This window comes from Haemaphysalis longicornis, unplaced genomic scaffold, assembly GCF_048455015.1.
Source record: "Haemaphysalis longicornis isolate Haplotype H1 unplaced genomic scaffold, Haemaphysalis longicornis Haplotype H1 scaffold_9, whole genome shotgun sequence".
NCBI classification, from domain to species: Eukaryota; Metazoa; Arthropoda; class Arachnida; order Ixodida; family Ixodidae; genus Haemaphysalis; species Haemaphysalis longicornis.
Genome location: NW_027526460.1, coordinates 123,154,272 through 123,226,360, shown reverse-complemented (window position 1 = coordinate 123,226,360; position 72,089 = coordinate 123,154,272). Strand labels below are relative to the sequence as shown.

The window sequence follows — 72,089 nt, the reverse complement described above, 5'->3', positions numbered from 1 at the left end:
AGAGTAAATATAAATACCCCAGAAAGTAAAGGAGAACACAGTCGCCCAGATAGCCGAATTGGTAAGGCATTCGAGATCTAATCGAAAGGCGTGGGTTCGGTCCCCACTCTGGGCGCGTGTTTTTCTTTCTTTCTTTCTTTCTTTATTTCTACGTAAATGAAAAATATATATATAATTTCAATAATGACCAAAAAATATTCTAACCATTTCCCTTTGCCTCCTTTGGCGTTGTAGACTGCCGGCATTTATTTCTCTATTTCCTAACGAGCCCGTCATTTCCAAATTATATATATATATATATATATATATATATATATATATATATATATATATATATATATATATATATATATATATATATATTATGTTAGTGTGTGTGCGTGTGTGTGTGTATCGTAGCGGCGAGGGTAATGAACAAATAAAAAAAGCCACTAAGCCATCGGGGTATGCGTCATACCAGCATCAATCATGTTGACGAGGGAGGGGGCACTATGCCCAATCCAGATGCATTTCCCACGTGTCAGGGAGGCAGATGAACCCCAGAAGGTTCATTAGCGAGAAACGAGATAGGAGCCGTTTAACGCTCGGACATTCGTTCATATCGCCCTTACCCCTACGAATAAACAGCCTCAACCGGCTACTGCCGTATCCACTGTCTGCTTTGCAAGCCCAACCCAGGAAGGTGCCTTGAGAACAAGATCGCAGGACGATGAACTCAAGATGTATGAGATGTTGAAGCGAGCGTTGACGGGGAGAGGACCAATGGCGGCTAGAGAACAGCGGCTAATTGCAAGACTCAGTGAACAAATTATGTTGAGCTTGCCGTGGAACATACGACGGCAATAGGGGTGCTTGGTATACAGTTGCAGGCGGCAGGACACGATGACCACCGTAGAGGTTGACATGCCTGGGTATTTTACACACAAAACAGACGGGACAATTGCCGTCTGCTTGCCATCCATCAGTAACGTGAGGAATGATCGTAGGGTTAGCAGTGGTCGTGATGGCACCTGAACGGGAGCAAAGTATGCCGTAGGCTGCAGCGACGCGGTAGGTTGAGGTTCTACGGGCTGGATGAATGGAGCAGGCCGCACGGATGGCATGGCTGTCGCTGCATCTTGGAGGAGTGGGGTAGATAGTAGTGCAGTGTGCTCGGCTTGTGGTAAAGCGTCAGCAACCTGTTCCCGCGTCATTTTGCGGAGTGTAGGCGCCACAGGAGAAAGGGGCTCCGAGTTGTCGGAGAGCAGGGACACTTGGAGGGCCACCTCTTCTTGGATAAAATCGTTCATACGGGCGAACAGAGTAGAATCGTACTCATACGTTGCTCCCATGCTCGCCTTGGGCTCCCTGTGAACACGGGCTAGTCGAGTTAGAGCGCGCTTCTTTGGCATCGCTTCGAAAATCTGTCACAGCCTGAGAATATACGCAACAGTTTTGGCGTCTCTCACCACGAACATCTGGAAAGCGTCGTCGTGAATGGCTTTTAAGACGTTGCAGACATTGTCAGGAGGAGTCAACGTGTTTGCACAGAACGACGACCTCTTCGATATCGCTGGTATGGATCTGTCTAGCCTGCTGTCCTTCTGCAGGTAAGGGCTTTTCCGCGCGAAGTATTTGTACAGCAGGAAGGCCGAAAACTCCAAGACAGTGTAATCATGCGTAGTCACGCGAACGGAACTAATATTCGCAGTTCAATATCTCGGAGAACAGATGCGCTAGAATTCTGCCAAATGAAACTGCGCCACAACACAATTTTGTTTGTATTTTCAATACAAACATGCCTGCTTACTTACTGCAGCCATTTAAAAGTTAGTTATCAAATTTTATTTTATTAACCAACCGACAGCACTCAATACTACTCATTCTGTGTACACTTCGGCGAAGAACCTCAATGTAGAGGCTGTCTTAACGTAAATCTAATAATTGATTAATAATATCAGCATATCTTTCTTTTTCTACGACTGTTAAGATCTCTACACGGTTGATTTTAGAGGCTACAGTTAATATTTTAGAGAAAAATGAAGTTACACCGATGGGCGGCGCTGGGCCGGCCCTGCATACTTGTGGTATGTACCCGGCTTGTGCATTCCACCCTTACTGTAATTTATGTTCGGTCAGGGACACTGACTGACGCTGGTATCGGGGAGGCTCAATAAAGCCGCTCTTTGTCCTAGAAGGGCGTCTTCGTCTTGTCGAGCGTGGTGGAGAAATCTGTGGGGAGTCGAACCAGCGGCAACCTCCACAGAACGGTAAGGCGAACGAGCGCTTCGTGGCCACTGTAACCGCAAGAGCTACATTTTCCAAAATCTTCAGCTAGAATTATCGTGAATCCGTTTAAAAGCAAGCCAAAGTCGCAACGCCCTGACAAACGAAGCTTATTTCAGAAATCGAGGCAGCCTTGAATCGAGATGGGGTGAGTCGGAAGGACTACGTTACCTTTCGTGACCGTGGTAGTGCGCTATCGACGTGAAGCAAACCTACCACGATATAACGTCTCATCTTACGGTATTGGACATACAGCGAGACTTCTTAAAACTACAGAGTACAACTGCAGAACCGTTACGTTCATGCTAAGATAGACCAACGCATCAATGATTTCAGAGAAGCGGTTGGTGTTTCTCGTGCGGCCTCGACACGAACAATTTTGCAGGCGGGGCCAGCCATAGCATCAAGCTTTCGCGCATACACGTACCGAAATTTTATGGCCGTATGAGCTACTGGAACCTATTCTGGGCACAATAGTCCGCAGTCCTCGACAATTCGATGCTTGCCTACAGTGACAAGTTTGCGTACCAGAGGTCATCGCCTATAGGACCTGCATAGGATGCTATCGAAGGCTTTACCTCAACGTCACAATGCCACCAAGGCGTCAGGGACACACACGTCGAAAGCTTTTCGAAACCGGACGTGATCGTGCAAGATCCCATCGACAACCTTATTGATCTGCAGCCCGTCCTTTCACCTGCCCATGTCTTTGGTTCGCGTCATTTTTCCGACACACGTCAGGTAGATATTCGAGGACCTTACACGCCAGAGAGGACTCTGTCTATTGTGATCCGCCCTTTAATTGTTTTTCGTAAGCTAAAAGACCTCGATTCGTACTTACATCGTCGCGCGGCCCATCCGCACAACGCAGCTACTCCTGGTGACGCGACCAATTCAGATCCTTTGAGCTTGGCACCTCTTGATTTCCTCAAAGTAAGGGCAGAGTCAAGACAGCGCACGTATGGTTATTGGTTTGGGAAAAAACGTAAATGTACATTCCCTAACGAAGGCTCTCAGCATATCTGAAAAAGTTATGCACCTTTCATTACTCGAGATTTTGCTTCAGGGACGTGTGGAAGTCGTGAATTCTTGCCTTGTTTTCCCTGCAATTCAAAAGATCCTTCACACCCACACGTGCCGCTCTCCTTTTAGAATCAGGGAAATGAATTCAATGCTTGAGCAAGCCCGTCGATGTGTCCGTTGCACAGCTGGGAAACACATGGCCAGAACCTGCAGAAAAAAAATTGGGCCCATCTACCCGCGAGGGGGACTCGAGTAAAGGCGTCGCATAGGGGGTGGGTGTATTGCGCTAACCTTTAGTGTTTCGGAAGTTGGTGGTAGTGAATGCGTTGTATCAGCAACTTCTTGACGTAGTTTGAATGAGTCAAGGATATAAAGCGCGTTCGTAGCCTCCCATTCTGTGTCGGCTTTGTGTCGCAGTGGGTAGAGCACCATGTACATCGCGTTCCTCCCGCAGGGTCGTGGGATCGAAACCAGGCGCCGGATAGCATTTTTTTATATAGTGTAGGGGGATGGGTGCGGACTACGACTACGGACGTCAATGCGGGTTACATCGTGAGTTACTGAAATGATCTGCATTTAAAAGGTCAACTGAACAAACTGCCACCGCCGGCATGCTTCACCGATGTGCGAGCCCGAAGTAACTGTCGATTCACGGATTAAAGCATCGCAGGGTTCTCCCTTTCATCCAAAAGTAGCCCCACCCACAACCGTCGCCACAACAAATTGTCTACTTACGAACTGCGGTCGTGCATGCTTCTTTAGAGAAGTTCTCAGGCTGAAGAGGCTGCAGTGCGTGGTGGTTTGGTGATGTGGAGCGGCGGTGCGTATCACAGGTTCTACGAGGGAGGTCGGATGGTGGCCTGGCTGGTGATGGTGAGCGGGGTGGGGACGACGGATGCGTACACTGCATGTATTCGAAGAAATTTGAGCGCACAAAATCGCGTTTGAGGGTGCGTGGTCGCGTCGTTCGCCACGTTGGCGCCGTCGATAAAATCGTGGACTCGGTCTCGGATGCCGCAATAATTGTAAGCTGGACGGCCAGCATTACGGTCCTGGCTTGACAGAAAACAAGTCAGTGAGCTTGGCAACCGAAGTATGGCCGCCACATAGCCCGACGGGGCCTGGGTCCTAATGGGAGTGTGTGGTAGACATTGCGGGGATGTGAGACCTCGTTATGACGAAGACGACGACGATATAGTAGACAAAATATGCCCACGAAATGGTTGTGGTGTGCATGCGGGGTGCGGGGATTACTTTCAGCGTGGTGGCACCGATGAAAAAGAAGCAGCAACCCACATTAGCGAAGCACGAGGTCACAACCGAAAAGTGGGGGAGGGGGGGGAAGGCAGCAGGCTGAAGGGTGGCTAGGAGGGAGAATGCAACGAGAAGTGGACGGAGCAAGGTCGATGAGCGCGACGTCCAGGCTGAGGACTCGAAGATCGTCGGGGTTTCGGGACCCGAGCTCGAGAAGGGTCTACCTGGGGCCTCGGTATCCGGTAGGCGAGGTGCGACTCCTGACTCGTGGAGGCGCGCTGCGTTGGCGCGATCCGTTTTTGGCCCACAAGCTTTTTGTGGCGCCTCGTCTACCGGCAGTGGCCGATTTCCTGCTGCTTGCTGCATGCTACATCTTGGCTTCCGATCGTGAGCGGGTGCTGAGCAGACCGTTGTCTGCGACAACAACGGTGCATCTTCGTCATCGACATCCCGGCACGCGATACGCCGTCATCAAAGCGCAGTCACGCCCCGCCTCTTATGGCGCCTAAGCCCATTACGCGCTGCGGACAGTCCCTCATAACCCGGAACACTTCGTGAGGACATTTCTTTACATTTTATTTTGAACTCGTGTTTCTTTGTGCTATGTACATATCACAGAGCTTCGCTTTGTAATTGGCTCTCGGGTGCCATTAATTCTCTAGTATTTTGTATTTTGATTATACGCTGTGTTCTCTTACGTATATATGTTTGCTTGTTCCTTCTCCAAGCGCCCTCGTCTAGATATTGGGACAGTGGCAAGTCCCAGTCACAACTGAGTATGCCTGAGAAGCACTTGTGGGGTTTTCCCTAGCAGTTGCCAACCAGCCACCTCTGAGTGAGATGGTGCTTCCACAGAAATGGTTGAGTGGGACGTGGACGCACGGGCATTGACGCGAGATGCTCTTTACCGACGTCTGGTAGGCCATGAACAAAACGAACTTCGCGGACACATTCTGTGCACTGGGAAACGTCGGCGTGCATTTCATCACAAGTATCATCCCACGCAGATCTTCTTTCACCAGATTGTGGGTATACATCGTGTTTTGACGAAAGCGAAGGAACTGCAGTTCGTCCAGTAGTCGCGAAGTGGTGATCACGTCCGAGGCGGTAGTATGGTTTTCAGTCGCAAGTATGGGGAAAGCAAACACAGATTTCTTTCATAACGGGGCGTACGCGATTGGCCTCCGGTATGTTTTGTCCACGCGAAATCACAGCTCCAGAAAGTCGCCGGTATACCAGGTGTAGGCTTCACGCGCATATTGCACACGGCTCCGAAATTTCTTTTTCGCGCTATCCTCAACAGACGTTTTGTAATCAATGAAAAAAGCATCGAGCTTTAGAAAAGCAGAAAATTTGGCGGAGCTGAGCGACGAATTCGGCTCAGTCGGTGATCGCATGCGCATGATTGATGTACAAGGTTTTGGCAAAAGAAACATTTTGTCGCTTAAAGTTTTTCACCTCCCCGGTTAAATGCGGGCGTAGCTGTCCAGACACCCGCCGACATCATCCACACGAACGGCAGCGAAAAAACGAAGATCACGCCGGCGGCTTGTCACTAAGCAATGTGGGGTGGTGGAGCCATGGCGTCCACAGGATAAAGCGTCATAGTTGCAGTCTCCGGCATCGGGTGGGGATCTGAACGGAGCGCAAGGGGGCTGCTAAAAAGCTGGACTAAACGCGCCTTCAAATGTTTGCATGATAGTCAGCACACCACTACACGAACGCCTGCTGCTGTCCCTGTCCCTCCTGAATAACGAGTATTGACTGAAAAATGTGCGTTTTGTAGGTTTAAAATCGGTTCCTTGTAGGCACAGGCTACTTCGTCGACGTTGTGGAGGACTTTATAGACGCCATCAAGTTCGTTTCATTTTCCTCTTATTGTGGCATTGTATAATAATTTGCACTAGCATAAAGCTTACGTTGGCGATATCATTTGCTTTGTGTCGGTCCTGTGTAGCTCGTGATACCGACGCTACTGAGCCTTAATAAGGGCACTGGCTGAGAAAGCTTGCGATTTTTTGCCTTGGCCAAGACTGCCGCTCCTGCTTTTACGATTCACCGGTACTAGCCATCGCAATTAATTCTCCAGGGGCCCTGTGTGGCGCCCTGCGCTGTTTTTTTCGTAAGAAGACCGTTTACTTGAAAGTAATTTTACCTCCTATTCTGATATGCACACAGGTGCACCATTTTGGTCGCGTTAAACTGCATCTGATATTTATATAAAATTTCCGTGTGTATCTGGCCCTGTCCATTCCGTATTACTTTTGTGATGCCGTGTCCTTGTATAAAGAAACTTCTTTCACGTCTCACTTATTTCAAGCAAGTAATTTACCAACTGTGTAAAGACTATTTCTGGAATAATATGGACGTGTTGCGCTGAGTAGCTTAAGTGCGACTTCCACCACGTGCATGCGTCATTCTGAATCTTTTAGATCTGGCTCGAATATTCTGTGTTTGGCTGATGCTACATCGCAGTATTCATGATTGTATCAAAGTGAAAGTTACGCCGATTTCTCCGAACGTGATTTTAGTGACCCATTTTTTTTTCGTACGGCACAAATTGTGCCTCCAAAATTCGTTATCAAAAGTTTATTCAATGAAACTTTGAAACACTGATGCTGGTACTTACAAGTACGAAAACCGAAGTCAAAGTTCAGTAATTGCAATGCAAAATATTTATTTGTAACACAGCCTTTTTTTATATTTTAACACAATGTTTCACGATTATCTTCTTCCTCTCCACACACAGGTGTAGATGTGACGACACCTTTATTAACATTCGTGTTTGCCTGCAAAAGTAAAATCATCGTTGCTGCATACTCGGGTCTGAACGTGTTTCAAGGTTTCTTATGGATGACTGAAGTTACCGCATGCATAAAGGAAGACATATGGTTTAACAAATTATCAAAATAAAGAAAAAGCTAGAGAGTATTGACTGTAGTCTCCATTGAGGAAGTGGCTTTTTTCTCCTGGATATTGGGGACTAAGTAAATGCCCAGGTCAGCACAATGCTTTCTCGCTTTGTATTTGCTGCCTCAAAGGGGGGCTACAAAAACACGATCCAAGCATAACCACAAAAACAGTACTGCTGAACATTGTTGGCTATTTCCCTGGAAAAATGAAAAAATTATTCCATGCAAAATCCAGTAACCGAAAACACATTTGTAGGGTGATCCTCCTTCGCCGCCATTGTGTTAGCATTAGGTCCCTTCTCTTTCCCCTGACACTAGTTTCTATTTTGTGATGTAACCACTATGTTCCCTTATACAGTAAAAGCTCGTCAAATCGAAATTGATGGGGACATGATATTGTTCCAATGAAGCGGAGTTCAATTTAGCCAGTGGGCACTACAATGAACCGACATCGCGCCATACTGCGCGGGAAGGACACAAAGTAGCCGCCTGTAGACTTGATATCGCGAATTAAGCGCCACTACTCGTTCATGGTAGGCTATTACGTAAATAATGTTCAGGAGCTTGAAAAGCGAACGTAATTAATTGATCAGTCAGATATACGCCTCACAAATAGGCACCGCCATGCATTCGTGTGATCGGCGAGCTGCAATGTCGAAATAATGAAGCGATTTTATGCTCAAAAACACGTTCATGGCAGGGACGAGGCGTCTTTGCTGCGGGACATACACCCATCAGCTACCAACGTGACCATATGGTCACGCATATCTCCGCGACGCGTTTCAATTTCTGCAGGTTTCAAAACCCATGCCAACATTACAGCAAAACGCTTTTTGATAGGTTATAGTACCTGTTATAGATACCAGGTGACAAAAGTTGTCAATGTTTACTTTAGGAGCAGCTAAAAAGGCGCCAAACAGTCGTGCTGTATTTTGGAGCGTCGACATGCATCGCTCTCGCGGGTAAGCGGATGTCTTCATGATATTCTTTTTTTGCAATAGCGTGATATACATGTCCTTTCAGAGCACTTGCACTGTGCAATCTCCGGTGGCACAGTGACAATTTGAGAGAGAATAACCCATGTGTTGTTAGTGAAAAGGCGTGTTAGTTTACGTGTTGCCATATGGTCACGCTGGGACCTTATGCTCTGTATTTTGCCTGATTTCGTTACTTCAATTCACGCTCCTTGCAGAATACTTTCACAGCCCTTATGCATCAACCTCTTGTCTTCCAAGGTGTATTTAGAAGAAATAGCCAGAATACTCGAACAGGATGATGAAGATGTGTCAGCTATTTACATTGAGCCACCGGCGGCCAACATCTACTCGGACGAAGATTGGGAAGATGGGGATTCCGGTGGTCTCATAGACAACCTCAGTAATAGGCAGCTTTGAGCAGGAGCTAAAACAGTTCTTGCCGATGGCCTTCGTATTTGTGGATGCGACTCCGATGTAGATGAATGAGAGTGTGAAAAACAAAGCGATGAATTGCCAAACGGCTCCTCATGTGTAAAGAAAAAAGCGCTCACGCGAAGTCATCTTCAAGTTCCATGTGGAAGAATAGCGACGTTGTGAAAAGTTGCGCAATATTTTCAGAGGCAAACTTCAGCGATTATAAGGAGCTTTCGCCCGTGTAATTGTTTAGGCTCAAAGGATCGAAGTGTCTCGCCCTAGTGCCGGTATCCAAACGGCTCTATGGGAGGCACTGACCAGATAGATGAGAACGTAGGCGCCTACCGAATTGCGATACGCCGCCTGAAATGGCGGTGGCCGACATTAGCTTGGTTTTGCGACGTACCCGTAAGCAAAGGTTGGGTGCTTATCCGCAGCACCAGATCCAAAATCACTGAACTTGAATTCCGGAGGCAAATCGCTCAATGCTGCCTCACAAGATTGGATAACAAGCCAAAAGGAGCAGGTCGTAGCAGAACGTCGATGCTTCCTCACAGTGATAGTGACTTGTACAAAGAGCTAGAAAAACGAGGAGGTCCCAAGTTCGAATTACCCATGCTAGATACCCACGCGTTCGAATTATCGGGAGTTTCCCCCCCGTTAAATATACAGCGCTGCGCCGGGACGAGGGCATCAGTTCGAATTAACTATAGGCTCCAATTAGGCGAGTTTGAATTACGGCCTTTTATGTATAAAATAGAGCTTTAACTACATAAGAATTGACTAGAGAGGATGTTGGGTTCACTCTGTTTACTAGCACCGCAGCTACGTAGCTACACAATGATACTGAAACTTAACTTTGTAGTCGGCAATGGTAATCTACACAGCTTCTTCATTCAAAACTTGCGCGTGAGCCCAAGCTTCCGTGAATTTTTATCGGGGCACTATGCGCTTCACTCCTAGTTGCTCACAATGTATTTGGAATACCTTTGGAAGGTAATACACATGCTTGCTCCAATGCTCGTCTATGATCAGCTTTTGTGTCTATGCTCTATGCGGAAGAGCCTCGAAGTCGGCCATCTATAGAGTCGGCAAAGCGCTGTGGTTGTCACAACAGGATGAGAACCAAAAAAGGACATATCGGATATCTATTTACCTGGCACAAACGGTGCACTCTAGCGGAGTTTGGTATGGGTGATTACCGAATCTAACCCAGCTACTCCAATACGGCATCACGACATAAGAGATGTAGTATGAAGGGTGAAAAGGGAGCGAAAATAACGTTACTTCAGTGGACGATAGAAAGGCTAAACTTTGACAACAAAATTAATGTGGTTGAAAGTGATTGCCGGTACATTCTTACATCCTGGATCTCTACTTCGAACGTTGAACTTCACTTACTGATTTAACATAAATAAAATCTCCGCAGGTGGCATGATTCGAGCCCTTGTCCGCACAGCCGCAGTACACTGCGGTGCACAAGTTCAGCCCGAGATTTCATTTCGGCGCCTTTGTAAGATTTTCAGCCCTGATTCATGCGTCGCACTCGGTAGAGACTTTAGTTTAGTCCCCATAAATCATTGCAGTTCATCTAGTTTGATGGAGGCACGGACCTTTTACCGGGTACCATGTTTCCCGTACCAAGCACTGCTTCGACGTGCAAGATACGGGCACCGCCACAGGACCAGCCTATCAACACCGAAAGCGCCGGCGATGCCAGGAGCTGTTAATGTTGAAAAGCTAACGTTTGGAAGCCAAGGATGCCCCCTTAATAAGGCATCGTCGTAATCTACAGGGGAGCGTAAGAAAACTGATTAATGCCTCATGTCATTCGCCGGATAAAATATCAACCACCCATCTGTCGAAAGGGCAGTGACAGGGGAACGCGGAGATTTGCAATATTAAGTCCAACACCAAACGAACGAAGCCAGAAGTTAAGCGGAACCCTGTGTGGATGGCTAACTGCACTAGGTGTGTGCTCTCTAGTGATTTGCTGAAACGGGATTTCATGGATCTCCATAACCGTCTAATTTCTGTCAAATTATGCACCTGTATAGACATTTCCCGAAATCTAAATCCTTCCACAGCGCCTGAATGTCGCAGTGAGATACGCGTCGGCTTCATAAGGCCAGGGACTCAGGTTACATTCCGACTATAGGAAGCGTTTCAATTTTCCTGCACCCGCGATCATCACTATCGTCAGGGAAATTTAGCTTTCTTGCAGAGCGTTTTGAATGGACTACAGTGGATTTAGTTTGCGACTTGCCCATTTCGCATGCCGCGTTTTTGATGCTTGTTTGCTTTTTATTGCTTGTTTGATTTTTCATTGCTTCCGACACCACTGCACCTACTTAAGATGCATTTGGTCGCCATTTGTCTGCTATTTAGTCATTTTCTTGGCCCGCTGTCGATGTTATTTGGTCTTTTATTGTGACATCAAGTACTGGCCTTGTCCACTGAGTGTCTTCGTGAGTGTTAGTTTCACGTTGACATGGTACCATGTGATTGGTCGCCACGAAAATTAACAATTCCCGTCGAGTGCCACTCCTCTACCACTTTTCGGCTGCCGTGGAGTGAAGGAGAAAGAGTGAGAGGAGGAGGGGTTTGGCGGCGGAGGGGGTGGCTGCAGCCGAGTTGTACCGAAGTGATATTGCCTGCGCGGTCACCTAGTGCTCTTTTCTGTAAAAAAATGTTCTTTCCGCGCAAGAGTGATGCCGCTGTGACGGCCAGACGGGCCTTGCTGGAGCAGATTTACGCAAGGGCAAGCCTTCCCTGTGGGCTTTTGTGCGTGCGTAGGCCAGCTTTGCGTAAAAATAACGTAAGAAACTTCATAACATTTCTGAAGGTTTAAACGAACGGTTATGCTCGAAAATTAACAATGCTAGTCGAGCAGGCAGATAGGGTAGTTTCGTGGTTTCCTTGTGTACGTCGAAAGTTTCATAGCTAAAAAGAGGGTTTAGAATAAGCAGTTATTACTTGTTGCTGGCCGGAATTATTGGTACTGATTGGTAGAGTCTTTATTTTTCGCCACAACCTCTACATTACATGCGGACAGTCCCAGGTCGCACAGTAAACGAAGAGAAGCTGCCGGGGTGGGAAAGTGATACCACCTTGAAGAGCGCGCCATCCCCACGCAGCAATTTTTCCGAAGACTGTCTCCATTTCGCAGGCTGCTAGAGCCTGTAGCTATCTACAAAGCCGGCCGTGCTACAGTCGAAATGTAAAATCTCTTTGGAGCGCCCAAACCCGCATCCACATCGATCGCCATAGGCCTGGTGTGGCCAGGCATTGTCTTGAAAGGACAGAGGTCAATCTCCCTGCGCTGGCATAATGGTAGTCTCGGGCCGCATGAGCGCACGCACTGTTTCTTCCTTTTCTTCGACGTCCCATCAAATGCAGGCCTTGATGGTCACTTGTCTGCCCCCTGGACGCTCGAGGCTCGTCCTTGGGGGTCGGCGGATACCACAACTTGGTGCCGAAACGACCCGGGACTTGTGTCTGCCAGGCCGATACCGAGAAGCAGGACCGACAACCTTTCTTCGACGGCTTCTGCTTGAGAAATCGGCGGATCTACCTCCATGGACTAAGGATGACTTCAATCGAGAGGAAGCTGCGGCGACGAACTGCCCTTCGGGACAAGCTTTCAGCCGTCTTGGCCGAGATTGCAGCCGGCCTCCGAAGTGGCAACCTTACCATGGCGATGGACGCAGCGATATCCTTGGAGAGGATCGAGGCCATGCATCGACTGATCCGGAAGCTGGACGACGACATTTGTTTGGAAGCGATGGACGAAGTTGTCCCGGCAGAAACATCCAGTGCGAGTTCGTTCAGCGACAGGGTGGTGAAGATCATGGTAGAACTTCGCTGCAGATCTCGAGACCAGAACGCCGGTGAGTCTCTTCTATTGCCTGCTGTGACGAGGCCACCCCATAGCGAACCCGCAACCATTATAGTTAGGCTACCAAAAGTAGAACTAACAAAGCTCGATGGAGACCGTCGAAAATGGATCAGATTTTGGAGTTTTTTCGAGTCCGCTGTACATAACAACACAGAACTGCCGGCAACGCAGAAGTTTTTTTACTTCACCAGCGTTCTGGCCAGCTAGGCCGCTGCATCAGTTTCTCGACTAAACCATGACCGAACAATGCCACAATGACGCCATCGAAGTACTTCAAAAGCGGCTCGGTGACCAGTCTTTTATTGCCCGAGACCACCTGCGGGCTCTGATAGACACACCACCTGTTTTTCTCATCAACTGACGCAACAAAACTACGAAAGCTTTACAATGACGCGGAGATACACTGCAGAAGCCTGAATGCACTTGGCACGATCCCAGAGACTTATTGTGCCATGTTACGTGAAATATTTCTTCGGGAACTCCCTCGAGACATGGTCCTGAGGTACCACCAGCATTCGAAAACGTTGTCTACTGCTTCATCGTCAACTGGAGTGGAGCGTCAGCACCAACCAACAGACCACAAAAACAGTTAGGCGATTTAATTAACTTCTTTGCAGTCGAACTTGAGTGTCTGGAAGCAGTTAAACTGAGCGTACCTCAGAGAACGAAGTTGAAGGCGATTGACAAGCCAAGGGAACAGCGTCAAACAGCAACTTTCAAACACCGACATTCTGCGGCAACCCTGCATGCCGCAGCTAACGAGACGCGACAGTGCCTTTTTTGTTCCGGCATGCTCGATACAAAATCTTGCTCGGATAAGACAATCTCGATGTAGCAAAAAAAGTCTCTCCTGGAAAAACAGGGACGTTGTTTCCGCTGTATGACCCATGGACACATCGCTCAACAGTTTAAAAGGAATATCGTTTGCCTATATTCAAACGACGGCACCTTCCCGCAATGTGCAACGAATACCTAGAAGAGACAAATAAAAACAAGTATTTTTTAGCCGCAGCGTACGAAGTTGCTGTTCCCTCCAAATAGGCAACTGACCTAGGTGACAATTCTGAAGCAGCTGAGCGAAGACCCGGTCTCTTGGTAAAGAAGCACGATCAAAACGTTTGCCTAGGAAGCGACAACTCAGATGACACCCTATCTAGCAAAACGGGAAGCCAGTCACTGATTCATTCCTCGCCGTAGGAAGAACCCTCACGGATGTCTTCTATGCGAACTCGCCCCACGAGCCGTAGAATTTTCCCATGCAGCCGCAGCAACTAACCGAGGAAACGAGTCCACATATTTCTACACTTAAGGTATGTACCTCGAACCCGGCGGACATTATCCCATTGAGCTGCCTCCTATGAAACCGCACCGTAGTTACCCGATCGTGCCAATTTCTCAGCAACCTTAGGAACGAGAGAAGAATCAGTGGGCTTCCAACGACAGCGCTTCCGACGACTGATAAAACTTGAAAAGAGAGGACTACGGAATCCGGGGCTTGAAAGCACCACATTTCTTCAAGACGCCATCTTCGAAGAAACGCTCCCACGTCATTTTCTACTGCGCCAACACAAGTGCCATTCGTCTCACTTTGGAACATGACATGGGTTTTGAAAACATTGTGCGAAAACTGCACTGCATTGCATCCTGCCGCCGGGTATGCCAGACTGTACGCACCCACTGCGCAGGGACTTCTGCCATGGCGGCCCACTCAACGCTTATACCCTTTATATGCAGACTACCCCCACATCGTTGGCCGCCGGGAAGATGTAAAATCTTTTTGAAGAGGACAAAGCCGCATCGACATCGACCAACATAGGCCTGGTGTGGACAGCCATTGTTTTGAAGGAAGAGTGGTCAATCGCCCTGCGCTGACATCATCATCAAGTGTCGTGCCACATGAGCGCAGGCACTGTTCCTGACTCTTCACTTAACTCCCTTCGACGTCCCATCAAATGCAGACCTTGATGGTCACTTCTCTCCCCCCTTGACGCTACAGTCTCGTCCTTGGGGGTCGACAGATCCCACACTAAAAAGGGAGAGGCTAAAAGCTTCGCTTTGATATCACTACTTCATGCTCAGATTGCTGAATATACCTCTCAATCTGGAATAATAAGAAGTTCATTACAGTGGAGATTCTTGTTATGAGCCCTTTTGAGACAGACATAGCTTGCACATTCTTTACGCAGTAAAATATTCTGAACTATGCAAAAGTTTACAAAACTAGTGCGGAGAAAGAGAAATAAAGCAAATATTACCTGGACCACGTCGTAACTTTCAATTACCCCTAGTTTTTGCCACAGGCGCACAAACCAGCCGTTCAGGTGCCTGACATTTGCTTTCGGTAACCTGTGTTCACCTGTATGAAAGAAGTAAAGAATAGTAAAGAGAAATTGACATTCATTCCGCAGAACAACTGGTGTCCTCTAATTTTGTGCTACTTGTAGGATACATCATGAAACTTATTTGCCAACCAAACTGCTATAAACCTTTCCTGGAAACCACCCGCCACTGTCTTATCTCCTTTCAAACTTTTAGTAGTAGTCGTAAAAGGTCACTAAAGTAGTTTGTAAACAATCTGGGATTCCCTGCAAAAATTTTAGTCTCGACCACTTTCATTGCGTTTATGCTACTTTATTTATTAGAAAAACCAGTTAGAAAGTGCTGTCGTCCACTTTCCATCCGTCTTGCCGATTTCCTATGACGTTAAGTACGACCCCCACTCGAGGCCGGCTTCGCTTGACTGCGCCACTGCGGGCTTGCCGACCCCCTGACCGAGTCATCTGGCCGGCCTCCGGCGGGTGGTTGCACTTCGTTCGCGTAGTCAAAACTAAGCAGCGACACAATTTGTGCCTTCAATACTTTACATTCAGATTGTTAGCTTGTAGACTTTATCAAGCTTAGTAAAGTCTATGATGTCAAAGTAGCTCCACACAACCGCATATGCGACACTTCGCTGTCTGATGCGCTTGTAGACAGTCTCAGTTCATTAAAGGTGGGAGAAGAGTCAGCGAAGGAACTATAGATAATATGGAGTCAAAAGAAATCGAAACATTCATTGTAATGCCTAAAACCAAGGTAACAAAGGACTGTTTTGCGCTGGCTGAAGAAGCACAGCAATGATCCCTACGACCGGGCATTTGCAATCGCTTTTGCCGTATCAAGAAAAGATTCGCGGGAAGTTGGGAGAAGCTCACTGCACAAGCATTAGTCAATAGTCAAGAAATAGTCATCCGAGTAGCTGGAAATGCCGAAAATAATATCATAAGCAGGCTCAACTGTACCTTACATTTGCTCTACAGAGACGCTGTAGCAGTGGCCGAGTAGTCTGAAGCACTGTGTGCAATGCGTTGCACGTAGTAAGTTCAAATTGGAATTGATTTCAGTTAATTTTTTGCACCTATGTGATGTTTTCATTCTGAATTCACCATTTTTTGCTCCATCCCTTATTACACTACCAGCGAGTTAGCCGATCGCCTCCTAACTGACACTGACTTGAGGGTGAGTGTTCGCTGGGGTGGTGTTGACATAAGCACCGAGTGCTTGCGGGCACAGTGTCGTATCATCCACCTTTCGGCCTGGTGCGAACACACCTCTTACGACACAGGGGCAAGCCAGGCTAGCTCAAAAGCTGGGCCGAAGCACCTCGTAGATGAGCACCTGCGATTACGCGTAGACCGTTCAGCCACATGCACAGTGTACGCATAGTGAACGTCGCCATTCTAAGCCGTGCTGACAGGATTATCTGACCCAATATGGAGCCGACAACGTGCTAGAAGGGTGGTATTGTGATTCATATGATACTGAGAATTTCCAAACAATTATAACGCCGGATTCCAAGCGTCTTCTTGCACAGGTTCGAAACTGACACTGGTTTGAATTAAAATCGTGAAAATCGTTCAATGACATCACAACTGGAATGCGCGGCACTGCTGTTTGTTGTTGCGGCCGCCGCACATGTCGCGTGCTATTTTCTCTTCTTTCTGGCTTTACAAATAAATACTGCTTTATGTACCCGATAAACAATGAAAGGAATGTTTATTTGACCAATCTATGCAATGCTAACAACATCAGTAGTTTGATAAAGTCAGTATTTTGAAAGCTATGATATTCTTAAAACAGCTACCGCTATTTTTTTGTCGGCATTTCATTGGTAGCTTTTTTTGTCTCACCTCGGAAGCACTCTGTCAGCCAATTCTGCTTTAAGCCCCTAAGATCGTCGCTGATGACGCAATTGGGGGTTGCACAGATAAATTCAGCCCTTGGCTAGTTGAACTGTGGGGTGTTCATATAGTTATATGTTCTCAAATAAGCGATAGGAGTTGTAAGTATAAGCCTTCCTTTTGTTTAGTGTATTAGTCGAAGTTGTGCTTCGAGTTACATTAAAACAATAGTTTATTACAATGAGTATTTTCTATGGCTCCTTCGATTGTATGAGTAAATTACTAAATCAAATAACTGTCAAAGTTACTATTGGAATATAATGTTGAATTTATATCCACGAAGCAATTTATTTGACGTGTCAGCTCATCTCTCCGCCCGGAATTCCCAGTTAGACACCGACAGCCTCGATCTTTAACCGGAAAACGAAATTGTAGCGTGCTTCCCCCTATTCACTGAAGCTACACGCAAATCTTGCTCGCGCCATGCAGTGAAGGCAACCTGAAGGAACACCAAAGATAAAGTCGAAGCTAAACTACACACACACCAGTAAAGTAGACCATAAAACCATTAAACATTGTGTGAGCATTCGGAAACTAATCACAGCGTACTTTATGTGGGGATTCATTGTAGGCGTGCGAGCTTTCAGGCACACTCGCCACCCTTAAACGCATGAACGCTTGATATTATACATGAACAGCCCTTTGCTATGACACACAGATCGGAAACCAGGATTAGTGGGAGAAACCTGCTTTCAGCGTAAACATAGCTATGACCCTGAAAACACTTCCTCCAATAGGCTACGATTGCTTCCGATCCGAAAACTTTTTTTGTTCGTCATACAGGCAAATACTGGGTTGAAGTATTTCTTCGTTGTTTAGTTTATGCCATGTGTTGGTTCACCAATGTGTGGCGTTGGAAGGTGGCAGCTTACTTTTTGCTAACATTCTTTCTCTTCTCAGCAGGGACTATTTGCTGACCATTTTTAGTGGTCGACTATAGAAGAAAGTGGGACGAGCAGTCGTTCACGCCCATTGACACAGCCTAATTGAACCCTAAGATTCCCTCATCAAAAATAAATTAAAATAGATGCATAAATATTCTCGCAATATAAGATTACGTACCTGTTGCAAAGCCTATGAAGACTCCGAGAACAATTGTGGCAAGAGTACTGAAAAGACCACTCCAAAACGGTGATAGCCGAAATGAAGTGGCACCTATGGACCACCTGGAATAAATGTTGAGGGCAAGTTACAGATAGCACAAAAGTAGCGTTTTTACAAACACGATATTTCGACCGCACCTGATGTCATATCTCCCAAAAGTATCCCCAAAACTGAGGGGGTATGGCGACTGTAACAACAAAACGATGACATCAATAGTTCGGTCTATACGTCTGTCACTGTTTTCACACAAGTGGTACAGCAATACTGATATCTCCGATTCCCTCAAAATTTTCACCGTGGTATGTAATGCACATTTCACAGCCTCTCTGTCACATCCCCTATTTTACCGCCCCCATATGCATGATTTTTATTGCCTTCATAGCACGCCATGTACAATCCGCAAGGAAAGCAGGACTAAAAAGTACACGTAGGTCTGGTAGTACTTGGACGACCGAAATCCTTGATATATTTTGTGATTGTGGTTTGCGTTTCCATCGTAAAAGGTAAAGAGCAGTAGTCGTGAGATCGCGATTGCTTTTCGGCCCCACCAAACGAGCACATTTATAGGGTGTCCGAAATTCGTGACCGAAGCTGGTTTCATGGTAGTAGCACCCTCAGTATGCCCGACACGAGGATGTAAACACTGTTTGAATGACTTCATTGAAACAATGCAAGGGTCTTAAGCCCAACGACGCAAGGGTGCTGACCTTGCAATAATTAGCGTTCAACAATTTTATGTACACTATGTGGAATGACAGTTTCCGCAAAGACCACAGGTCGGGGGCCAATCTGGGTCAACTAAGAGTAGTTTTTTAGGGGCGAAGCACCTTAGGGGCTCAGGCTGTCGGCGTATTGTGCAATCGTCTTCTGTAGTCATTCTAACAAACATCGGGGCACTCGTTTTTCAGATCCTCCCGCTAGAAAGTTTCATCTCCACTGGATAAAAAGCGCATAAAAGAACACGAAGCGCTAGAAAAGCATAAAACATTAGAACGGTTCGTGCTTCAACGACACAAGACTTTTACAGCCAAGCTGCGTACCTCTAACAACTGTTGCATAGTCGGTGCCCACACGGTGCGTAGGCGACAGACGAGACCGGCGCTGGGGACTGAACCGTTTATTCGTCTGAGAACAGAGTATTTAGGCGTAGTCAAGGGAGAGGGAGTTGGAAGAAGGAAAGGGCGGAGAAAGACGCGATGCTCAGTTGATATATCACACGCAAGGCTCAGGTGGGGGCAGATAACATAGCAAGACGATTTACAACAACAACAAACGGTTTCATTTCCGTGGGCCAGAAATCCAAGGCGCCAAGGCCTAAGATGGCGAACGCTCACCATCGAAACCCCAATATGGATGATAAGGCGCTTATGAACAATGGGACCCACCCACCATGCGTTGCTGCTAAATATTATGTTTGCAGATTTTTTTAAATGCTACGCAGGATATACTGACTCCCACAGGGGCTTCTCCTGCACCTAATCAGCGTGCGCCGTGTGGCAAGTGAGAGGCTTTGGAATATTTGAATACAAAAAATCATTGAATGCTTCGCCCCTTCCCAAGTTTCACGTAAGTGGAGATTGTTCGTTTTTTTTCTGATTGCTCACATGTCTCCTTGCTGCAAGAAAACAAAACGCAGACGGCCACCTGGAACGTTTTATAATCAGCCACGACTACTTCTATTATCGATATATTTTCTCGAGTCTACGAATCGGTTAAGAAGTTTGACATAAAACCCGCTGCTTTAAGGTAAAAGAAACACTATGGTGGTCTGTAAGTCAAACTTAATGTTTTGGTGACTTTTACTTAGCCGACTAAGTTTGAAAGCTGGGCCAGTTGGACACTACACAAGGCCGTCCGCGTCGGTATTCTCCCCTTCTGTAGCGTCTTACAATTGGTTCCCACTTCAAAGATAACTTACGTAGCCGATAGCAGAGTTTCATCGTAATTTTTTTTCGTTGTTTTCTTGACTCTACTAAATGTGTTCCGAAGTTTCAGCAACAACAGGAGGAGAGAGGCTCCCGATATCGATAGTATTTCAGGGCATTCTTTGAGTTTGCACATTCCGGAGCTTGGTTGCATACCCGCTGTAATAATGAATCTTTTACTGCAGACCTTTTAATGGTAACGCAATAAAATACCGTGAGACCACGTGTATTAAACGGGAGTCTTGTTCGCTTCAAAAATAGAGAAATCTGCGGATGATAGCTACGTTAAATATTAGATGTACAACAGGATAAGGATACTTCGCTGTCGAGGGATCATTTTGCTACATTTAATCGAGTTGCTACATTTTACATTTAGTCTGTCTAAGAACTGAAGTTTGGCAAAGAGAGGAGGACTAGCCACTTCCCTTTTAAATCGCCGCGCTACAGGGAAAAAGAGGTTATCTGCGTTTGTGTGAATTAAGATGTACATGAGAGAACGTATGGCTGCGGGGTGTTGTCAGCTTCAGAAGGAGGCGGCACTGTCAGGGATTAAAAGTGTATATTGTCTAGCACCGTGGCCTGATTGAACCTTTTGGATGATTTTCTATGCAAGAGACAAGCAGTTGGAGAACTCAACTGATCAATGTGCACTGAGAAGTTGGGAAGAGCGGGCAAGCAAACGGTAGGGAGTTGAAAGGTGGAGCCTCATGTCCAACGCCCCAGATGCAGAAGCTCCGCTCATGTCTCTTTTAATTACCTCACGCTGACCTTCAAGTCACCAGGTGGTCAGAGTGGCATTCCGTGTCTCTTTACAAGTGGAATGTAAAGTTCCTGAGTCGTGCTCTCAAAATTATATCCTTAGGTATGAAGAAGGTGCATAAAAGATGGGGGATGTTTTTGTGTATTTAGCCCAGTTTAGAAGTAGTGTAGGAAGTTTTCATCTAAATAAATTCACCCATGTAGATTTCTAGATAAACGTAAGGAGTTGTTTTTATTCAAAATGAGTCGAATCCACCTGGGTATAATTTCAGAAAAAAAGCCCAACTTTGTTAGAGGTGAATTAATGTGTTGATGCGAGCTAGTTGGTACTTCATCATGGGAACCGGTTAAGTGCCAGGCACAACTGGAGGAAGTAAAACAGACAGGAAAGGGGCCTGTCTGTCAGGAAGGGTCCTGTCAGGAAAGAGGACGTACTAATGCAATGCTATCATATGTAGCCTATGTTTTACATGTCAGAGCGCGGAAGTTTAAGGTCAAGAGTAATTATGAATTTAGGCAAATGATTATAAATATTTAAATTTTAGTGTTTAAATAGTAATAGCCTATTATTATTAAATAATTTTTCCCGTCAGACAGTTCGATATGTTAGAGGAGAACTCACAAGGAGGTAGTCATGTTGATTATATTACTGTACACCAAAATAACACTCACATTGAAACGGTATTTTGTCTCAGTATGATCCGTGCCCCAGCAGGCTTTGGCTCCTTTTCCAAAGAAATGTGGTCTACGTACCAGTTTGCTGGGTGTTAGCTGACCTATTTCGTTGCAACCGCCTTTTCTGTGATAAAGTTTCCTGGTTTTTCTTGTCACTGCAGTTTTAGCTGCCTTAATTACGGCCCTTGAATTTGACACATTTCGATAAGAACTTCTCATACGTGTTCGTTTTTATGCTGTGCATAGTTTCTGATTCACGGATGGTGAAATAATTGTATGGCACGAGTAGAAATAGTGTACTCGACGTAAGATGAGAATACGTTTTCTATATTTTTAGGGTAGGGTGAGTGTGGTAGTGTTTGTGGCAGAGAGCATGGTGTGTGAGTCCACGCCCTTGGTCGGCTGCATCGTTCACTTGAAATGTTATTATTATGAATAGAAGAATCTTTCTGAAGCACATGTGTATTCTGCCAGCCGCCGACAGTCGAATGGTCTTTTGACAGGCTGTAATGACGTCTGAAATTTTATTTTCCTGTTCCCGCAGGCGGGTTCCCAAGGACTCCCTCCAGTTCGCTTTTTCTGTTATGTTCTAGCAGGGTCATAAAATTACAGTGCCAGACATGTTGGTTCATTGTGCATCGTATATCCCGACGACGTCGCGATTTTGCTTCTACCAGGTCCTCATTCTGCTTATAGAGTAGCCTCTATGATTTTTCGAACGTGGTGTACAGGCCGAATCTAAGGAGCTCCTTAGTGATCATGGAAACTGGGAGATGCACGGCTGCCTGACAATGTGTCCTGATTATTGTTTTTAATTGGACTTCTTCGGTGTGCGTACGTGCGAGTATGGTACGGTACGATGTACGACATACGGTTTATTATATGCGCCTTTGTAAGTATTATATGCATCTCATATTACTCGCCAAAGAGTTATTTTTTTATTTTGGGTGGAGAATCCGGCTCTGCCGCATTTCTGTAGATCATTCTGAGAATTTTTACGTGACGGTTCTCTGTGAAGACATGCCTACCTCTTTTTGAATGACTTTTTACTTTGCTCTATGGTGAAATCCGACGTTTGCCGGGCAGATCTTACGTTGGTGACCGGGTCACAAAAATGGAAAAATATTCAAAAGAACAGTGAATTTATACTCCGTTTATAAGGCTTTATTTATTAATAGAACACATCTCAGTTTGTCATTTTTTTCATATCCTTGGCCTTCCTTAGTATTGTTAAGCCTGTGATGAATTATTTACAACCTTTATTTTTTAAGTTGACAGATCGTTTGTGCGAGCCTATGTTCCGACCTGAGAGCCACGTTGGTGTGAAGGCGTAAATTGCGAGGATGGGTGATGACCATGTCTGTGCAGCATGCGACCACCGACGGGCTTGTAAAGAACATCACTGGTAAGCGTTGTGACTGATGAAAGTTTGTACGCTTTCGGCGGCACTGTGGCAATATTCCTCTTGTTTCTACACTTCTATTGCAAGGGGGTGCTTACTCGGGATTTTGAGGAGCCCTAATATCTTGCTGCCTCAGTCGTAGCGTCATGTTAGTTGGGATCAGGTATTTTACCAACACTTCATGAGCACCGCTCATGGCTGATGACTAGCAGCCGCACAAGTATCAAAGATTGAGCCTGATAGCACTGTCGCCTGAATAAAATATGCCCGTTGTTAAGGGGTGTGTTTTCCGCTCGTGTCACCGTATGTCACAGACTTTTTTACGTATATGCCAGAGGGGAGTGTTTATGGCTAGATCTGTTGAGTTTTCGAATCTACCAACCAGATTGCAGGAGAGGGCGACGTATTTCCAATCACCTAAAAAAATGGCGCGTGCATACAACTTGGTAAATTGCTATACTAATCGTTCTGTACTTTGTCTTTTACATCGTGTGCAACAAAGTTGCATAGGATATCGACGGTTATTTATTAACATTTTATTGTTCGTAACGTTACTAGAATTTGTACTGCTTCTTCTATGCAGCATTTTAACTGATTTCTTAGAAACCCGATGACGAGAAATTTACAAGGAGCTCGCCAATATTGCTTACAAAAAAAAGCTATCGAGTTGATGAACGTGCAAACAAAAGTGAATGTGGTACTTTTTACGCTAGTTAACAAGCGTAGGTTACAGTTACCGCGTCTTGAACATCCCTTTAGAAGCCAGAGTGCTCTCGGAAATTTTTGTGCTGGATTTGACGCAGAGAATCTTCGCCCTCTCCAGCTTGGCTTGGAGTGTTAGGGTAGTTGAACCAGCAGTTGTGACCACCGCAATAACCTGCTTTGATCGGCTTGTTGTCGCAGTGTGCTTATGAAAATGTTTTTTTTTCTGAATTTTAGAAGTCGCTCTGGTAAACTGTACGCCACTGATAATTATTTTGTAGACTCTTCTGACGGATTGTACGTGTTTTATTGAAAATAACTTGCAACAATATCATCAGCATACAAGTATAAATACAAAGCATTTCGTGTGCTTCGAATCTGCTGTAACACCACTGTTAGCTTTGAGCTCACATTCTTAGGGAACCTGCGATGCGATGCGATGAGGATTTTGAGGGGGGTGGTGAAGAGGTAGTGAAAAGGGGCCCGAAACTGTCTGGCGTGGGGTGCCGACACCTTATCAGGCCAGAGCAGTTAGTAAATTGTGGTGTTCGTAGAGAACACTGTAATCCAGAAGGGTATAATATTGGAGGAAAAGTTCTGCCGGGGTAAATGGTTGGGTTTTACATCATGCGAGATTTATTGAAACGTTTTGTATGTGCAAAGTTGCGCCTGTGCGCTAGCGAACCCGGTTTTAAAAGTTCCCCCAAACAAGGCTCGAAATGCAGCCCGTTCGTAGTTGTATAATGTTTCGAAAAGTTTTCACCTCTACAAAAATTCTCCAATGTAGTTACATTGAGAATGGTTACCAAGTTAGCCAGAGCTATTTACTCCCGTCTACACTCACCGAGAGGTTCATACAAAAGATAGCTTAGTAAAAATAGTAGACAAATTTATCTCTAGCTAGCATGCGAAGCACAGTTTTTAAAAAAGCCCGCATTCGTCGCCTACAGACCATGCATAGCATTTTTTTTGCATTTTTCCATCTTCATTGCAAAGCAGTGCCGCAAAGGCCCCATATCTTTGACAGTGAACTAATGATCTGTGCTTTCCAAAGGGTTCTGTTATATCCCTTTGTGTCAAATAAAAGCTTGTTGCCTATAAAAGATACTTTATAAGAAACACTAAAACTGGGCTAATGTGCGAAGAAACTGCCAGCAAACTGCTACTGCTGCTTTCCCCTCTAATTGATAATTTTGTCACCACTCCATCATATAAAATGTTTCCTTGCAGCATGACAAGATTGCGTATTTGTGGCTACCTTTCGAAAGCCTTTTTTGGATATTTGAAAATGTCATAGTAGCTAAAACGTTCGAAGGTTCATGTTTTATATCCCCATATGCTCATAGCCTGCAATGCAAGGTGCCCACGAATGCATACTAGGCGCTGTTATTCTATGCTAATTCACTGAAACTATTCCACCCTGGCGTGTACGCCACACAAACACTTCATTGTTATTGCTGTCAATAATTACATATACATCTATGGGCGGACGGACGGACGGACGGACGGACGGACGGACGGACGGATGGATGGATGGATGGATGGATGGATGGATGGATGGATGGATGGATGGATGGATGGATGGATGGATGGATGGATGGATGGATGGACTGTCGGACTGACGGATAGATAGATAGATGCATGGACAGATAGATGGAGGAATGGATGGATGAATCGATATTATTTTGAAAGATTAAATCTTCAGTACAGAAGGTTTGAACCCACACCAATTGTATTTACACATAAACTGTTTGTGTCTCGATCTGTTTTCACTTTTTGGATATATCAGAACACTACGACCCGCAGTAAATTTACACTGTGACTAGGAAATCTCATCAACATTTTTGTAAATACCTTTTCGGAGCACCAGCTGCCGAAGTGTTTGCTGGTAGATGCATGTAGGTGCTGTTTTCTGGGCAGTAGTCAAGGGTTGCCGTCATGCGTGGTGCCGTTGGTCCATAGTGAATATTTTGCCACAAGACCAGAAGTTGGAAAGCCAGTGCGAGGATTGTCGATATTCCAGCCCCCTAAGATCAGTAGGCAAGTCACAGCTTATTTTGTGAGGTATCATTCGTGTTAAAATTATTGGGCTACTTTAGCGGTCGTGAAACTTTAGCAAAATAATTTCGGTTTACATGATGTTCAAGAACGTTGTTTTCATTTTTACTGTTTTGAAAATAACAAGAAGCTCTTGGTTCTTCTCAAGCATGTCGTAGGTTCAATGATATTGAGTACCTGCTTCTCTTAGGTGCTCACATTTGCATCTTTTAAACCGCATTTTCGTCAGAACGTAACCCCAATGCGTCTCCATCATGGATGTGTTTCTTCGTGAATTCCTTGTATCTATCATTAGTTGCGCAGGCTGACTACTGATAATACCGCATGTAACATGGCTTGCCTAGCAGAACTTATGCATTGTTATTTGAGGTAGGAATTTCCGCTGGGAACATTGATCTGTATAATATGCCTGGGGTATTTTTGTTTTATTTTTCATGGTGAGAGAGCTTTTGTATGTTGCTTGGAAGTTAAACTTCTTACAATATGTTTGAGATCTGGAATTGACACTGTAATTATTGCATTTAAAACACGGGTTGCCCAGGGAATTGACGGAATTCGATAGCAGAATACTGCTTTTTAACATGATATACTTAGGCAAAAATTTCACTATTGAGTTGTGAACCTAGAACCATCAATGCCAAACCACTGAGTATGGAGTTCCTATTTACATTAGAACGCAAATAGGTAAGAACAACGAACAAGGCTTGTAAAAAAACAAAGCGTAGATTTCGTGCAGCTTTGTGTAGGAACGAGTTTATGGTGCTTTTTGGTAAATGGAGCAAAGATAGAAGCACACCTATGCTTTAAAGCCTGTTCATGGTTGCTGTTGAAGACAGTAACGAAGCAGTAGTTCCATATGATTCTTGGTAAAAGGTAGCCCTGTGGTACACGAAATTTATATTTTGGGTATTGAGCTTTCTCGCAGTTGTTGGCTACAAATATATTTGAACAGCGCGAGTATGTGCGTGCAAATCTCCACACAGGGCACTTCCCACTTCTGCCCGTAAGTGAACAACAGCCGAAGCGCCGAGAAGAAACCAGCTTCCTGGCGTCAATAGCGTCTGTGAGGAATAGATCTTGAAGACGAAAATGAATTCATGTTGCTTAAATGTACGAATGATATCTTTTTTTTTCATGTTATGGCACCTGGAAGAGATTTCCGCTAACAAAAAAAACGAGACACTCTCCCATACCGTTGTGAAATGCATGTTTAAGGTTTCCACAGAAACAAACTTCTTTGTGCGCGCCGGAAATCAAATACCAACTTTAATTCTGCAGAATCTCAAGACTTCAATGCAAAAAGAGGCTCAGTGCATAAAGGTTAAAAAAGTTAGAGTAAGTTTTACAGTCTCCACACGTATAGTATAGGCATATATTTATATATTTAGAGTGTCGTAAGCTAGTGGAAACCGAATGTATTAACAGAAACCGAAAAAAATAGGACTATATTGTTCTTGGTCGTGGAATTTTGGAGCCGATCTTGTACAATAAAACGTTTTTTAAAGTGCTTCATGCTACAACCATTCTCTGCTAAAACTGTGCATGCACGAACAGAATTTCCGCCTCTGTGCGTGGGGTTCGTACCTCGGAGCCCGCGTTTTTTTGTATGCGTATGTTATTTCTATTTTGAAATAGTATTTACTGGCGCTTGTGCCATATAAGGAGTAAGGGCGCTAACAAAAAAAATTATGAAATTTTAATCATGAAACACATGTTTAATGCGGAAAGGACCTGGAAGGGAGATCTAACTGTAGGCTACACAAAAAGGAAAGACACTATAAAAATCTGCATCTCCAACTTGAACGCGAAAATACATTTCGTCCTACTAAGCAGTGCAAAATATATACAGCAGGTTTAACTCAAATCTGCAAAAGGTATTGTATATGTCATTGGTAACCTGAAACCTAGACAATAAATTTAGTTAGGGCAAAAATAAAATAATGCTCAAAGAAATACCACTGTGCCAAAATGGTATATAGATGTTTACAAAATTTGGACTGTGCTACAAACATAAATGTTTTAACGTGAAGTTATTAGGCTGGTTGACAGAGTAATTGAAATCAAACTAATATATGTACAAGTTAGATGTTAAGCTATCACAGTTTACAGTCCTCAACATAATAGCAAGAGGCAGTTAACGAAAATGATTTTTCCGTCACTCTAGATAACATATATTTTAAAACCTGTGAAGCGTACCTATTTTGTCACTTGGGTTATAAAAAGAATGAGGAATGCAGTTCTATAATAAAACCGCGCACTGCGCATTAGAAACGCCAAAGCGTGCTGCCTGGATGGGCGAAAGAACGGACGGACGTACTGACGGACGGATGGACGGAAGGATGAATGGATGAATGGATTTAACAATAGAGTGATGGATGGATGGATGGATGGATGGATGGATGGATGGATGGATGGATGGATGGATGGATGGATGGACGGATGGATGGATGGATGGATGGATGGATGGATGGATGGATGGATGGATGGATGGATGGATGGATGGATGGATGGATGGATGGATGGATGGATGGATGGATGGATGGATAGATGGATGGATGGATGGATGGATGGATGGATGGATGGATGAATGAATGGATGAATGGACAGCGCGGTGCGATACCGAAATTGGACACTTATCGTCTTGAGTGATTGCAAATGTCCTCCAAAGACGACAGTGGTCAGTCACCTAGGCACGAGATCCCTTCTCCGCTGTTTGCTTTAGACTTTGAGGATCTTCCTCCCCCTATATGCTCCTCGTGACGCACTGATTTCTGGTAGTCTGTTTTGTTCCCTGTCTTCCTGTTATTTCGAACCAGCTGGTGCCATTGTGTGCAATTATTAGGGTGTTATTTTAGACCTTGCTGTTGTAAACACCAATACACCGCGCACATTCTATACCTATAAAGAGAAGTGAGAGAGTGAGCGACAGACCGACCAACCGACTGACTGACTGACATATTTAATCAACGCCCAGCCAAAAGCTCTCCACATAGATACTTGCAAATGTGGGAGTTCTTTAGTGGCATTCGTCTCAAGGCGGGATTTTTCGAAATAGCATTTCTAAGCTAGAAAAAAGGAGAAATTTGTTTTTCGTAAATTCTTCATTATCTCGATCACCCGTTCACATATCTAACTGCTTTTCTGATACGCGTACTCCTTACTAATATCTAAAAAGTAGTTTAACGGTTTTTCCTTCACCAACACTATTGGGATGATTCCGCATTCCGGAACAAATTGGGTGTTTTGAAAGATTGCTGAGTAAGTGCTTCACTTATTGAATAGTACATTTGGCTTTTGCTAATGAAAGCTGCTAACACAAATATACAAAAAAGGTTTTAATTTTTTTGCCCTTTGACGCCGTGAAAATGGCGAAAATATTTTGATTACATGGCACACCTGACAAAGTGACAAAGCCTAAAAGGGGATATCAACTCTCAGCCAAACTGCTTATTCAGACGGTTTAATGAGCACATTCGTGAGCATTCGTGAGGTTTAATGAGCACATTTAATGAGCACATTCGTAGTATAGTTTGGGAGCTTAATATTCCTTAAATTTGTAAAAACAACACCGGGAGACAGTGTGAAGCGGGAAAATATTATTCCGGATATTTACATCGTTTACCACAGGCCAGTTGAGATGTTGAACTTGTTTTATTGATATAGTTAAGTTTTTCAGGTGTCTAAACACTGTTCCAGAAGATTTTTCAACAACACCCACCTAATAGCGACAATGGCGTTTTCTGAAAAAACGGTTTTTACACATTCCTCATTAACTGCAGAGCACATGTATGTGTCTAATTTGTTTTGCCCGGAAATTCTGCCCGTGAAGCTGTACAAAACCAATTTTACAATTTCGGCCTAATGCCCGTATAATGTGGCCAGCGAGATTTTTTATCGTACACCCGTCGGTACTTAATATCTAGTTCTATTTTCAAGAGTTCGCATAGAGATCGCCATTTGTTAGGACTTCCTGCATTCCCGCACCTCCGTAGGAGCCTATTTTACTTATCAGAAGGCTGTGAATGATACGTATAGTTAGTGCCAACTCACACAACAGTTTCCACGGGGAAGTAGTCATTTGAGCCCACCATCTCGCTGCACGTTGTTTTGAGAGAGTTCAAATAAAGCATCAGTTTCAGCCGTTTCCCAATATCGCACACCTCCGGTAAAAGCCCTTGCAGTGATGGCAGGCGGGAGTTGAGAATTGTTTTACAATTTCACAGTGAACTACCTAATTATGACGAGTATGAAATGACTGAACAGCTGTTACACCCGTTAGTGCCATTAGTATAGTGGCCTACCCGGGCATCGCCGGGTACTACCGCTAGTCGTTACATTAAAGCAGGCGGTAGCTCAGGGCTATGTGCTTACATTTTGTCCCAGCTGTGCCTGAGGGTTTCTTTTTCCTTGCAAATTGGGACATATATGCCTTAGTCTAGCAGTTTTAGTAGTTTCGAAGGGTTGTGCCTACATACCCTTTTTTTCCGACGAATTGTTGCAAGCCTTGGACAGAACGCTGTATCTAGAGATGAGCGGGAGGGCGGTCGGGCGGGCGGGCGCGTGGGCGGACAGACAGACAGACAGACAGACAGACAGACAGACAGACAGACAGACAGACAGACAGTTGCATTTAAGTAGCTCGAGAACGTTTATTATTGTTAAATTGTGCGTGGTGCAATCATTTAAACACTGTGCCACATAGGCAACGATTGTACGAAGCACCGAGCGCTTTTCTGATTTTTGGGAAATCATACAGAATAAAAACACTGGTAAAAGACAACATATCCACTCAAAAGTTGGGGGATGGCCCTACAGTTGCGTCGTGCATTTCTCGTTTGTCATTATTAATTCAGTACACCATTAGGCATCCCCAATTGTTTTTACACCAGTACTAAACACTTAACCCAGCCCCTAAATAAACACTGGCGGTGTAGTAGTTGCAACAAACCTTTGAGTGCACGAATGGAAAGCAAACGGCGAGTAGAAGAAGACCGGTGAAAGGACCGCTGGCTGCCGACTTGAACATCATTAGGGCCTGTCAACGGACAGACACTTTGCAGCGGCGAAGCGCTTTGTGCGCCAAATATCTATTATTCACAACTGCAACATGTGTTCTTTCGTTCTAGTTCTCTTTCCGGGTTTATTGGTGCGAAACCCGAAGTATAGTGGTTAGGCTTAACGCACGTAGCAAAGGAGCAGCGTTTTAGAAGTTTTGCCTTCGCTGATAACGAGTTACAAGGCCCACCTAGTATTTGGCGCTGGGTATTTTATCCCAACATGAAAGATAACACCGCAATGCTTTGAATTCGCTGAGTGAAGTTAGGGGAAATCGTAATAGCTGTTTTTTTCTGACAGGACAGAGTAGAGGCCTTTGTACCTTCGGCTTTTTTCACCACTGAATTAAAACTCTTGGTTTATCTGTGAAAAGAAGGCCCGGGATGGCAAGTGATTTTGTGACATAACGAGAACACGGCCACCAGAATTAAAAACGACTATTTTGCAGTCCGTCCAAATTGTCTGGGCCTACAAAAATTGTAAACTTTGCACTTGTATAGAATGTGGTTTGTGGATGTGTTCTGTGGTTTTAAATGAGCTAGAACTCTAGTTTCCCAAAACCCCCAGAAATAAAGTGTCAACATAACGAGAAGTCCTTAATGTCTGCATCCACTCATAGCGGATATTTCTTTTCATTTCGAATAGCAAATCTACTATTGTATTCACAATGTTAATTGATTGGCCATTTATTATTCAACCTGTCGCCCAACCGCTGGAAAAAATATTTCATCCCTACATTTTCACTGCGAGCCGGAATTCGCGTGCAGAAATTGTGGTATGTTTGAAGCAAAAAGACTCTTGGTATACTAAAATTGCAAAGAATAACTGAAAGCTGGGCAGTTTAAACAAAAAGAAAAGCAATAAATGTCCTTGCTGTAATGTGCCAATACAGATTATGAGTTCGAGAATGGTGCACAATAAAATTTGCTTCACGTGCATTGGTACTGCGTATGTCGGAAGTGCATGGCGTTGGTAAAAAATTGCCAACGCATATGCTCTCTTTGTGACAAATGTCATCTTAAGAAGATAGTCTTCTGATGTCCGTGCCACGTGGATTCCTATTCTCTGTTTTACCGCACTTTTCACTATCTTCTCACAGCGTATTGCTGCTCCTACGATAAAAAACAGTGGAGGGTAGCTAAAACAAATTCAATACGGCGGCTGATGAGGATGATGATTAAAGGTCACCCCTTTGAATAGGGGTGACGGCTTCCATTTTGTTTCCAAATGTTTTCGTTTTTGTTGCTCGACAAGGTTGACAAGTAAGAACAGTGCCACCCATTTATAGTAGTTTAGACATGTTTCGGCTGCACAAGCGTCTTATTCAAAAATCCTTTTGTCTTTTGGCCGGATGGCTGAATGAAATACAGACCGACGGACCGAAGGGCAGACAGGCGGATCTATCGACATACTAAAATTTTCGCGCTCAAGTATCCCAAGAAAGGCTATCATATGTAAAGCAAATAAAAGCGCGAAAACTGGTAGAGTCGTACCGAGAACCTCAGGGGAAAACCAGCCTAGTTTTTAATTAGAAATGGAATCGTATATATCCATTGCAGGACCACCGTTGCTACGTGTTTTAACGCACGGGTGTTTGATTACGCAGTTACGTTTATTCTGTAAAATACCGGTGCAAAGCCTTTCAAGCCAAAGACTACACAATTTTTGCCGATGGCTACGTGTTTGTGAAATGTGAAGTGTATTTATGAAATACACTGGGCAAACACTTCCCCTCTTTCCCACAAAGCTTTTATTAACGCCACAGTTTGGCAGAACAGTGAAAACAATAGATGATAAGAAAAACATAACTCCATGTAAATATTTCTCAAATGGTACTCGAAATGAAACATGGGCATAAAGTTTGAATACATCGCGTGCAAGAGTGTATCGACGAAAAAAAAAATTGGTACTGACTTTTATTGAATTTTGCCGGTAACAAGTAAATAGCCCCCACGACGAAGCTGAAGTATCCTAATGTGACCATTTCAAAGAGATTCAGTTGGGAGGATCATGCAACTAACATATCTGACACTGCTCAACAACAACTAGAATTCTTAAAAATGAAATTGGCGTATACATCGCCTGCAGTCGAACTGAACGCGTTCACACCTTTTGTTCGAACTTGTTAGCAATATTCTTGTTCTTTATGGGATCCTCACTAGCAATACGAATTATCCAACTTCAATGCATTGAGAGGCTTGAAGTACACTTTATATGTTCAGTAGATCGTAACAGCCATTTCCTAACAACTCTGTTCGCTAGGACAAACTTACCGGCACTGGCAACACAAAGCAAGACGCCAAATAAAGTTTTTGGACAAACTCTTTACTAATAAATTGAATATGAATCATTCCCTCGATTTTTTTCTCCAGGCAAGGTCACTCTCCCGTGTAAAGCACCATTATGTTTTTGTGCCTTGTAACGCCAGAATTGATGTTTTAACATTTTTATTTCTGTTAAGAGATCAGACTACTGGAACATCCTAGATGCATAAATTTTGTTTGACGCAATGCATGTGTGACAATCTCAACAAAATATGTAATGTACTTCTCGTGATTATATCGTGCTTGAGGCTTTGACGATATATGTGAATCCTTCCACCCTGTAGCAGCCCAAAAAGGGTCACAGTATTGGACAAAATAAATAAATACTAATGCAAATAGGAAACAAAGCCTCCTGCACACAAGTAGATATACCACATAAGACTGTAAAAACTGGTGCCGAAAGGCGTACTTACCCTTACAATGGATCCCAGGTAGACGCAGACACAACTGTAGAGTGTCATTACGGCACCGAGAAACAGAGCTTGAAGAGAAAGAAACGATGTGCTCAACAACACCGACACCATGACAAAAACAGGATACATTCTCTGATGACAGGTTGAGTGTTTCGATCCGCAAATTCTGTGTAGATATGTGTTGTGTGTTTACGGTGAATGAAGCAAATTTACCGTTTGTTTTGGCTTTCCTCCGTGTCTGATTCATCTATGACGGCGTTTACTGCGCTTTCTTTATTATTTTTTTATTTCGAACACCCTTGAATTTTGTGATTAGAATCGTTGAGCACTTGTTAAACTACATTGCTGCAGGCCATGAGCGTAAAACGAATGAATAAATGAATAAAGAAAAGTTGTTCAGCACGTTTTTACTTCACTGCTATTTTACTAGGCTCCGTAGTTACTCCGAATGAAGGGAAACCAAGCGGTATTTTCAATTCATGTTGACTTAATCAGCGAAAAGAGGGTTGGTTGAGTAGGCTTAGCAGGCGGGAAATGGCTGAGTAGGCGGACAAACAAGCAGCGGTACTCATGGCTTGAGGTTGCTCCTGCTCCAAGCGGGAGGTTACATTCCCTCGTGGGTACTAGCCCAGCGTTTCTTTTGCACCCCCAGTGCCATTTATTGCTTCAAGAGGAACACTTCTTCTGTGTTATTTTACTTCTGGTAAAATAGCTCTGCTGTCTGTCTCCGAAGTCCAGGAGGCTAATTGTGAGATTTAGATCAGCCCCGGCAGTGCCAATACATTTTGTCGTAGAGACTTGACATCTGAATTGTAAACTATTTCCTTAGCTCAATATTACTTATTGTTTTACTAAATAAAAGAGGAGCTCTTAACTTTTAGGTAGGTTTAATGGGGGGGAGTGGCTAGTAAACACGTTTATTAACCATTTGGCATCGCACCCGAAGTGCCAGTTTTTCCCTATGTTGGAACAAACAGCGCCACCCCCTTCCCGCCAACTGCGGAAACAGCGGGGGGTGGCAGCAAAAAAAAAAGCGTTGCAGCCACAACAAAAGTTTTGCCTAAAGCAACTAGTTTCAATCGCGTCATTCATGCAGAATTCTAGAAACACGCTTCGGAGAGTACTGCAGGATATACACTAGATATCATATCTGAGAAGTTGTAACAGCGAAGTGTACGGCAGCGTCTACAAGTCGTAAGTTCAGCAGGTCGGTTTTATACGGCGGTGTTCGTGGCGTCTCGTTTCATGATCAATTATCGTATTTGCGCAAAACTAATGCACCCATTTTTTTTCCATAAACCTAGCCCTTGATATGTGCTTCAAAATGGCGAGCAGCATTGCCCAAAAGCGAAATTCGTCCAATATCCATGTCAATCAAATGCAAAATAATCTTTGAACATCACGTGAGCCCATTTTGGTCCACCCATACCTGGATTAAGATACGTTAGCCAGCTGTTACACAGAATACTGCACCTTGTTGCAGCCGCTTGGCTCCGAGGAGGTGCCACTATAGGCGCGAGGTAATATTCTCGTAAGCAAAAAAGTGAACCGAGCAGCATTCAGACCGCTCAGCACCCTGCAGACATGGTTGCGCGATCGACGTTTACAAAGTAGAGCCATTTCTTTTTGCGAAGCTTCACCGACCTTGAACTTGAATGGTTTTGCGAACTTTAAGGCTCTCAATTTGAATTCATAATGAGCAGCAAATACGCACGTTCCGTCGCGGCTAAATGTACGGATGTGAAGACATTTCGAAAGAAAAAAGTTTTAATGTTCCCAACTCCAGTTTTAAAGCGGCTGGAGCTGGAAAAGTAAGTTTATGCACCACAATAAGTTTCCGCTGCTACATTTGCTTGCGTTCAACGAGATGTCTTCTGCCAAATAAGTACTGCCATGTCATCTATTTTCATGCCTTTGTGCGCCGTAGAACCACCGTGGGGTCGCTTTTGTTAAAATTTCAGTACGTTAACACATGCGCACGACAATAAGGGCTGGGCTAGGATCGTGCAAATGAGCTACGTTCTAGTGTAAGGTAGCCCTACCGGAACGAAAATAACTTCGCTATCTTGTCGAGAGTTAAAAAATAAAAAAAAGAGAAAGACGGATAAATGATTGAGTTTTATGTACAGAGGATATGAAAAACCAGGCACTGGTGGGTGATAAACGGGGTGCACTGGCTGTTGCACGTAAATTCTGCTTCTGTGAAAACGAAACAAAAAGTTGACAGATGTTGTGACGTTGTAACTGGAAGAAAATAAAAAATAATTTTGTAAAAGTTCATCAAAGTTAACGAAAAATTGGCCGCGTATCTGCTCCTTTTGTTGCAATTGTTGGCAAAAGACGATAGTCTTTGTCGACATTTGCTAAATGCCTCTTTTCGCTTTCCCGATTTTATTCCTCTTGTGTCGCAATCCTCCCAAGGTAAACACGCTAGAGGTTTGCTAAAATCAATATAAATTTACCTCGTTCCACTGTTCCAGGCCGGGCACGTCTCCGCCGTACGGCGGGGACACGCGTAATTTGAGGCGCCTGTTTTCACCGTTTATAGAACCGCGGTGTCCTACCTCACGTGCGTTCCAGGCAGAACATGGAACCTTTGTAGTAGAACCTCTCGTAACTGTTGCTGCTTGATTTCTTGAAATTCCTTAGAAGCTATTGGCCTCGAGGACATAACGCGGCGCCACCTATGAATGACGTCACTCGTTAAACACCGGTGCGCGTTGTCGTCTGCAACGACACATTTCCTGTGCGAAAGCAACAGCGTATTTTCTTTTTTTTGTGGTCACCGTTTCGCCCCTTCTTGTTGATTTGATGCAAATTACCCCAAAAAGGGGTCTGCATACCGAATAATCCAGGTGAGCAATCAGCGAGTGGCTTGTTCCCTGGGATACCGCCGCGTTTAGGTAGTTGCTACCATCGCGGCCCACAGCTCGAACGCAGCCAGATAACGCCAAAAACGATGCAATTGATCCCGAGAAAAGTACGCTGTATATTCATTGTGAAATAATTGTTACGTGACGTGTACGAGAGTGTGTGTGCAAGGAAACGCCTCGTAACAGAGACGAAAACGCGTCGTTAACTTGACTGCGTGAGCACGGTTACCGGATTGCTTCGCGCACATGCCTAAAAGCGGTGCTATGATCTGCAGTTTTGCTTAAGCAGTGCCAATGTTTTTTATAGTTATGCCCGGATTTGATTAACTATCACTGCCGTAGCTTGCACTTTGCACGGCTGATATGTTTACATTTGGCGACAACTTGTATGTAATATATGAATAGTAGAAACGCGAGTTTTCAAGGTCTTAGAGCGGGTTTGGACATGGCTACATTTAGTTTCTATTAGGAACTCGGGGTGGGAATTGTTGGTTGCAAGGTGGGCTTTAATTTTGTCTTTTTACAGTGAACCTGCCTTTCTGTATCATCAATTTCGAAACTCACAATTTCGAAACTCACGAAACTCACGATACTCACGACAGAAAGCGAGGCTGTGTACGAGGCGATACACGTCGTTAATGATTTGAGGTTATTGGGAGTTTTAGCATTGCAGAACCGGGCGTTGGGGGCCCCCCAAAAGTTGAGGGAACCCAAACGCAACACGCGCGCCCGCGACGAGGCGGTATTAGAGAGTTTTAGCATAGCGTGCTCCGTCCGCTAACGCTACGGCGGCGGGTAGCGGGGAGCGACTGGGGAGCGCAAATTCGTCACGGTGGGATGGATTAGTTCCCCGCGGCCTGCTTCCGCCATGCCCGCTCTTTCCCTCCGCTGAGGGGCAACCTCCTCGCACTCCCCGCGCGCGCATGCGCAGTCCGGTCCCGCTACCCGCTAACCTTAGCGTAGCGTACGGGAGCCGCTATGATAAAACTCTCTATTCTCCAAGACCTCCCCGCCGGCTTCGGATGTGCGCAAATGAATGTTCGGAACTTCAGGCTTAGCTTCGCAGCAGATATTTCATCGCCGCTATTGTTACAGTTGCGAATGACCGTCCCTAATACAACTTTTCACCGCACTCTCACCCCTTTCCCATATTTAGAACTTCGCATCCGTGTTGATTACCGTTTCAGCGATCGATACCTGCCACAGCCTCGGCAGAATCCTTAGGCCACTCGCCACCCCGCGCGCAAACGGGCCGGTCATGCCGGCACTGACCTCCGCGGCCGGTCGGCGTAGATCGCGGCAAACAATTGTGCATCGCTTTGAAAACCACAGCTGACGACACTACCGAGGACAATTTTTCACCCCACTAACATCCACCTTCACCAATATGGAACGGTTTTTTCATGAATAGTGTACTTTAAACACGCGGCTACAAGTTGTTGCTGCCGCGACCTGAGTCGGTTCGAGCAGCTCTATCGGCCGTACGGGCAGCCATGGCGGATGTGTGCCGAGCGTTTCTGCGAGAGTTTGACGATTTTCTGATTTATACATTTCTTCAAAACAAGGCAAATCTGGAAAATTAGCTCGGCGATCTTCGTAGTCTACATTGTTGATCGGGGAAACGAGCCCTGGCTTACGCTTCGGTCGCATATGTAATACACAACCACGGTCAAGTTGCTTGCGGATAATGTACCAGAGTTGATACGGTTATAATATCATTCCTAGGAGGTCAAACTGCGCTTGGCGCACTGAAAATTAACCTGAAACGACGGACATTAACACGAAAATACGTTCAGAACGCGCTTCCGAAGCGACGTGTCAAGCGTTGCAAACCTACTACGCAGAACGATAGGAACGGTGATCCTACAAGTGACGTCAAAACGATTGCAGCGCCGGCCTCTCCAGTGGTGGGCCTCCTGGCACATAGAGGTGCGGGCGACAGCACGTGACCGGGAACTTTTTTTCTGCAGGGGGTGTAGTATTTCATTTCGCAAAAATCAAGCATCTAGGAATATTTTTTAAAGGAACACTGAAACTATTCCTTGTATATTACTCTTCTGTCTTTTGTGAGTGATGCCTTGTTCTTTTTCAACAGTGTTGACAAGTATGAACATTTAAACAGGACATAGACGTTTATATTTGGCTGTGAGTATATCACACTATTGCGCAGACTTCGTTTTACTTTGTCCCAGTGGCTGAATCGAGTTACAGACATACAGACATAAAAACAGACATACAGACAGACCAAAATTTCTGTGTTTAAGTAGCCCAGTAAAGACTATAGTCTTTATATGATCGGGAATATTCGCTAGACATGGTTGTGTCCGAGCGGCCTACCCAAACCGCGCGGCAGGCGGGCTCCAACCTGAAGACGCCGCAGAGTCGCCTCTGCTTTCCTCTTCTCAACGGCTGGGCCGAATCACGCCTTGGACGAACGGCCCGCGGCAGACACGGAGCTACATGCCTGGTGATGGCACCGCTGAGTCGCCAACCCTTTCCCCGTCGTGGCGGCTCGGCTGACGCAACCGCTTCGCCTACATTCGTTGGATTGCAACTTCGGCCAGGCAGAACCCTGATTGGAAAGATTCAAACCGCTCGCGGCAGCAGCGGACCCCCGGGTGTATAAAACAGCTTGCAAGCATCAGCAAGCGCGGCACTTTTCGCAAGCACCGAGTGGAGACCTGCTGTCGCCTTTGTGCAGCCAGGGGCTGTTGTTACCCTTGTACACACTACATAAATGTTGCCACAACCTTTTGTCGGCGGAAGAACGTCATCGCTCTGCTCTGCGGCGCGTCGATACCGGATGGAGAAAGGCAACGTCGCTACCCCGGTGACTGCGGTCGGATGGCCAGTCCCATAAGTGGGTGCTGTGGTGAGGTGGCCAAGTCCAAACTACACTGAAACCTCTTGGCTGTTTTCAAACCGTTTAAAGAGCGTTCAGTTTTGACTGTTCGGTAAGTGGGCTGTTCTAAAATCTGTACAAGAAAGAATTACTCACCGAGGATACGTGTCACTGACTTCAAGTGAGAGTCGATGTTCTTGAAGCGCTGGGACAAAACATCAACGTAGAGTATGGCCGCCTGAGAATTGATTATTGAAGATATGGTGCTGAAAGTACAGGACCGTTTTAATCGAATACGTTATTCATGCATAAAAAGTCAATAATAAGTCTAATTTTCGTCAAATAAGTCCAATAATTCCAACCCAAAAGTGGATAATACGTCAAATCGCTCGAAATATCTAAACGGGTTTTTACACACTGTGGCGTCTTAAGGACCATAAAAACAACGAATTCATTATGCACGTTTTTGGGAGCACCTCTATAATTAGGATCCATCTCGCAGGGAAGGTGATTTAACGCGGTAGCATTCTGTGAGCCAATGAGGCCAGAAACACAGCGTTTAGATAAAGTTGCCCCAAATTTTGATGTACTTATAATTTTAAAAACTTCTGGCAGAAATAGGAATACAACCCCGTACGTAAAGGGCCAGAGAAATGACTTAAAAAAGCCACTACTTCACACAATTGCCAAACGAAGCACGTATTTTGTTTTGTATTCCCGTTTTGTATTTCACTTTTGCCTGTTTACATTCTTGGAGGGACAACGGATTAAGACCTCCTCTTTGACTATTTTATGGCTACATCGCGCATGTACCATGCTGATTTGAGAAATATATTGAATGCACAACCGTGACTCAGTTTGAAGTTAGCAACGGTCTAAGGAATGGTATTATACCCACTCTACGGGTGCGTGTATTACACTTGCAGCAGCCGTGAGCAGCAGGAACGACAAGGGAAAAAAGGTGGCATCGTGGCAGTCAGGTGACCGAAGCATCATTGCTTGGATTCAAAAGAAGTATAAAGTCCACTAGTTAGAACAAAATCTTCTGACGTGAATTAAACGCAAAATAATTAGAGTTCTCTACCCATCCCTTACCGCTACACCAAGCGTTCGTTTCATGCCGATTGTATGAGGTTCCATTAAGGGTTTCCAATGGCCCATCCACTGCTCAAATAACCGCTGAAGGGGTTTGATCAAAGACGAAGACAGCTGCCCGGATAAGTTCAACGCTGACTTGAGTTGTTTTAGAACGTTGGTTCACTAGACGGGTCACAGTGCCATGTCGGCTAGGCGTGAGGTTGTGCAGCTACGTTGTGTTTATATGTTTGGGACTGAGTTATTTATCAAGAAAAGGTTCAGTGTGGACTAGTGTTCGCAGATAGAGTGCGCGGATCAAAAAGCTTGCTAGGGCGTAGCGCGCTACGTTGCATGTATGAGACCACATTTCAAGGCTACAGCGAGTACCCTTTCAAGAGCGGGTGGAATTTCATGCGGAGAGTAGGAAATTTCTACATAACATCAATTTAGGGTCGCACCAAATGAGGTGTCAGCGACTGTCTGGGTGCTGGGTGAAGAGTTGAAAAGAGGAACTTTTGGTGTCGTTTTGCAGTTTAATTCCCCTTTGGCTGCAACACAAATATACCAACTCACAATGTTACAAAGCCCCGGGGGGCAGAGGGTCCGGTCACTGAACTTGAAAGCTGCCTTGATGCTCACGGCCAGTTCTTCACATTTGCAATAATGTTTTCTTACAGAAAGCACGTATGTAGACCGAAGTGGCCGCAAATATAACATTAACACCATGTTTGCGGGCTATTTCATTCTTTTATTTACGAGGGATGCTAGAAGCCCAATTGAAAACGTGACATCTATTTTCAACTATGGCGGCACATCAAAACACAATTGTGGAATGTTTCAAGTTTACCTCGTTGCGGCGCAAAGTACGGCAGCCAGAAAAATTCCGGTGAATCCTTTGAACTGCACAAGGTAGTGTTTGGCGTAGAACGGCAGAATCTGTTAAAAAAATACGAGCTGAAACGTTCGCTTTGCAGGTCGGTCAAATTATTGGCGATGACGTATTTTACTAAAGAAGGCTTTATTGCAAGTGGTAAACGTTTACCTTATCTAAAATATAAGTTCGGCACTGTCTATTTTGCTACCTCGGCAAGGAGATTTATGTTACCCCTTTGACCACTGTTATCTCAAAGGCAATGCTTGCACAGGACGTGAGGTACTATCACTCTGGGTAAGATTCAGATACACAAGAAGATGCTTTGTAACCTGGTATTGGTATAAAAGTGCGTACTGATCTGCTTTAGATTGTGTTTCCGTTGTATTATTTAACTCTACAGAAGGTGTTTAGTGGAATACGTTGTTGATTGTATACTAGGACAAGGTTGCATATTGAGCTGCACCAGGTGGGCGTACGCTACGTTGAGCAACCGCGTCATTGACGAGATATCTGCAGTGCCTGGGAGCAGACGATTGATGGTTATGATTACGGTGATAAATTTGAAAATGATTATATTAGCATTCCGTCCAAGTTTGTGAAAGGGTGTTGTGGCGAAGGTTCCTTAGTCTTGAAGCCGCAGTACATTCCCGCCACATAAACTCAAAAACTGTCAACCATCTGCTTTGCTTCAGTACTGGTATGCCTAAAATTTTGATTTCCTCTTGTTTCTTCTCTCCTTTTGACCACGAAGATTCTAACATATTCTTAATTACGTGTGGTGCCTTCTATATAAATTTTCCATTTAGATTAGAGCCCACGGCTTGCGTAACCTGTACGCCTCCCAAGCTAAGGACTAGTAAGGTACCAACGCACTCCGTTGCAATATGTCGCATGATTTGTGTTTCTCTCCCAATACAGGCGCACATTTTTTGTGTACCCACTCGTGCACAAACGTTTTCGCTCGCTAGGTGGCATTCTTATATTAAAAGAGCAACCCCCTCTATTCAGTGTTATTAGAAAAGTTTCCTCGTTATCTTCAGGTTTCCCATTACGTGGATATACAAGGATTTTGCTCTTGCCCCACTACTTCGTGATCTAGAAGTACTTCCCTTTATTATTGCCTTCATACCTTCACTCGAGAGTACAGGTTTCGGATACTTTGACCGAAATCTTCTCGTCCTAATTCCTGACTGTGTGCTCATGTTCCTGTTTCAAAAGCGACGCAAAAATCTGACCTGCCATATCTGGCCATCCTCCTTTCCTCTCAACATAGCAGGACGTACACTTTCTCACATCGAACGAGGCCCATCCCATTTTGCCTGCACTGCCTCTTTGATTTCTCTATTGCGTGCTCGTAATGTCAATCGACCTGCCGATCTTTTATTTACCTAAATCCGTGATTTCACCGGATTTGACACGCAGTACTGTGTCTTAAAAAGAGAATGCGGGTACTAAACCCCCTTCTAGATTCCTACTACTAATTCATAGTTGTTTTACACATTACTGCTTTGTATTTTGAAAAAAGGAGTGTTTTCACGAATATTGTTGGGTACAACAGCGTTTTCCCATTTTTACACACACGCCCGAAGAATTGTGCAAGTTGCCTGCGGTAACCTTCTTTGTTGAACTAGTACCTATTTGTAACGAACGTCATCATTTAAACCTGTAACTTCCGACAAATATAATAAACTGTAATCATACGTAAGCGGATCCGCAATATCTGGTTGCAGAGGAACTCCCCGTTCCAGAAACATCGGTGGCAGTCTGCTAATTACGGAAGCTACGTACTCATCTTCGTAATCTTGTGTCTTTCCATCGCTTGCTTTGTAGTTCAGAAAAAGCCCTTAGGAATCACTACTTTCTTGGCTGACAACCGGTGCATACAGATACACAAACAAAAACAAGCCCCCCTTTATAAGCACATCTGTTAATAAATGGCGAAATGGCTGTAGTATATATAAGAGTGTCCTACCAACTGAAGCACACAGGCTGTGGATGTGCCAAGTTGCCGTTTTTAAAGGGGTCATGCAGACAAATTACAAGTTTGTTTTTTTGTTGCGAAAGATTTCGTGTTTTATAGTGCCCCAGCGCTTTTCGGGCAGAAAATGAGGCCGTCTTCACTGGGAAATACTCAATTTAGGTTTAAATATTGATTCTCCCCCTACACGGTGTTTTTGCTTGACGTCTGCCATGAAGTCATAAGTGCGCGTATTCAAAGAAACTTCCATTGGGTCATCCGGCTCTGCAGCCTTGCTTGCCGTCAGTATTCTCTGATGGCGCTATACCATATTCTCTTTACTACCATATGTTTTTTGGTATGGCGCTACCGTACCAAGCAAGGTTGTCCGACGTTGCTTTGTATTTGACCGTATTTGAACCTGGCTTATTTTTGTTACTCTAGAAGGAAATCGTTTTGTGAAACATGGGGTATCCGCGACAAATAGGGTCAAGTAAGACAACCTCGCTTACGCCAATCGGACAGAGTGGTGTAAAACAGTTTCAAAGCGGTGGACAGCTGTGCAGCTAAAACAAGCATAGTGCACCCAGTACCAAATGCTTACGTGTATTTTCGCAACTTTCATTGTTTTCCGCCCCATTTTTACTGCTGTAAAATGACTTTGCATTACATTTGGACGGAAAAAACTCGCTCTGCAAGCCAATAAGCCCTGCTTAATTTGCGTTTGCTCTTGCCGGAATCACCTAATCGCCCAGCCTGAAATATAGCATCATCGCTTCTGTTGCGGGAAATGAGCTAGTGGGTCGCAGGGCCATTCCCGTTTTCCTAATTATAGAGCTTATTGACTGAAGTGTGCAATAAAAGAGGTGTCAGTAATATTCTAACGAGGCAATCTTCCGAATGAACCAAACTTGTGCTTTGTCTAAATGGCCCATTTAACGCATCTTTGTCTGAAAAACCACCTGAAGTTGAGAGAAAGAACATATTGTTTCAAAAAATTATGGGGTAAGGTAGATATTTCTGATTATTAGAAGGGGAGAGCCTGATTGGACCATGTGTTGATCTAGTGTTAAATTTTCTGTTCATCTAGTGTAAACGATTGATTGATTTATTGATTTATTGATTTATTGATTGATTGATCGATTGGTTGATTGATTGATTGATTGATTATGGGGTTTATCGCGCCCACTCTACCTTAGGAACAGGCCTGCCGTAGTGGTGGGATCAGGATTAATTTTGACCACCTGACGATGTTTACCGTGCCCCGAAATTTCGAACAGACGGGAGTTTTCACTTTTCGCCTCGATCAGGAAAGCGGACGCCGCGACTTTCATCAAACCGCTGCGGCAGCTTCATCTTAGCCACGGGCCCCGCCCGCGGCTACGACGGGCGACACTTCGAGCCTTTCTCGCCTCATCCGCTGCGGTGTATATTTTTACTCCGCCCGTGTATAGGGCCTGATGAGTCGCCGCCCATGATTACGTGTAATGAATCTCTGCGTCCGCGCGGGTACATAGAATGCGCGCATCCAGAACGTTTTATGGACCATCAGCTTTCCCCAGAATATCGTCCTGGAGCTGACGTTTCTCTTTCCCGGCGCGCACTTTGCGAGCCTTAGAATCCTGCCCTCCTCTTCACCGCGAGCTACTTCCGCCGCCCTTTCCCAGAATCATTGACCGGCGCTGCTGTTTTTGGCCCAGGCGTGCGCTTCCGTTCTCTACGCGGTTCAGTGTAACACACAATTATTTTTGGTACCGTGAAACTTATAGATCTAAGGCTTCCACCTTTAAAGACCATTTTGCAGGTATTGATGTCCTGGAAGTTTGCTGAAGTTATGCTGACTGTAGACACGCAGTTAAAAATGAAGGAAGCTCACACTAACCCGTATGGCTTGAAGGTAGCGAAGCTGTACGCAGCCTTCACGACAATCAAAGCAGTTTAGGTTCACGTTTGCAGCCACTTTGCTTCTTCGCTGTCACAACTAACTTTACTCCATCCTTGCTGTGCACTTTCTTTAGATTTTTAGAAGCGATGATGGTACGTTCGAGCACGGAGGTCATCGTACCGGAGCGCCCTTCTTCGCCCCGGCGCAAACCCGAGGACGGGCCCCTTCGCTTAAGGGACCTGTACGCAAGGTGCGCGGGGAAACGAGCAGGGCATTGCACGGATAATCCCTTCTTGTGTGAGCGGTGTGGGGTCTGAGCGCAGTCGTAGCTGCACTACCTGCGTGCCTCGCGGCGCCAATAGAGGCGCTCGCTACCTTCCAAAGGACCGCTGACAATTTGGCTGCCTGGATGCAAGGGCCCGGGGAAGCGATGAGGACAATGCCTGGCCGCGGACAAAGGGATGCGGCTTGCGTTCACATGTTTGGGTGACATAGTCCGCGTGGGTAAGCGTCACTGAGCTCGGCTAGCAACCAACGTATGCCGTGCGCAGCCTAAAATGACAACAGGAAATACCGAAAAAAGCTAAGAAGGATTCCTGTTGTACGACAAAAAACTTTGTTGGGACAACAGAACTCCTGTTGTTACGACACACATTTCTGTCGTAACGACAAAGTCTACTTTCTCCACGGCAAGCATTCTTGTAGTAACACATGTGGAAGTACTGTGGAACTACTACTGTGGAACTATATGTGTAAACCATATGGAAGTACTGATGGAATATGGGGATCACGAAAAGGCAGAAATTTGGCACCACGGAACATCAAAATCAGGACAGGAATACGGCACACGACGAAACATCAGAATCACGGCACGAGAAAAATAGGGCCAGGCCACATGGCAGCACACGAAAATACGACAAACTACAGAAAGTGTTTTTGTACTCGTTTTCTACTGGGTGCTGTTTTACATTTTCTTAAACGTTTCCCCTTCCCTAATTGAGGGAATTTATGCTGCGCCCTTCGTGTGGAAGGGGTCTCTTGCTACCGAACTTACTGCAAGTCACCGGTAGGGACCCGCCACGCCGGCTAAAACCCGGCAAGCTTCTAAGCCTCACGGTGAGCTACTTCTGTTGTCTTGTATCTACTCTATAAATATACTTGTGCATAAACTCTACACAGTCTGGACGTCGATGTCTGTCTCGTCCCTCATGGCTATGCGAGACAATGTGGCACAATCCTGAAGAAGGGGAAGGGTAAAGATACTATCATCGTTGGAGATCGTCTTGGAGGGGCGTACGCTAGGACGCGTCTTTCTCGTTCCGAGCAAGTGTTACCACAATTACGATGAAAGCTGGAGTATTCTTTTTTGGCCAATCTATCCCAGTGTCCCAAGTGGGTATGCCTGGATTGCAAACGTGCGCCTATGACGCTTTGCGGTCACCGCGAAGAACGAGCACACGAACGCATGGCATTTTAGTCTTTTTGAAGTGCCTGCCGGGCGGTGTCCGCTATCTTGACAAATCTCCCTCAGTGGGTATGCTTGGCTCTACAAGCGTGTGCCGGGGACGATGGGAGGTCGTCTTGGGGCACGCATACTCCAGCGCTAGGCATTTTCTTGGTTTCGTTTACTGCTGGGCGGTCGCCGCGAGTCCCAAGCTCACGTGCTTCCACCTGCCAAATTTATAGTATTTTTAACTGCGGACACCAAAAATTACGATTTGCTAATTGAGCTTCACACTTTAAAATATCACAAATAACTACGTGTCACTCGCCTGATCGTAACTTTTGATTGCGCCAGATAGCAGTGGATCGCATCCTTGAAACCACGCTATAAGAGCCAGGGTCATTCCAACGATGAGTACATACACCATGACAAACATGAATGCTCCCATAAATAAAGTCCTGTAAGTAAGAAAGCAAGAGATTAGGTACACCTTGTCGGTCCTAACTATGGCAGTGTTCACCGTCAAGGTGGCCGCACCAGCGTGTATAGTACTGTTAAGAAGGCCAAGCCTCGTAGCCTCCCCAAGTTTGCTAGTAATAGTTCACCACTGGAGCGCGAAACAGTACTTACAGATTCACGTCTGACTGCGCTGAGGGGTTTCAAAGGAGGAGGAAGCAATGAGAACCATAGAAACACCATGGGCTCATTGCACACTTCATAACTGCTGTCAATCGTAACCATCAATTTAGAGCGCTATTACAAACCCTGTAATGCAATCCCCTCCAAACATTGCTGTCACCCACGTATAACTTCTGCAACATCCTATTTACCCGGACGCTGGGATATCGGCCAAAGGGAGACTAGCACCGAAGCACTTTAATGACGAAAAACCTCTAATTCCTGATTTGCGGTTTTTTGGGACGAAGAATAAATTTCTGGCTCCTATTCCATACCCTGATCGGTGAAAAAAATACTACCGGGAACTGCCACGTTTCTACTACTATTTATCCTTTAGAAACCGAAAGTGATAAACTCGTCGGTTGAATGGGCTCTTCTTTTTTTGTTCTCTCGATGCATTTCTGGAAGGCACGTTCCCCTGAGTAGAACTAACAGGTTTCTTGTCTATTCAGTTGTCCCTAGTTCACTCGTTTCGCGTTTTAAACTTTCGAGCACAGAGTTAAAACACTATTTGATAGCAATTCTAACCAGCAAAACGTACGGATTTCCATTTGAGTAACTTGGAATTACAGGAGCATTATTGCGGCAGGCTTTTGTCGCATCATGTATATGAGGTGGCCGGAATATGTGGTGTTTACTCATCCTAATGTTATGTCAAGAGACTCTACATGGCTGTTTTTGAGAGATTTGTGTGCCAATAATAGGTATTCGTGGGAATTGTTTCACGGTATTTCGGCGATTTGACGCCGCACACGTGTTACTTAATGGGACAGCGGACAGAGAAAGCGAAAGAGTTGGAGCTAGCATTATGTATTTGTTTATGTGAATAAATGCATTACCACTGCAACTAAGGCGTTCACACATGGAAAGATCAAAATTAATGGTGGCAGCCTGGCATGAAGAATCACCCTTGCAAATGTAGTTTTTAAATTTTGCTACTGTTTCATCACCACGCGCACGTAAATGTTGGTTCGTTTTTCGTAAAGAACAGCGCACAGCTTGCGCTTGTATTTGTCCGTCATGTGCTCTTCGTCTTTGGTAGCCACTTAGCACAGCAAACTTGAGTCGGTACTGTGATCGTTACGCTCACTAAAAATCCGTCATCTGCAGTGAAATTTCTAAGTATTAGCTGAGAAACCAAAAAAAATCATGCATTATCCAGTATACAAAACAATGACGCTTGACATGGGCTTCACGTGGTAAGAAAAAAGGTATTTTTTGTATGTGCTTTTATAAGGACGCTTTAAATTTGGTGGTGGGATGGCCTGGTTTCGTTTTGATGGCTCAGACTTCTATCGCTTGTAAAGAAGGGAAGCACTTTATTTACTTCTTACGACACCCCGACGAAGAACTAGCTGCTGCATTTAGATTTACCCCGCTTGCAAACGAACGTGTCCATTGTTGAGACGGGAAATTGTGTTTTGCGTGCTAGTGCAAGAAACGTCCGCTTGAAATTTTATTAGTGTGCCTGAGTTTTTTGTTCAGCTGACATTCTTTGCAACTTCTGTCTTTATGGTTTGAATAGGCTTAGGGCAAAGGAGTGTGCGATATTCTAAATTACGCTGCTCCTTCATAAAGTAGCCTTGAATTGGAACCAAAATGCCACCCCAATCCACATTAGAAAATGCGCGATTTCTATGAGCGGTTGAAGGGAAATTGGAAACTTTAGCATTCTGTGCAGATGATAAAACAAATTTCACATGATATTCAAAACTATCAGAAGTACAAACGCTTTCTGAACGCGGCTTATATTTGCTTCTGCTGGATTCTTTCCGCTTATAAAAAGCATGCGCATGTGCATACGTAATTTTTTGTTTGTGGTAATCTACTGTTAAACGTTATCATCCATAAAGCACCGCTATCTGTCCACTTGTTGCCCTATACGACGCATTTGTGTTTGCTATAGTGGCACTGCTTTTCTGTATCCCTCGCAACAAAAGAAGTAATTTGCCATGCTCTCCGCAACTAGAAGAAATTACAAAGGAGCGACCAACGCGGTAGGATTTGAAGCGCCTTCTCTGACAACGGTGCACGAACGAAGAAGCGAGCGGCGGCGAAAGATGCGGCGAACTCGAAACTAAAGCGTGGCAAACTGTTCCCATGGCGACGCAGTGAAACATTCCCCTCGCGAGGGGCACGATCAAATGCAGAGCATTTCCGGGAGCGCACGACGTTAAATAGTTTGTGTTATGTTAATGTTGTTGCGCTTGTGGCAACTGCTGATGAGAGAGCGCTTGTCAGCAGTAAAATTGGCAGCCTCGGCGCACGTTGAGTCCGAGAGAGGGGAGAGTGTCCTTGAACCGTGCCTGGGCGCGCTATCGAATGTGGATCGCGCCGATAGCGAAACGTCTGAGCCGGGCATGTCGAGGCGAGCGATGCGGACTACTGCGGACGCCTAGAACGGGTGACATCGCGAGTTAAAGAAATGCTCTGCATTTAAAAAAACACGTGTGCTCAGGAAATTACGCAATAAATGCAGGTAGCGTACCTCTGCGCGCTGGAGAGCGTCCTACAAGCCATGTACCTCTGCACTACCACCTGGTGCAGACCCAATTGGTAGAGAGATATCGTTGAGCCTGCCAAGAGAGGCCCCCAGACGTTTTCATCGTGGGTGATGTCGAATGCCGTGCTCTAAGTGAAAAGTTAGAAAATCCGCATTTAAATCCGCCTACGAAGTTACCAACATGAATTGTGTTTGCGATATTTCAACTTAGAACAAAGTACAACCAAAATGCAAGAGACGAGACCGAACAAGTCGTGTATTTTACTCCAGGATTCGTTTTCTCCTTTCTTTGAAATTATACTGAACACTCTAAACTCTATTCCAAACTGAAGTTTCCCTTCGCCGTGATATTGACATGGTCGGGTATTGCTACAGTCAATTGATTATTACTTGGTTGCGATCCCTTATAACAGCCTTCAAAAGTTGGTTCAGTTAAAAGCAATGGAATAAAACTCTATCATCTCTAAAGCGTTTTTTTTTGTCCGTGAAAGCTGCCTACATACCTGTAAGTAAGTAAACTATTTACGTTCTTTCTCATCTAAAACCGGTCCGACTTGTAAAGAGGCCGAACAATACCTGAGCAACTCAGAAAAACTCGCAATGTAGACAGTACAAATTTATACTACAGAGGTTTGTTATTGCGAAATTGTGAAGCTTTCTAATATGTTGGAAAAGGGCACCCGTACCAGTAAATATGATTTAATTATTTTCAATGGGCCTGGAAGATACACCAGGCACAGCTCCCTCACCGGTAGTGTATTTAATTGCAGCCGTTTTAAATATACGTTCAGAAATTCTCGCGAACTTCTATTGTAGATATAAGAATTGGTGCTTTCGGCATTGTAAATTATTTTACTTTCACAACAGATGCCTTGTGAGTCCTTACTTCATTATTTATTGGGGTACGTGTAATGTTCTTTGAAATATCTTAAAATAGTAATCTGCGTTTACAAGGTTAACATACTTGCCAAAGTACGGACGGATATCCAATGTGTTGACGCTGTGCGGAGCGCTGGTGGAATTCCTCAAGTCAATAACAATCTTCGCAATAACCGCTCCAGGGCCGAGAATAATGAGGATCAGCTGCAGGCAGTCTGTCCAAACTACGCCCCTAAGTCCGCCCTTGATTAAGGGAAAAGAAGTCAGGCAAAAATTGCTTGATATAAAGGAGCCATGAAGAGAAAACACAAGTTTCGTTCATTCAAAATATTGCTTCGTTAGAATCGAACTGACACCACTTTTCGCATAAAATTCGCTCAAATAAGCTACATAATTAGGAAAAAAGCGAATGAACATGCGACACATATTCATGATAACCTATACCACAAATTATTTATTTGAACGGACTTTATAGTTGCTTTCACAGTATTTAGAAATGATAGGTAAAACAAATTCATCAGGCTTTTAAGCCTGCTTACGTGCATTCAAGGAGAAAGCGTGGCGACACTGATGGTCGTCTCTACAATTATACCATGTTTGCTTCTCCTTCTGTTTTGTTTCTTCGTCTATGGGACGCGCTATTTCACCATCACCTTTCCTGCTACACAGTGTTTGCCTCTGTTTCTTAACTTTTCCTTCTTTTACTGCGCCAATTACGTCAGCAAACGAACTGGCATATGCGACAGCCTCCCTTTATTCAGGGTTCCAAGCGGCTGGGGTGCACCTCTTCTTTTCTCATGCTATCACGCATAATGGCAACGCGGAACTCAGCATACGTCAGCCTTTGCGTTTCCGATTCAATTGCAGATTTCTTTAATTATGTTGTTCGTATTAGTCAAGTGAACCTGATGCTAGAAAAGGCAGCATCGAAAAACACGCGCTCAGAGTGGGGAAAGAGCCCACGTGTTACGATCACATGTCGGATGCTTTATCCGTTACGCTATCTGGGTGACCGTGTCATCCGCCATTTGCTAACTAGGTGTGAAAGAGACTTTCGTAAGCCTTGTACTGTAAGTCAGGCTTTTATAGCCTATCAACGGCAGGCGAGTGACTCCAAGCCCAGTTATGCTACCTTTGTAAATAACGCTGTCCTCGCTATAATTGCAACCTAATGGAGTTAAGATTGGGGGCTTGTTGGGGGAAAATAGGAAGCCAATTGTCCCGGAGAGGGCCTAGGGAAATTTGGGAAGTTTTTTATTAGAATTCGGATTCGTGAAGTAACTTTTTTTTGCGTTAGTAAAGAAAGTGGAGGAAAGCTTGCGCCCACACCTTCCGATTATATGGACGACGACCTGCCAATCAAGCTAGGTGGGCGACTGTATGCTACGCGAACTTCGGTGGTGTTTATGTCCAGTACAACTGCTTCTTAGGCCTTAGGGTGGTAGCCAGCGCAACTTCAAAAGCCCTTAATTCTTAACCATGCAGGCATACATTATATGCATAAATGCGTGCAAAATGTCTTTTTGCATGTCAGTATGTGTTCGGGTACAGACGGTTATGCGTGTCTGCGTCTTGGCGGATGTTTCTGTTCCCGCCAGTGCATGTGTGTGTTCGTGTAATCGCGTTAATATATCTCAACGGTGTGTGTGTGTGTGTGTTCAAGTGCGTGCGTGTGAGGATTTGCTTGCGTTTTATAGGCACAAGGATCACCTTTCTTCGCACTTAGTGTCGTTATAGATTTGTAGCTAGAGGGATTAAAAGTATGCATTTTTGCACATCGTATTTTTTCTTCAAGAACTGTTGACAATACATTGCGCTGTTATGTACAGCTCCTATCACTTACAAAAGCGCCGTAGAGGGTTCCACCGAGTCCAATAAGAACGTTGCACCAGAAAAGTGGAACTTCAAAGACTGAAACAAAGTATAAAGAGCAGGCTTGGTCTCCTAGGTATAATAAAAAAAAGTCATTTTATCTTTTGTTCAAAAAGGGATGGGACGTAATCGTTAAATTTGAACCAGGTGGAAAGTTCTGTAACCTAAAAATAGCGTATAAAAGAACACGATTCTTGCGAACCGCTTTATGAATTGCAATTACTCTAACGAAAAGGACTTGCTAATGCGCAATCATTCAGAATAAGCCTCGTAACTTTGCCTTTCGGTTTGATATCTCTAGTCTAACAGGGGAAATTGAAGCTGCAAAACAGTAGCGCGACCGCCAAAAGGCCATTGCATGATGTTTTTTAAAGCAAAATAAAATGAAGCGCACTTCTGTTAACAAGGTGGCATAAGGTTATAAATGAAGATACACTTTATCTGCTCCAAACAATGCTATATTGTCTTAATCAATTATGCTAGTATAACTAAGATATTATTAACGAGGTAATACAGCAACCACTTGTTTCACTAGTAACTTGTTCTTACGGTTATTTTGTAAGAGGAGGGGATGTTATAAAGGCGACATATATCGCTTCCATTGTGTATACCCTTGCGAGAATGATAGCTGAGAAATGATGGACGTATTGTCCGGCATTTTTTGCACAAAGGGTCTGAAGGAATTTTTTAAAGGCCAACTGCTTCTAACACGCCCCAATGACAACGCCTCTTCGGTGATGAGTGATTGCATCATTAGAAGCGATCATTTAACTGGTGCTTGGGCGTTACTGTGATTTTTGATTTGATCAACCACTTTTGAGCATACATAGCAAGTAGTGTTATCTCGGTATAAATGCCGGGTGAAACGGATATATTCCGTAATTACCGTAGCCCGACTACGGGCTTAAGATTCGTGTTTCGACCAATGTGGACGCCTGATTTTTGAGAACGATAATACTGATTCATAAAATACAGTACCATTTTCTCAGCAATTCAAATTAAGTAATGTCACTAAACTTATCACCTACACAAAATCCACTCTCATTTATTATAATACGTGAAAACGTGTGCCGTTGTCTAAAAAATTGTTCGAAGCAAACACTTGCACTTAAAAAAACCTGAGAAAAATGTTCTTTCTTTAGCATTTAACTTACCTGTGACAACCGCTAAACTTGCAGAAAGGATCGATAAGGCGCCTACACTTTGCTGAAAGAAAAATGCGGAAGCATATACATACATTTCAAATTTTCTTGCGTTTGTGCTGGCGGCAGGAAGAAGAATTCCTTTCCTAGCGGAAGGTGTAAGCAGAGTTCTTAGAGCACCAAGAAAAGGAAAGCCAAGAAAGCCGCCTTGAACTCGGCGCGAAATTCTTCAAGAACGCCCCTGCATTAGGTTGAATATTTTGCTGTTATTATTCGCAACTCACCAAAAGTTCTGCGGCGTCCTGGAGGTATTTTTATACAACATTTAGCCAGGCATTCTTGTGAAGAACTAACGCACATCACATTTTTTGGGGATGGTTATGTACAAAAAGGCGGTTACTAGCGTGCTGGTGGTGGTGGTAAATATATTGTGGGTGACAGTACCCCTACTCGACCGGAGCAACTGGTTGCCTTCCTGCTCTAACCCAACGAAATGAAGTATAGAGGTAAGAAAAAACTGCTACGACAGAAATCTTAATCCTCTTGTAGGCTTAACGCACAATTCTACGTTTATGTCATAATTTTGGTCAGGTTCGGGCTTTTTGCTTTATAATAACAGCGCGGTTGCGGCTTTAAGAAAAATTGGTTTTAAGGAACCGAAATTTTTGTGTGTATGCAGCACGAAACTATGTTCTTCCGTCATGTACAATATATGGTGGTATCGTTAGAAGAAGACGAAAATCACAGCAAATACAAATACGAAAGGCCTACCCTAGCAATGACTACCAACTGCCGTTATAGGGAGTTTGGCATTGTAAACTGCACCCACTTTGCAGCCTTTCTCTGTGGCTCTGCTTGCTTTCTCATGGGAGGACAAGGAGTGCACGAGCCAGAAAAAGAAATCGTCTAGTTACTACACGGAATGATACAGTACCTATTATGTATAAACGGGAAAACCACCCATTAGGACACCCTGACTTTTAACAGGTGGATTTTGAGAACAATGACAAGTGCTTATGTTGGAAGTTATCCTATAAAAGTAAATCTACGAAGGCAGTAGAGACCTTGTACCACAGTGCCTTTAAGGAGATATCTGTATTATGACAATGAAACTCTTGGCCTGCTTCGCCTACTTTGCGGCATGTGCGTTCTTATGCAGCCTTTGTAGGCAGTCCATCGTTGTGTGAAGCAATGTATTCGAATATGTGAGCTGACTATCAAAGAAGGTGGGTAAGTGAAATAAATGCGGTTGATCAACACATATCTTTTTTCCAAACAGTTTGCTATGCTAGGTAAGACACCACCGCGTCATAGTCTGAATGACAGAACTAAGGTCTCGATGCGTCCAGACGCCATAACGGACCAAGTAAGCACGCGTCAGAACTATCTTGTGGTAGTTATTATTGGATGCGCACGTAGGCTGCCTTCTACGGTAAAGAAGTCAATGAATACTCCTCGATGTGGCCTACAATTTTAATAGCATGGGATAATATTGGAAAAGTTTGGTTGGGCGGTATTTTATAATCTCCGCGACGCTGTAAACACCGAAGACCGAGGTAAAAAACAATCAAGATTTCTTAAAACATGTTAAATTTAGCGATCTATAACATCCTCCCTCTAGAGAACTTTCAACCAAGTATATGTGTTCTTCAACAAGCAGAACACGGTGCATCCATGTACCCCCTCAATCTAAGCAAAACTAAAATAAGTATTGCCTAAATTATTCATTTCCCATTCTTGTAATGGAAAAGATATACCCAGATCGCGCGTGCACAATTCTTCGCAGACTACCTGCAATGAGCACAATTTAGACTAAGGCTTTATTTACACTTTCCTAAAAACACTTGCACTGCTAGCATGCTCTTTTTATCGCAAAAAGTCTCGTTCTCCATACGGTGGTATCTTCATAGTTCCTGAGATAACTGTGTGACTTCTTTCCCTAATTGATGTTGTTTTAATGCTCCGTACGCTACTATTACAACCAACAAATTGTAGGCTGCATTCACAAGTTCTTACAAAAAACTGAAATTTGTGGCGGTTGCCGACGTCCTACTTACCGACAGGAAGAGGTAGCATGCACAGGCTGTTAACGAAATAGCCATGTTGAACCGCATTCGGACGTACTAGAGAAAAAAAAGTAGCCCTGAACTGGTTAATTGCAGCAGCAAATAGAAAAGATAAGTGTTGTCAAGTAATACTATTGCTCAGCATTGTGTATTAATACATAAGGAGAACGCTAACGGCATTTAGAGGTTGCATTTCCATGACTGCAAACTAAAAGAGGTGTTAAGGCAGTGACGTTACCCCAAATTAATCTTTCAAGACACGTGCTTACGTTGCCCCAAACAGCAGTCATAATCAGAACGTTTATTTCAAAACGCAAGTAGATAAGCACATTTGCACAGTAGTCAGGCTCTTTTTACGATACCCGTTTAAAGAATACTATCGAAATATATACAAAAGATGGTTGTTTTACTCATTCAGCTTCCCCTGTAGAAATATTTGCGCCCACATCTCATATGCGTCTTAGCTGCACCTTCTTCTTGATCATATATCTTCTTATCTTCTACGGCGAGGGGCCAGCTGACCGAACGAGTAAAGTCGTACAATCAGGAAGAAGAGCAATAGAAGAGCCCATGAAGTTAGCTGTCGTTTTTAGGTTTAGAAGATTTCGCATTGAATAAAGAAAAGATGATGGAAAATATTATGTGCGCACATTGATATCGGCTCCTATAACACTATGCGCAGAATCTGCTAGGCAGAATCCCTAAGGTAACCAGAATCTGCCCAAATGTCAGAAAAAAGTATGAGAACGTCCATGCGGGCATTGGAGTTAAAACCATCAGAAGTTCGCTTTGTGCGCCACTGGTTTCCCGCACTTCATCTTCGTTTTGCTGAGTCAAATTTTAAATAGGACTGACCTGGCGATGCATAGCCAGCAACATAAGAGAACATGACTACCGTATTTATTCGCATAATGATCGCACTCGCGTAATGATCGCACCCCTGAAGTTCGTCGTCAAAATGCGACTTTTTTTATTTCCCGCGCAATGATCGCACCCTGAACTTGCCGCAGCCATGTCGTATTTGTGCCAAGTTTGATGACGATGGTCGTGCTTTTTTTAAGCGACCCCAAACCATCCACCGCCGGCGGCGTCGGCGGCGGCGGCGGCGTCGGCGTCCGCAGTGCTCCTCTATATTTAAAAAAAGAAACAGCATCCGGCGCCAGGTTTCGATCCGAGGACTTTGCGGCCGCAGCGCGACGCTCTACCGACCAAGCCACGGACGCGACGGTGATATCAGTGTTAATGACGCGCCTTATATCTTTAACGCATTCAAACTACGTCGTCAGCGGCGTGCGTTGGCGACTCAGCGGCGTTATAGCGGCTTGATAACTGCGTGGTGTACACGTGATACTACAAACCCGATGGAAGAGATGGAAGAGAAGGCGGCGAGGCGGTGGGCTGCGGGGGCCGAGCGCAAGCGCCGCAAGCGGGCCGACAACCGTGCATTCGCACTTTCACATTCTCCCCCTCGGGGAAATGCGGGGGAATTTTTATTTTCCTCCTGATTAAAAGCCGACGTGGATACGTTTCTGCCGTGGTCTCGTTGATATTAGCGAAATCGGCTAGCATGAGTTCAATATTTGTGCGGAAAAAACTCTCACTAATTGTACATATTGCACAAGACCTATAAAAAAACGCCCTCGACATGCTGCGTCGGCAGCCGTGTCTTGTTGTCCCACACTGTGACAGAAGCAGCCACTTTTTGGTCGACCTGTTCTAACTTTGCAGCAAACTCGTTCCGGCGCGTTTCATAATTCCGTAATTCCGGTGCGTTGCGTAAGGAAAACACCGTATTTGGTGTCACTCGGTGGTCATTCGGTGGTCGCTGGAGTTTGTAATATGTTTTTATTTGTTACATTTATTATGTTCATGCGACTCATCGAAACATTCTAGCCTGCAACTTGCGTTTTCTGAGCTCAAAATTTTTTCGCGAAAAATTTACGTCGCGTAATGATCGCACCACTAAATTGGCATCATATATTTGGAAAAAAGTGCGATCATTACGCGAGCAAATACGGTACACAAGAAAAAAGCATAGCCTGGCTTCACTGACCTAACGTCGTGAGATTTCATGCTAACAGCGTAGCTGCCCTGTGATCCCAAATCGCAAGGATAAACTTCATGGAACTTCTCAAGGACAGCAGATCGATTCCCATTTTTGCCATTTCGTTTTTGTCGGGCACCACTGCTCGTGCTATCTACTGGAACCTGTTCTTATTTTCAACTTAGAACACGCCACAAGGAGGCGCCCAAAGTGTTTTGGTGTTTAGATGCTTATTTTTCATTTGATATTGTCAAGAACAATGCAAGTATGACTTATGTATGCAGTCTTGCCTTAAATAAGATTAATGTTTTCATTTTGTTCAACAATGTGGACAAATGTAAGCATTGCAACAAGATTTAGCAGTTTACAAAAGCTTTGCCTGTATAAGCATCTCGGTACAGGATTACTTTTACTTAGTGCAGATATGCTTGCTCCTTCCTTTTTTCCTCGATAGGGTATGCCCTCCCCACATCACTGCGACCGCGTTACCCCGTATCGTCACATGAAATCCTTGACAAAGAGCTGCTTCGCTTTAAAGACGTTATATTAGCCTCTTATGCTCTCACTTCCCTGCATGTTTTTCTGGTCGCCCTACTTTTTCCAAGCCATCAACCATTTTATATCGGTATTAGGTACGGCAAACAAGAGACATTGCTCAGCCGCGAGATCCTAAAAATTCCCCCGCACTTCCCCCAGGGGAGAGTGTGTAAGTGCGAATTCACGGTTGTTAATTTGTGGATTAAAGAGTCGAGGAGTTGAAAGAGTATGTACAGTATACGAGGCGCGCCAACGCTAGCAGTCACTGCGAGGAGAGAGGAGGAGGAGAGCAGCGCCCGCAGTTTACGGCGAGGAGAGAGGGGAGAGAAGGAGCGCACCGCCGCGAGGCCGCCGCGGCTGCCCGCGCGCCGGCCCGCGCCGCCCGCGCTCACCGCCGGAGCGCCGTCGATGCGCGCGCCATCACGTCGCGCGCTCCGTTACTACACGCGCGCGCCGTTGCTATGCACACGCTCCCCTCCGCTCCGTGCCGTTGCTAGGGGCGAGGAGGCGCGCGATAACACCTGTGCTGCGGACGGACGGCGGTCGACGGAATTCAGGGTGGCTTATAAAGTGCATTCGCACTTAAAAGCCGTTGCGACAGGCAGCAGCCAGCCATCTATTGCCTGGCTTAAGCGGAAAGCAGCATACTTAGGCGAGGCTAAATTTCAGTTCTGTGCTTGTTCCGGGCCTGCATATTTGACATAGGCGATGACGGAGGTGCTGTCGGTAGTTTGGTTGTCCAATAGGTTCTCTTCCTTTTCTTGAAATGTTGTTTCAGATAATAATACATTTGTTTGCGCATGTGCGGCTTGGTGGGACTCACGTGCGACGTACGTCTCGCTGCACTGTCAGTAAATTGCGCGCATGCGTTGTTCTTTCAGAGCTTTTGAGAGTGTGGCCTGCTGTTAGGGGAAATTCTTGATAAAGAAGCGCCGCCGTTCATTTATTTTGAGGCGTTTGTTTATGGGTTGCCGCCGTTGTGTATGCTGTTATCTATTACATTCGGGAGCGAAGCGCGCAGCAGGATGATTGCAGCTATAATGGTGCCGTCCAACACGCATCCTGCTCAGTGGCGATGCAGCGGAAAGAAGGCGCCTAGAAACCAACCTCAGGTGCTGCTTTTCCATGAAGAATTTCCGGTAAATGTAGACCACACTTTCAAATGCTCTCAACGAAGTGCGGATGCGAGTAGTTTACTGACCTTGCAGGCAGATGGTGCAGAATGCGTGGGAGACAGTGAGCTCCGCTGTTTGGAGTTCTTTTCAATGCCCCATGTATGTAGGGGTGGTCGTTTGCGTTGGTTAGGTATATATAGTCATGAAGTGGGTAATAACAAACCAGTGGTGAGTTCAGCGCAAGTTCTGTATTTCTAGACGATACTTTCCTGATTAGTTGGTCCGCTGTTGTTTTTATGACGTGTACCCAACTAGCCCACTTTCTACCCTTCTTGGGTTATGTATTATGCACCAAAAAGTTTTCACATCAGTCAGCGTACAGCGCGCTCTGCGGTGACGGCATGCATTACGTCGGAGTTTACTATTGCCGGTGTGCACCATCCATCAGTAGGTCGTGGTAAGCAGTCAGGGGCCTGAAAGCTATGGGATAAAGGATGGGGCTGCTCCAGAACAAAACAATGTCCAGTTCCAATTAAGCTTCTGCTCCAGTGTTAAAAGCCTGGCTGAGTGATGTTTAGGATGCGTCATGAGCGAGAGAGCACTTGTGGTTAAGACGTCCGAGGCGAAGCTTGCGTATGAGGAGTGGCGGCGGAAATATACAAAGGAGGGGGGGATAAGGAGGTATCAGCAAAAAAGAACAGGCCCATAGATCGGGCTAAAGAGGCGGCAGTAATCATTCCGCTAGACGAGACGACGCGGGTCGCGCAGAGGAAAAGTGTCAAGAGGAGCATGTACCGTGCTTCTAAAGATTAAAACTGCCGTCTAGCCTGCTGCTACGAACAAAGCTAAAGTGTTGTAAGCCACACTACGCCCAAAAAAGCCAAAGGAATAATTTAATTACTCAAGCTCACAAGAATGGAGTCTGCTGCGGAATATTTTTCAACGTGCCGGTGCCAAGGAAGAGCATGCTGTTAAGACAACCTCTGGCGCTGTTAAGCGTTGCTGTGGGCTGGCCTTGTTTGTGGTGTGTACAAGGCCTGTGCATACTATAAAATGTAATTAATTGATAGTTTTCACGAAGCTACAAAACGCTGTCTCACTAGACCCACATGCACGGTAGCTCCGCCCTAACTTGGAACTCCTCAAAACATCGTTTGTTACAAATTCAGACATTTCCCTCTTCAACTAAAAAAAAATCATTGACGTGTTTTATCTTACAGAACACCTTTGCACATGAATGTTATTAAACAGTTCCTGTGATATCTCGTTCGAGGTCGAAATGTTAATCCCGCTGCCAAATATTGTCAACCCACGGAACCCACTCTGGGGCGGATCCTGAGCAACCCGTTAGGTGCACTGAGACAGAAAGAAATTCTTCAGCGTTTAGATTACAACCCTGGGAGAGTGGGCGACTATAGTTGGTAGGACTAGCTTAGAAAGCCTTAACGGGATTGAAGAAATGTTCCGCACTTTTTATTTCACCGTGGTGCTCAAATTACAATAGTATTTGAAACAACACTTTAATGTCGCAGTTTCAAGCCATCACGTACTTTTTGCAAAAACTCACCTCAAACACAGATGTGATGCGCAGATCAAAAAACACCGGCAGGAAAAGGTAAGCTGCCAAGGGAGCCAGGACCAGCTTGGCCAGATGGTTCCAGATGAGGTGAAAACCGAATGCGTAGGAGTGTCCCACAAAGCCAACCATTCCCATCGAAGAGAACAGACTTGCAACAACAGAGGCAGCTAGAGGGATCGCCCGCAGTGCTCGACTTCCCAAGAACACTTCAGACGTTGTGTCTGCCAAACGGGCCTTGCGTCGTAGTGAGAAGTACAGGCCCAGCACCAGGTTGAGGACAACCAAAGTTCCAAATACCGCGTGCTCCGTGTGTAGCGTCATTCCGGTTCTTGAAGTGCGCTTCTTGTTCACTGGTTGGAAAGTGTTTGCTGCAATTACGTAGCCCTGCATAAAAGAAGAGCACTTTTGCTGGCCAATCACAGTTTGAGATCTTTTGCTTGCATTCTCGTTTTGATGGAGTGTAGAATAACCAATTTTTGGACAACTCGGGAGAATATCATGTGTTGCGACCATAACTCGACAATGCATGTCTGACCTGTTCAAACCACCTGCAGCGCCAAGTACTGTTGTAGTAGAGCAAAGAAAATTATTCGAACAGAAAAACGTGTATATGTTTGAGTAATTAAAACAAAGTGTGAGTTATATAAACAAAGGTCTAGTGCTTCTGATGACGTCATATGTGCTAATGCCTCTTAAGCTACCTGTCCGGAAATGACGTGGTTATGAAGATGCTGATGCAAATGAATATCAATTCAACGGTACCAGTCAACAAAATGCAGAAAGAGGCAAACAATGGAAATTAGATACATAGGGTGCTAAACGTGAACATGAACAAATTAGACAATAAAATATTTCTTGGTTACAAAGGTAGGATGACCGGTGTACAGCTTATGCATGATATGAAATCAGGTGTAAGGATTCGATGGCTGTTTTAAACTGGAACCCCGCCCCCTCCCCACAAAAGCTAGGCACTATTTCCAAAAATGTGTAATGACCTCTGTGGAGTATGTGGTGTGTGGCTATGTGGGAAACCATTTCCGGCTTTTCGTGTGCAGTGCCTTGATTTTATTAGAATGTGCATTCCCGATAGGTGATTCTTGCACCTGCTGCACAAGGGTCTTTATGATCCTGTGAACAGCTACCAGTGTGTTGCATGTGTTTCGCCTATCCGTAACCTAGCTGACTCAACTTCCATCAGTCGTTTGCGTGAGTAAATGGTGTATCGTCCGGCGTTTTGCTACCTTAATATTGCTGCACGTCTGTGATCTAAAAAGTGCGTTCTCTTTGTTGCAAAGTGGTTGCTTAATGTGCGGTTTCAGGTCCGGTGTGGTAGTATTTTTATTTCCACTGCGGCCTGAAGTGCAGTAGTTGAGGTCTGTTAATCTGAAAACTTATTCCCGGCAATACCAGCGTGGTCTGCAACCCAGCACACAGTCAGCACAAAATGTTTCAGTGCACCAGGATATATTGGCGATGTGGTTTTGCGATGTGATTTTTCTAAATGACGTTCGCGATGTGGTTTTTCTAGCGCTTTTGAGGAGACAATAACACGCCCATGGGAGTTGTGTAAATGTATACTTAAGAGTTTAATTTTGAAGAATGTGATTTTGCAGTGTGACATGTGCATATAGATCTATTCTGGATTAATATAGTTTGACCTGCCGCGGTGGCTCAGTGGCTAAGGCGTTGCGCTGCTGAGCACGAGGCCACGGGTACGATTCCCGGCCCCGGCGGCTGCTTTTCTGATGTAGGCGAAAAGCAAGAACGCCCGTGTATTCGAGATTTCGGCGCACGTTAAAGATCCCCAGGTGGTCAAAATTAATCTTGAGCCCTACACTACGGCATGCCTCATCGCCTGCGTTGCGTCGGCGCGTTAAACCCTACAATCAATCAATCAATCAATCAATCAATCAATCAATCAATCAATCAATCAATCAATCAATCAATCAATCAATCAATCAATCAATCAATCGATTAATATAGTTTTTATGCTCGTATTGCCGCGAACCACGTATGGGTTCATTTATTTATTGTTTGTTTTGCTGCCCGGCCACGCCCAGCTCGGTTATCTGTGTCCCAAGCGAAGCGGATCTTTCATTCTTTATTTTTTTATTCCGCAAGGGCTGTCTCATTCGGATAAGGAGACTGTTTCATCTTAACGTCACGAGCCCAGAATAACCTTCTCTGATCTACAACGTTCTGGATGTAAATCGACGGTTCCAGAAACACTCGCGCCGAAAAATAAAAGCCTGCAGAGCAGACGTCGCGGCCTCGCTTTCGACGATCCTCGCCTGCGCAAATCAATTTGTTGACCACTGCTTCGCCGCCTCTGCATTCTTTCGAGTTGTTAGGGGACCACAAGTTTGCTCCAATAAACTTGTTTTTCTTGAAGACAACTGCGTCGTCTTTGGCCACGTGACATCGGGTGGAGGTGCGGGGTAAATTCATTCGACGCCCTCGTCAAGCCGACAAGAAAGTCCCACTCGTGCCAGCCGCCGACAGCAAGGTCTTGAGCCGGAGTTGGGCTCCTTCCGGATAAAGTGAAGAAAGAAGGTGTCGTGACCACCACCATTGTCAATGCAGGCACTATGACCAGCACTACCCTCGTTCTTCAACAGCCCCGTGAACCACCATCGTTCTGCGGATCCCCCGGAGAAGACCCTGAGGACTGGTTGGAGAAAGTGGAGCGCGTCCGCATCTTTAACAGGCGGGATGACGCAGAAACGTTCCGCCATGTCTTTTTCTACTTAGGGGATATGGCCCGAACGTGGTTTGAAAACCATGAAAGCGCCCTAACCGACCGGACACTCTTTTAGAGGGAGTGCCTCAAAACATTCGCCACCGTTGGGTGGAAGGAACGAGCTGCCGTTTTGTTGGAAACGCTCACGCAACACCCCAACGAAGGGGTCGTGATCTTCGTTGAGGAGATGAAGCAACTATTTCGCCGCGCGGACCCTGAAATGACGGAAGAAAAGAAGTTACGCTTTTTGATGCACGGTGTGCTGGAGGAACTATTTGCTATACTTGTTCGCAACCCCCCCCCCCCCAAAACCATCGCCGAATGTGACCGAAGCCACCACGATTGAGAAGGCTCTCGAAATGCGTGCTAAGCAGTATGACCGCAACATTTTTGGCGCGGCCAATGCGAACTACGTCGACAACATGCGGATTCCAGGTGATAGCCTACGTGAAACCATCCGCGCAGTAGTAAGGGAGGAGCTGCAAAAACTTCTCCAAACGCCGCCTCAACCCCAAGTCGCTTCCCTTACCGACGTCATCATGGACGAAGCTTAGCAAGGCCTGGGTATATCAACAACGCCAGAAGCACCCTGCGAGCCCCAAGCCATGACCTACGTGGCTGCTGCCCATCGACCTCACCCACCTGCACGCTATCGTCACGAGACTCCATACCGTCGTTTCCTGTTACCGGCCCGACCATCTGTGGTGCTAACCCCTGCCCCGAGGAAGACCGACGTGTGGCGAAAGGCAGATAATCGTCCGCTGTGCTACCACTGTGGAGAGTCCTACCACATCTACCATCGTTGCCCCTACAAGAGGCTCGGTTTGCGAGGGTTCACCGTCGACGCACCCCGCCCCCGACCCGGCGAGCGCCCAATGGATATCGAATAATACCTGTCCAACATCAGCCGTGGACCAGCTCGTTTCAACCGATCGCCGTCGCCCTACCCATACCAGCCGCCCAAACGCCGTAGCAATGCTGATTTCGCACATGGAAGGTCCCCAGCCCACGCGGGGAAAACCAAAAGCAGCAACTTCTGGAGGTACATTTGCACGACCGCGTTAAAAATAAAAACCCTCCAACGACGCAACGACTCGCGGAAGACGATGACTCCGTACATGCCCTCAGCCCGACGACCCAATCTAACCCGGACGTGACTCCTGAACACGACGACAACCACACGGCGTGACGCGTACCCGACATGACCGAACTTGCCGCTGAGACGACTACAACGACGACGCAGAGTGCCCGGCCCTCAACCCGCACAAGCCGAGATGCGACGCCCCGACGCACCCGGAACTCGATGAAAGCAGCGTCCGACGTCCATTTGTCCATCGACGGCTTTGACTTAGTCACCCTCATCGATACGAGAGCCGACGACTCGGTGATGGGCGGATCATTCGCGTCTAAACTGAAGAAAGTTACGACCAGCAGGAGGCCATCTCGTAACGCCAAGTGGAACGTGAACATCACGCGTCACCAGAGACGGCATCACGTACCCTGCTGTGTTCGTCATTTGGCCTAACTGCTCCCGCGACGTAATTCTCGGAATGGACTTTTTGCCGGACAACGGCGCAGTAATTGATAACTTTTGCCTCCGATCACTCCACGACGCCGCAGCCGAACCCCGAACATCGTGCTGCTTTAAGGATCGCCAACGATCATGTCACCCTGCCACCTCGAGCAAGCTTGATGGTCGCCGTCTACTGTGAAGAGGCTGCTCCTGACGTGGAAGGTATTAGAGTAACAAAGGGTTGCTTCTCCGCAGTGGTGCCTCTGTCGCAAGAGGCATTGCGGACTTTAAGCAACGGCAATCCCAAGTTTTGGTCACTAATTTCACCGAGGAGTACCAGCATTTAAAAAAGGGCGGTGAAATTGCGTTCTTCGTAGAAACGCAAGATGCAAGTGACGTAATCGCAGTTGCCGCCTTTGAATACGCACGGGCAGATGCTTTCAAGCTGCGCATCATTTCGACGTGAACCCGGCGCTGGCGCAAGAAAATAGGGACAAATTATTGGATTTGCTGCGTCACTACAGCGAGTGTTTTTTGTCGAACTCTAAATTACGTCAGACACCTCTGGCGAAACACCGGATCATAACCGAAGATGGAGCCCGACCTACCCGACTGTCACCGTACCGCGTCTCTTCGCACGAGCGCGAAGCCATCCGGACTCAAGTCGACGACATGCTCAGCGACGACATTATACAGCCCTTGAAAAGCCCCTGGGCTGCCCCGGTCGTACTCGTGAAGAAAAAAGACGGCACACTGAGGTTCTCCGTTGACTACCGACGACTGAACAAGATCACCAAAAAGGACGTGACCCCCTCCCCTGAATCGATGACGCCCTGGACCACCTCTGCCACGCGAAGTACTTGTCATCGATGGATCAGAAGACAGGCTACTGGCAAAATGAACTAGACGAGAGAGATCGAGAGAAGACTGCATTCATAACCCGGGACAGCCTATACGAGTTCAAGGTGATGCTGTTTGTGCTATGCACGCCGCCAGCAACGTTTCAGAGAGACATGGACACTGTGCTGGGTGGCCTAGAGTGGCACACCTGCCTCGTATACCTCGACGACCTTGTGGTATTCTCCTGGAGTTTCGACGAACACCTTGCAAGGTTGCGTCTGTACTGGAGGCCATCCGAACGTCGGGGTTAACACTGAAGCCCGAAAAGTGCCGCTTTGAAAGCTGCGGGAGTCCTGCTTGACCCGGTGAAAACTTCAGCCATAGCGAACTTCCGGAGACCGAAAGATAAGAAGGGCGTGCGGAGATTTCTGGGTCAGTGCGTATACTACCGGCGCTTCGTCGCAAACTTCGCTCGCATTGCAGAGCCACTCACGTTCTTGACAAAAAAGAAGCACCTATTTCAGCACGGAAAATGCCCAAGAAAAAAAATTACACCATCTTTCCACGTGGGAACCGTGAGGGGATCCAAAGCCGTGGAGTAGTAGCGTGTGAATTGGTTGTTAGAGTAAAGACACGTGTAGTAACGTAGTAAATGTCGTCTTTATTTATCGAGTAGTGGGGAACGTTTTGCGGCTTCTCGTTCTCAAAGCGAGGAATCCGCTGTTCGACGCTAGCATTTCCAAGTGCTGTCAGGTTGCCGAACGCCATCTGGATCAGCTACTCGCCGCTGGCGTTTCAAAGCGGCTTCTCGTTCTCGAAGTGAGGAATTCGCTGCTCGGCGCTACCGTTTACGTTCGGCGTCGCGAGCTCTCCTCTGTGCAGCCTTGTCTTCGGAGGCGCGAGACGAGCCGAGCGGCGAGGAGGAGCCGCGAGGAGGAAAGCGGCGTTATCACAGTTGGCGTGGAGAGGGGGACGTCGAGGAGATGTGCGGACGCCGGACGAAGGAGGGTCGACTAAGAGATGCTTTGCATCTAAAAGCATTCTGCGAGCTGCAACAATGTCTGCAAAGCCCGCCCGTGCTCGCGCATTTCGGCGAAAATGTCGAAACGGAAATGCAATGGACGCCAGTGATATAGGCTTGGGTGCCATCCTCGTAAAAAAGCAAAGCGGGTGTGAAAACGTAATCGCCTATGCAAGCCGTGGTCTGTCCAAAGAAGAAAGAAACTACCGAGCCTCTGTGAAAGAGTGCCTCGCAAATATTTGGCCATTTCTAAATTTCGCCCATACGTGTATGGAAGACCATTTAAGGTTGTGACAGACCACCATGCGCTGTGTTGGCTCGCAAATTTGAAGGACCCCTCGGGCCGTCTTGGTAGGTGGAGCTTGCGCCTGCAAGAATTTGACGTTACAGTAGTCTATAAATCCGGCAGGAAACTCCCCGACGCGCACTGCCTGTCAAGCGCCCCCGTGGACCCACCACCACAAGACTCCGATGAAGACAGCGCGTTCTTCGGAATCGTGACGGAGAGCGACCTAGCCGCCCAGCAGTGTGCCGACCTCGACTTACGTGTAATAATCGAGTACCTCGAGGGATGCACTGTCGCCGTTCCTAGGACTCAAACGCATTTTACCAGTATTCAGCCTGCAAAACTCCGTTCTCGTGAGGAAGAATTTTAGCCCCTGAACCAAACAAATTATCTTGTCATCCCAGCAGAACTTCGCGACGAAATATTGGAACCTTGCCGCGACGACCCGGCTTCCAGACATCTTGGAATAGCCCGCAAAATTAGAAAAATGAAGGCGAAGTACTACTGGCCGCGCCTTACATACGACGTCACCCACTACGTCCGGAGCTGCCGTGACTGCCAGCGAATAAAGACGCCACGGAAGAGACCCGCCGGACTTCTGCAGCCGATCGCCGTCCCATCGAGAATCTTTCATCAGATTGGAATGGACCTTCTGGGCTCGGTCCCTACATACCGATCCGAGAACAAGTGGATTGTCGTAGCGACAGACTACATGACCCGCTACGCAGAGACTACCGCTCTTCCGAGGAGGACTGCACAAGAAGTCGCAAAGTTCTTCATAAGCCAAGTTGTGCTGCGACATGGAGCCCCGGAAGTCCTAATCACGGACCGCGGAACGGCCTTTACTGCGGAGCTGATGCAAGGAGTATTACGCTACAGCAACACGGATCACCGAAGAACGACGGCGTACCACCCCCAAACGAATGGACTAACAGAACGTCTGAACAAGAAAATCGCAGATATGCTGTGAATGTACGTCGACGTTAAACATAAGACATGGGACGAAGTGCTCCCATATGTCACGTTTGCGTACAACAAGGCTATCCAGGAAACTACGCTGATGACGCCATTCTAGCTTGTCTACGGAAGACGGGTGACTACGATGCTTGACGGCACGCTTCCGCATGTAGAAGACGACGACCTCAACCCCGACGTCCAAGGATACCTTCAGCGTGCGGAGGAGGCCCGCCAGGTCGCTCGAGGTCGTACAACGGACCAACAGCTGGTGGATGCCGGGTGCTACAACCTCCGACGCCGAGACGCCGAGTACCACCCAGGGGATCGTGCTTAGGTTTTTGACTCCTATCCGACGGCGCGGACTCAGTGAGAAGCTCCTGCGGCGGTATTTGGGACCCTACCAGATTCTACGACGTGTCGACAAACTCACCTACGAGGCGATCCCCAATAGTGAATCCGAAACATAACGACGACGCACGCGGCCCGAAGTCGTTCACGTGGTTCGATTATAACCTTACTATGCCAGATGACGGACTTTGTTGTTGTTTGGTTGCATTGCCTTTTGTTTTAGCATCGTGTAGATTCACTCTTAGAGGTGGGGTAATGCAGCGAACCACGTATGGGTTTGTTTATGTATTGTTTGTTTTTACTGCCCGGCCACGCCCGGCTCGGTTATCTGTGTCCCAAGCGAAGCGCGTCTTTCATTATTTATTTTTGTGGCCGCAAGGGCTATCTCATTCAGATAAGCAGATTGTTTCATCTTAACGTCACTAGCCCAGAATAATCTTCTCTGATCTCGAATCTTCTGGATGTAAATCGACGGTTCCAGAAACACTCGCGCCAAAAGATAATGGCCTGCAAAGCAGACGCCGCGGCATTCCTTTCGACGATCCTCGCCTGTGCAAATCAATTTGTTGACCGCTGCTTCGCCGCCCCTGTATTCTTTTGAGTTGTTAGGGGAGCACAAGTTTGCTCCAATAAACTTGTTTTCCTTGAAGACAACGGCGTCGTCTTTGGCCACGTGACAATATTTCTGCATTTATTAAAGCTAGGCTTGTCAACAAGATGGAATGTTTTTAAACATCATTATTGAAGGCTTAACACCGATATTGATCTTGCGAAGAAAAGGAATGGTACGAAATCGCTGTTCTTAGTACTCTGCTTCCCTCACTTTCTGTATGAGGTAATGAAAAAACACGAGGGAAATACGGCATTTCGATAAAGACAAGTAAAACATGATCTGTGCAGGTCTTAAAAGTAGATGGAAGACTGCAAGCTTTCTCTCATTTTGACTTATGATGACAGGAAACTGGTTACGCTATTTAAAGAGTGAAGTTAAAATATTTGCGATTCATTATACAAGTTTTAAACCATAAACGAAGTTTTGTGCATTCGTTGTTGTTGTAGGCATCTTTTTTCAAATTCTATGTAGAGGCTATGGACTGGTATAACCCGCCGTGGTGGGTCAGTGGCTAAGACGCTCGTCTGCTGAGCACCAGGGCGTGGGTTCGATTCCCTGATGCAGCAGCCGCTTTTTTTATAGATGTGAAATCAAAAACGTTAATGTGTACAATGTTTCGGCGAACGTGAAAGATCCTCAATCTTGAATTCACAGGTCAAACAAGAAACGAGGACGATAGGAACAGCACGACCCGCAGGCGCATTTCTTGTTAGCGCTGTGAATTCAATATGATGGAACACCAACTCGCCAAAGCATCAACTTTAACCAGTTAAAGAACCACAGGTGGGCAATACGAATCCGGAGTCCTCCACGGCGCGCCTCATCGTGTGTGTTGCGTCTGCTCGCTATACCTTACAATCGATCAATGGACTCGCATAGTACGCAAAGCATCCGACTGAAGGAGAAGACGAAAGTGCAGGACTGGCCTCAGCGTTTATTGGGCTGTTTTTGTGCTGTTTATTGTGCTGTTACGACACTACCGTAGTGCAACAGACACAATACCAAGCTGCTTTAAAGACCCAACAATAGTGGTTTCTCTGCACCATAGGGCTGGTTTGACAGCACCATGAGGCTGTTATGTTTTTAAGAAATAATGTTTATGTTTTCGTGTGTTGAACTAATGTCAATTATCGTCAAGAGCTACACCTGGAGTTTTCGGTTCCTGTTTAACAAGAATTTAGAGACCAACCATTTTTACGCCACGATTAGGTCAGTTCCTGACGTTTTCAGAAAATACAACACAGGGACTTTTACCTTGAAAAAATAAAACCAGTTTTAATCATACAAGGTGGCTGGAATATTACGCCAAGTTCAGCTGGCCGGTCACATATAGGCTAGATACACGATTTGATGATATCCGAACGTCGTCTAGACGCACAGAATAAGCCATTTTATGTTGCAAGCCCTTTCAAGCGGGTTACTTTTAACTATAATCACTGTGTAGGCGTCTGCTCTACCTTTAGGCACGCTGTTTTCTAGCACAGCGATCCTAGAGACGTAAGGTGTAAACTCTCACACGAAAGGTTGTTGTGGACATGTAACTGCTAACACGTATTTAAAATGGTGCGCTTCAACCAGAAAGAACATAGGTTCCCGATGGTGCCGTTGCTACATACGCTGTTTTCCACCTTCGAAGTTAGAAAAAAATATTATATGCAATTGTGCTATGAAAGTAAGCATCATTTATGCATAATTCCCAGGCAACAGCTTCACTCTTTCTGGGTCTCCACGCCGTCTCTGGGTCTCCCCTCACTGGCTTTCCCCGGTCTGGAAAACCACCGTTCAGAGGCGCCTCGAAGGGCGCAAGAGGTCGTCAAAAAGTTGGTTTCCTAATATCATGGTTGTGAATGGGGAGTGGGCGACGTGGTTCGTGGTGCGTGCGGCGAGGTGAAAGCGATATTACAAAACTGCTGAATGATCTGGGGAAACGTATATGCGGTTCCTATTCAGCACAGCCCGCCGTCATGTGAGTTTCCGAAGGGGGGTTACATCCCAACAGAAAGCAACCTAACGGACACAAAACCACCCGAACTGACATAACAGCCAAGACGGACCTAAATTGGACGAAACAATGCCCTTGTAAAAAATAGGAGTCGAAAACTCCCACCTCCCCTCACGGGAACCCCTGTGTAGATGCGACGCATAGGCGGAGCGGCGAAGGGACCGCGTTTTATAGCGCGCATAACGTTGAGGGGACTGCGTAAGCCGGTCCCAGTCGATGACGACGTTGGCGTACTTGTAAAGCGGCGTGGACTCTAGGTGTTTGAGCTAAGCGTAGATGTTGCTTCGCCGGAGAACGGCACACCGGTTATATACGCAGCGCCCCCGAAGGAGAGGAAACCGCGGAAGAGATAGTACTGCACATGCGCCGGCCCCGGCGCGTCTGCCGCGGCTATGATGCAACGTTCCGAAGCTCTGACGCAACACAATCCAACACAATCCACTTTAATCCAATCCAATCCAAATCCAATCCAATTCAAGCCAAGCGAAGCCAAGCCAAGCCAATCCAATCGAATCAAATCCAATGCCCCTCGCGAGAGAGTCTTCGCTATCGGAGAGGAGAGGGGGCGAACGGCGGAGAGCGCAGCTGGCGCGGCGAGGAGAATGGGGGAAGGGTGAACAACGCCGCCGCCGCCGCCGACGACGACGACGATGCCGGAGGGACAAGGCGAGTGAATCAGATGCTCTGCATCTAATAAATTACGTAGATGCTCACCCCAACTAGCACATTCAGCCATTTATTGGCACATATGGAGGGGCTTTGCCAACCTAAAGCTTACGAAATAACGAAAAAAAAAAAACATGAACCGACCAAGCAGGACACAATCACGGTGTTCAAAAATATTCAACAAAATTGCCGAAACTGGCCTTGAAGAAGCAAAACCACAAAAACGTACAAAAACAATAGCTAAAAAAGACGTAATCGTCATGGAGCTACCCGAAATCGAATTGGTAATGCACAAATACCTCATAGAAAGTAAGTGTAAAAACATTAATCTTTCAGTATAAAAATCCATTAGAAAA

At 45.6% G+C, this 72,089-nt stretch overlaps 1 protein-coding gene across 1 annotated transcript; it reads right to left on the bottom strand.

Moving 5' to 3' along the window:
• Positions 1-14,623: 14,623 nt before the first annotated feature.
• On the bottom strand, positions 14,624-61,087 carry LOC144153409 (sodium/iodide cotransporter-like). The gene is made up of 16 exons (XM_077685057.1): positions 60,736-61,087; positions 55,464-55,529; positions 53,419-53,470; positions 52,236-52,303; positions 50,478-50,635; positions 49,499-49,639; positions 46,661-46,790; positions 41,020-41,108; positions 39,252-39,361; positions 33,381-33,448; positions 30,537-30,623; positions 25,402-25,557; positions 21,909-21,942; positions 18,026-18,118; positions 14,999-15,099; positions 14,624-14,746 (listed from the first exon to the last, which is right to left on the bottom strand). The coding sequence occupies exons 1-16, from the start codon at positions 61,066-61,068 to the stop codon at positions 14,624-14,626; spliced, it is 1,809 nt and encodes a 602-aa protein (XP_077541183.1). The 5' UTR covers positions 61,069-61,087.
• Positions 61,088-72,089: the final 11,002 nt, after the last annotated feature.

What these genes read in the sequence shown, in the direction of transcription:
- LOC144153409 (XM_077685057.1), bottom strand. Translation starts at nt 61,068, where the DNA reads ATGACGCTACACACGGAGCACGCGGTATTTGGAACTTTGGTTGTCCTC. An exon ending in GCATCACATCTGTGTTTGAG is followed by an intron (nt 55,530 to 60,735) that starts GTGAGTTTTTGC and finishes TTTTTTCTCTAG; the next exon opens with TACGTCCGAATGCGGTTCAA. An exon ending in CAATCAAAAGTTACGATCAG is followed by an intron (nt 41,109 to 46,660) that starts GCGAGTGACACG and finishes TTTTTTTAACAG; the next exon opens with ATTCTGCCGTTCTACGCCAA.